This window comes from Osmerus mordax, chromosome 18 (genome assembly GCF_038355195.1).
Source record: "Osmerus mordax isolate fOsmMor3 chromosome 18, fOsmMor3.pri, whole genome shotgun sequence".
Taxonomy (NCBI): domain Eukaryota; kingdom Metazoa; phylum Chordata; class Actinopteri; order Osmeriformes; family Osmeridae; genus Osmerus; species Osmerus mordax.
The window spans coordinates 2,835,055-2,906,329 of NC_090067.1; the positions used below are offsets into that span (position 1 = coordinate 2,835,055).

The 71,275-nt window shown below is 46.3% G+C and overlaps 4 protein-coding genes across 4 annotated transcripts in view; 1 reads left to right on the forward strand and 3 right to left on the reverse strand.

Moving 5' to 3' along the window:
* Nucleotides 1-1,058: 1,058 nt before the first annotated feature.
* On the reverse strand, nucleotides 1,059-58,508 carry npr1a (natriuretic peptide receptor 1a). The gene is made up of 22 exons (XM_067255400.1): nucleotides 58,147-58,508; nucleotides 56,034-56,798; nucleotides 41,574-41,761; nucleotides 36,013-36,126; nucleotides 34,683-34,821; nucleotides 22,025-22,119; nucleotides 21,486-21,621; nucleotides 20,834-20,918; nucleotides 15,917-16,037; nucleotides 15,425-15,499; nucleotides 15,255-15,335; nucleotides 14,921-15,025; nucleotides 13,781-13,852; nucleotides 11,873-12,032; nucleotides 11,499-11,654; nucleotides 9,643-9,811; nucleotides 6,612-6,758; nucleotides 4,709-4,832; nucleotides 3,674-3,742; nucleotides 2,832-3,006; nucleotides 2,033-2,131; nucleotides 1,059-1,210 (listed from the first exon to the last, which is right to left on the reverse strand). The coding sequence occupies exons 2-22, from the start codon at nucleotides 56,749-56,751 to the stop codon at nucleotides 1,059-1,061; spliced, it is 3,180 nt and encodes a 1,059-aa protein (XP_067111501.1). The 5' UTR covers nucleotides 56,752-56,798; nucleotides 58,147-58,508.
* A 4,961-nt stretch (nucleotides 58,509-63,469) lies between these two features.
* ntaq1 (N-terminal glutamine amidase 1) lies at nucleotides 63,470-65,732 on the forward strand. The gene is made up of 6 exons (XM_067255893.1): nucleotides 63,470-63,630; nucleotides 63,754-63,853; nucleotides 64,053-64,103; nucleotides 64,272-64,417; nucleotides 64,597-64,721; nucleotides 65,042-65,732. Exons 1-6 carry the CDS (start codon nucleotides 63,551-63,553, stop codon nucleotides 65,146-65,148), a joined length of 609 nt encoding a protein of 202 aa, XP_067111994.1. The 5' UTR covers nucleotides 63,470-63,550; the 3' UTR covers nucleotides 65,149-65,732.
* Nucleotides 65,636-68,451, reverse strand: LOC136962201 (proteasome subunit alpha type-2-like). The gene is made up of 8 exons (XM_067255892.1): nucleotides 68,391-68,451; nucleotides 67,801-67,877; nucleotides 67,554-67,686; nucleotides 67,267-67,389; nucleotides 66,917-66,998; nucleotides 66,719-66,792; nucleotides 66,527-66,584; nucleotides 65,636-65,932 (listed from the first exon to the last, which is right to left on the reverse strand). The coding sequence occupies exons 1-8, from the start codon at nucleotides 68,429-68,431 to the stop codon at nucleotides 65,816-65,818; spliced, it is 705 nt and encodes a 234-aa protein (XP_067111993.1). The 5' UTR covers nucleotides 68,432-68,451; the 3' UTR covers nucleotides 65,636-65,815.
* Nucleotides 68,452-68,867: 416 nt separating this feature from the next.
* The window catches only part of sdha (succinate dehydrogenase complex, subunit A, flavoprotein (Fp)), a 7,801-nt gene continuing 5,393 nt past the window's right edge, over nucleotides 68,868-71,275 (reverse strand). Inside the window, exons 13-15 of the mRNA XM_067256208.1 lie at nucleotides 71,180-71,275; nucleotides 70,039-70,152; nucleotides 68,868-69,496 (exon numbers count right to left, since the gene is read on the reverse strand). The exon at nucleotides 71,180-71,275 is cut by the window's right edge and continues 35 nt beyond it. Of these exons, the coding sequence (XP_067112309.1) occupies nucleotides 69,410-69,496; nucleotides 70,039-70,152; nucleotides 71,180-71,275 (297 nt within the window). The 3' untranslated portion in view covers nucleotides 68,868-69,409. The remainder of the gene's footprint in view (nucleotides 69,497-70,038; nucleotides 70,153-71,179) is intronic.

The following is a 71,275-nucleotide window of genomic DNA, read 5'->3' on the forward strand; positions in this document are numbered from 1 at the left end:
GTGAGGGCTACCAAGTCTCTCGAACCAAAATGTCCATGTGGCTCTATACCGCAGTTACATCTCCACTCCACCGGGTGGCAATGTTCCACTGCTTGTCCGAAGAGCCAGGCAGGGGTTTAGTCCAGAAGACAGAGCCAGTATGGATCCAATCACTCGTCCTACAGTAAACACCTCCTCCCCCTCCTCTCCCCCCCCTTGGAAACTGTACAGCTCCAATATTCTGTTTCCTTCAATCACAGTCAAGGCGTCACATTCAGCCCCATGAGATCAGAGGTGAGTCTGGCTGTGCCGTCGTTCCAATGGTTCCATTGGTTGGAGGCACTGTCAGTCACCAGCATGTTTAAGTGGACCGTTGCATCATGGGGTGGTTCTATATTGGGTTCGGGCCAAGTTCCTAGGAGTAGAGGACCTAAAGGAGTTCAGTTCACAGAACCACAGCTTCACCACCTTTCGACCTGTGTGTGAAAGGTGTGTAGGTGTATATGCATGTGCGTGGTGTGGGTTTGTGTATGTGTGTGGTGTGTGTGTTTCGGGCAGGTTCTATGTGGATTTCTGGCCCAGATCCAAAACCCTGTAGAACTGGTCTGGCAGTCCACAGAGCCACAGCTTTGCTACAACCTTTGTGATACAGTATACTTTCTTATACACACACATATAGATTCCTTCTGTCAGTCTTCCTCATCCCTCCAACTCTTTCTTCTGCCCCACACCGCTGTGTCCTACACCTCTCTCTCTCTCTCCCCCCCCTCCATGCCCCCCATTATCTCTCCCTGCAGGCTACGTTGGTGCTGCAAACCCAGTCTGCCCTCCACCCCTCCTCTCCCCTCCCCCTTCCTCCGCTTTTAATCCCTCCCTCCCTCCCCCCTCCCTCCTCCCTCCCCCCTTCCTCCCCCCTCCCTCCCTCCCTCCCTCCCTCCCTCCTTCCCACCCCCTCCCTCCCTCCCCCCTCCCTCCCTCCCTCCCTCCCTCCCTCCCTCCCTCCCTCCCTCCCTCCCTCCCTCCCTCCCTCCCTCCCTCCCTCCCTCCCTCCCTCCCTCCCTCCCTCCCTCCCTCCCCCCTCAGGGTGTGTGTGGGCTGCTCTCCCCTAGCAGCCAGTAGGTCCTCATGCGACCTTTGCCCTTCATCTCCACGTCTCCTCGCAGCTCCAGCTGGAAGCAGTGGAAGTCCTCCAACACCGCCCGGGTCGCCTCTGACACGTTGATCTTCAGAGCTGCACACAGGAGCACCACAGATGAAGATACCTCAGTCATACCCATAAGACCAAAAGGAAGTTTGTCATTCCAATAAAGCAGAGGAATGTACTTTTGTTACTGAGAAGGACGTTCGTGACAAGAACGGTCTTGCCAGATCTCAAGGACGGAGAATGCAATGCTTTTGGAACAGCGCTTGGCCATGAAAGATGACGTCAGACAAATTCACGAGAATGGAAAAAGAACATGGATTGATAAACGTCCAAAGACACCTCAGTCATACACCAAAGGAGAAGAGATGTGTCATATAGCACAGAAGAAGAGATGTGTCATATAGAGGAGGATTATGTGAAGTGAGATGATGAAGATGTGAGGTCAGATGATGAAGATATGAAGGCAGGTGAGGATGATGAAGATATGAAGGCAGGTGAGGATGATGAAGATGTGAAGGCAGGTGAGGATGATGAAGATGTGAAGGCAGGTGAGAATGATGAAGATGTGAAGGCAGGTGAGAATGATGAAGATGTGAAGGCAGGTGAGGATGATGAAGATGGGAAGGCAGGTGAGGATGATGAAGATGTGAAGGCAGGTGAGGATGATGAAGATGGGAAGGCAGGTGAGAATGATGAAGATGTGAAGGCAGGTGAGGATGATGAAGATGGGAAGGCAGGTGAGAATGATGAAGATGGGAAGGCAGGTGAGAATGATGAAGATGTGAAGGCAGGTGAGGATGATGAAGATGTGAAGGCAGGTGAGGATGATGAAGATGTGAAGTGACATATGAAGAGGAAGACGATGCGGATGAAGTGAGGTGACGAGGAAGAGGAGGAAGACGCCCTCACCTTCTCCGTTAGACTCCATCCGAGATGCTGTGTTCACTGTGTCTCCGAACAGACAGTACCTTGGCATCTTCAGACCCACCACCCCAGCACACACTGGACCTGAGGACACACACATCACAGATCTTAGAAGATCTCAAACTTAACCTTTAAATGAGTGAGTTCTAAATATTTCCGACGGCCCCCACAGCGCAAGTTATTTTCCGAAACGGTAGCTAGCTACTGTAGCTTTAGTTAGCTTGCGGGCTAAGTTACCTAGCATAATACAGGGCTGCCAACTCTCACGCGTTGGCCGTGAGACACACGCATTTCGACCAGGGCGCAAACACACGTGAAATGGGGGGGGGGGGGGGGGGGGGGGGGGGTGGCTTGCTTTGTAGGCGGCTCTCACTCCAAGGGTTTTTGAAAAGTTGGCAGCCCTGATAATACGCGAAGCAATGCTACTACTACGATGCTAGTGTTACTTGTTTGCCTTCTCATTAGTACATTTTGAAGCCATAATAAATCGTTTGTCGCATAGTTTTTGTCTATCGAAAAATATTCAATTGGAATGTTCGAAATCACATATCTGCGATTACGCTGTGGGACCCGCATTCGAACGATCACATATGTGTGACGCTACTCTTTAACGGGTTAATAAGGCCATGGTTACCACAAAGTGAATGTCACCCCCCCCCCCCCCCACACACACACACATATAAGGTCTCCAATCCCCCCCCCCCCCCTCACCACTGTGCCCCGCCCTCCCTGTCACCACTGTGCCCGCCCTCCCTCTCACCCCTGTAAACCCCCTCCCTCTCACCACTGTGGATGCCTATGCGCAGGCGTAGCTGCTGGTTGGGTCTGTGCCTGATCCGGAAGGTTTTGACAGCCTCCAGCAGGGACAGAGACATGCGGGCGATCTCCCGACCGTGCTGCTTCCCGTTCCGCACCGGGAGCCCCGACACCACCATGTACGCATCACCTATCGTCTCCACCTGGTGGGGGGGGGGGGGAGAGACGGAGAGGGAGGGAGGGGTAGGGATGGGGATACATAGAGAGGGAGAGAGATGGAGGGAGGGGAGGGAGAAAGGAGAAAGATAGAGAGGGGAAGAGAGAAGGGGGGAAGAGAAAGAAAAAAGAGACAATCAATGGAAGGAAGAAAAAAGGGAGAAAAAGAGGGATATGGGAAGGAGAGAGAGAAGAGAAAGTAAGAATAGAGTCAGAACTTGCTCTGTAACTTGTTGGTATGGAAGGAAGGATGGATGGCTAGAAGAGAGATAGATGAGCAAAAGACAGATGAATAGGTGATGGATGGATGATGGATACTGTGAGATTTGAGTACGTAAATACGCTCTCAAACAATATGTGTAGCATCTGCCTTCCGCAGCGTCAAACTTGACATTTCTCCATTGAAAGTGGTTGGGTGGACGATAATGGGACCCCCTGGCTAACTGCCAAAATTAGGAAAATAAAATTTCTTGGTATATCCTTATTGGATTTTAAGGAATGTTATAATATAGGTGTGTATCTATATATTTAAGTACAATGCTGTGACATAACGTTTTTAATTTGTATTATATCGACATTTTCGTAACATTTCTAACGAGCGTTGAGAGCTAGGTGGACGATAATGGGACCCCTTACGCTAGGTCCAGGACTTACCTTGTAAACATCAAAGTTGTCGATGATGGCATCAAAGCAGGTGTAGAGGTCATTTAACAGGGTCACCACCTGGTCACACACACACACACACACACACACACTCCTCGTTAGGACACACAGTGACACTGATTCACTTACAGAATATATTTGTGTGTCTGTACCTATGTGTGTGTGTGTCTATGCATATGTGTGGGTCTACCCATACGTGTGTGTGTGTGTATGTGTGTGTGCTACCTGCATGTGGGTATGTGTGGTGCATGGGTGTGTGTGTATGTATGTTAGTGCTGTCAGTTAAAGGTGTTATTAACGGCGATAACGCAAACCCATTTTAACAGCGTTAATTTTTTTTATCGCGAGATTAACGTTCTTTTTGGCCTAGCAAACTTTGTAGTTTTTTTTCACATGCTGTTGCAACGACTACTGACGTTAGAAAAACTACAACACCACACCGGATCTAGCTAGACCAGAAACAAAACAACAGGCACACCGCACACACTTGTTTGGGCTTGCGAGCCGGCTAAAGAGTAGTAGGCTAACGTTACGTTTTGAGTGGCTAGCGAGCGCGAGACGCCGAAATGGATGCCAATAAGATTCTGAATGGAAAGTTTACTTTTAAAAAGTTGCCAAATGGTTCCATTGACAAGACCAAATTGATCTGTGTGTTTTGTCGTTGTGAACTGAGCTATCATCGCAGCACGTCCAGTCTGAAATACCACTTGATGGCCAAGCACACAGCTGATGCGAATTCTCCACCCCCTCGTCAAAGCCAGGCAATGTTGCAATGTTGTTTTCAATTTAAAAAACAACATTTGCACTAACTAAGCAATCCAATCCACTTTTCCATGTTGATAAGAGCATTAAAATGAGAAAAAATAATGGGACAAAAAGAAATCAAGAGACATTTAGAATAGATAAAACTATTATTAGTATGACATTAATGCGAATAATCGCAATTAAATATTTTAATCGTTTGACAGCACTAGTGTATGTGTGTGTGTATGAGTGTGTGTGAGTATGAGTGTGTGTGTGTGCTACCTGCATGGGGGAGCTCTCAGCAGAGATGGCTGTGAATCCCACAATGTCGCTGAAGTAGATGGTGACTGAGTCGAACGCCTCGGCCTGCACTGTCTCCCCTTTCTTCAGCTGCTCCGCCACTGAGCTGGGGACAGGAGCACAGGCAGGTGTGTGTGTGTTTGTGTGTAAGAAAAGAAAATGGCCTCATGATACTCTACCACTCTACCCCCGCTAACAGTTAACCTGCTAGAAAAAACAGCTTGCTGGAGTAATTACATGATGACGCCAGGGTCAGATTAGTCAACCTCTCTGACCTGCTCAGAAATAATAAGCACAACCCGAAGTTCTTAGTTGATACAGTTCCAAAAAAAGGAAACATACACTTGGTCTTAGTACAAATCTTTTCCCCAATGATCTTCTTGAATTCTTCAACCACGAAATCAAAGCAATAAGGGACCATGTACAGACCGGCCCTGGGCACACGAACTGAGCCTAAGCCCATAGCACTGCTAGCTTAGGCTCTTACTCACCACAGCCCTATCTCTCTGGAAGCATCTCTGGAAGCATTCCTCATCCAATCATTTAAAACACCAGCTGCCTTCTGAACCCCCTTCCTGCCAAACCTGGACTGAATTGGCCCTCCTGTGCTAAGTATTATCAAGAATTGACTGTATCTGGCCAAGACCCTGCTGCCTTTCAACAAGCAGTCATTGAGTTCCTGCAAAATAGCCTGAAGCTCTCAGTAACTATAAGACAATCTCAAATCTGTTTCTTTCAAAAATCCTTGGAAAAGCTGTGGCCCACTGGACACGGAAATAGATTGTTTGAATCCCTCCAATCTGGATTTCATTCTCACCACTGTACTGAAATAGCACTCGCCAAAGTAGGCAATGACTTGCAGCTGGCATCACCTGAATGCACATTTTAACACTGCTGATCTTCAAATTCAAATTTCCCGATGCTTATACCACTACCACATGTTCTAGAAACGTGTCTCGGCAATAAGGACATGGATGACAGCCTCTTTATTCTCAAATAAACCTGAGATGCTACTTCTAGGACAAAAATGAAGGTCTGACCTCAGTTGACGGTATCAAAGTCTACCCAAGCCAACTTGTCAACAAGATCTCTGACTCTCAACGGATCCTGACCTCTAACTTGAATGCCATATTAAAGCATTCCCCATAAATGCTTTTGTCCATCTATTTAACATAAAAAAAGAAACATTCTTGATTCTAGAACATACTCTTTTCAGGCCTCTCAAATGCAGCAACTGGTCTAAAAGGCTGACACAGACTATTGACAAAAACCAAAAAGATTGACCCCATGAAACCTATTCTTACCTCTCTCTACTAGCTTCCAATCCGAGTCAGAGCTGTTTTTAACACTTTACGAGGACATTCTGATCTCAACGCGTTATTTGGTGGTTCCCCAAAATCAGTAAGAGAGAGGCAGATCTTTCTACCAAGGGAGCCGACATTGTCTCGGTGTTGAAGGCTAGCCTTGGAAACCTTCCTTTCTGGACAGTCCTACGACTGAACAACTGCACTGGATCCCACGTAGCCAGTGGGGACCTCACCACCACTGACCCTGTTTTCTCCCCTGCAGTCTGTCACACCTCTCCCTCTCTCTTTCAGTGTGTCACAGTGTGAGTCTGGACACAGGGTAGGACTCCAGCACAGCAGGTATTTAATGGGACAAAGACACACAAAAGCCTGGTGAGCAACCGACCCAAATCCACACAAGAGTGCACAGAGAACCCAAACGAAGGCGACAACTTAAACCGCTGAGGAGGGTTGAGCCGTCAACGTCTTCCAGGTGGCAGGTTTGCCAACATTTGGACCTAAATGACAACGTGGCTCTAATGCTCTCTGATGAACAACACAGAGCAGACCCTGTACTGTGCGTGTGTGTGTGGACCTACTGGGGTAGTATCTGGTAGAGCAGGGCCTCAGCTTTGCGCTTCTCCTCGTGGTAGGCCTGGGTCCTCTCCTCCACCTGCTCCTCCAGGTTGTTGGCGTACTGCTCCATGCGAGACAACAGGTTGTCCAGGATGTTGGAGCCATAGCCTCTACAGATGGTAGAGAGTGTGTGAGAATGTGTGTGTGTACTGTCTGTGAGTGTGTGTGTATATACTGTAGTTATCTATGTTAGTGTGTGTCTGTGAGTGTGTACAACGGGAGTACAAGTACAAGGGAGTACAATGGTACTTAGAAAGAGTACTTAGAGGTACTAAGAAAGTTGTTAGTTTATTTTAGTTAGTATTTAGTTGTTGTTAGTTTATTTCCTCCAGGAACACAATGACACTTATTGAGGGACTTGTTGCACTTGTTGGCTAGTTGTGACTGATTTAACTACTTGTACTCACTGTGAATTATATTATTGTTGCTTGCTTTCCTCTAGGTACGTGAGATATACAAGGTGTGACGTGAGAGCGTGAGAAATGGTTGAAATGCGTGTGTCACACGGCGAAACCCTGAGAGTTGGCAGCTCTGCATATGCTTTTAGGTTTCCTTTAAAAACATCTGTTATCTGGGGGGCCCTAAGATGGTCGGGGAGGGAGTTCCACAGCCTATGAGCAGCAGGCGCAAAGGCCCTATCACCCATGCTGCAGAGCTTGGTTCTGGGGGCTTTAAAGGTGTGAAAGGTTGCAGATCGGAGGGTGCGTGAGGAGGTCTGGGGGTGAGGAGTTCCTTTAGGTAAATGGGGGCATGTCCATGAAGGCACTGGTGGGTGAGGAGGGAGACCTTATATTGGATTCTGAATGGGACAGTAGCCAGTGAAGAGTTTTCAGGATGGGGGTGATATGATCGTACTTGCATACCCTCATCAGGATCCTGGCAGCGCTGTTCTGGATGTATTGCAGTCTCTGGATGCTCTTGCCAGAGATCCCGATGAGGAAAGCATTACAATAGTCCAGCCTGGAGGAGACAAAGGCGTGGACAAGCTTCTCTGCATCTGCCAGGGTGAGTGTTGGACGGAGTTTGGCGATGTTCTTGAGGTGGTAGAATGATGTCTTACAGAGGTGTTTTATGTGGGTGTCAAAGGTGAGCTGAGGGTCCATTTTAACACCCAGATTGGTGACAGAAGCAGAAAGGGGGATGTTTTGGCCAGAGAAGGTGATACTGTTGATGGTGGAAAGGCGGAGCTGATTTGGTGTTCCAACCATCCACAAGATGGCTTCCGTGATGGAACTATTCAACTGAAGGAAGTTGAGCTTCATCCACGCCTCTATCTCCTCCAGGCAGGGGGTCAGTGTATACCTGTTATGTTTTCGTAGTAGCAGTTTAATGTGGTTGAACTCTAGTCTGACTCTAGTCAGAGGGTTAGTGTGTGTAAGTGTATGTTTGTGTATAAGTGTATCCGTGTGTGTGTGTTTGCACGCTTTAAAAGAGCACAGTTCATGCATCGGAGAGACTTCTCACCAGACATGTTTGGTTTCGCTGGGGCATTATTTTGACTGTTTTGTTTCTCCACACTTCAACACGACTTGACTCTCTGATTACCCACTCATCCACCCACTTACAGCACTGCGCTACTGACTGACACACATCATCATGGCTGTAACTTTCTTTAGTTATTTAATACATTCATTTGTTTATCGGAATGCTCTCCATATTTTGTCACAGCCTTAGAGACGTGTATGTGGCAGTATACATATTGGGTTTACGTAAATGCAGTTTGATGTGGCTGAACTCTGGTCTGTCAGAGGGGCTAAGTATGTACGTGTGTATGTGCGTGTTTGTGTGTATCTGTTGTGTTTCCGTAACTGCAGATTAATATGGTTAAACACTGGGGTCTGTTTCATGAACCCCTCTCCAAAAAAACAGGGATTAATGTCCCAAACCTGACAACAAATCAGTCAGGGATAAAGCAGGGATTAAAGTCCCAAACCTGACAACAAATCAGTCAGGGATAAAGCAGTTCCATAAAGGCTAATTCTAGTGCACGAAATCAGTATAATTCGAGTCAGGCTCAAGTAGTCAAGATGATTATGTGGGTGCACCCTGTTCTTAAGGCCGAGAGGGCGAACATGGATCAAATTGATCCACCGTTGCAAAAAGCAATGTTCCTGGCCACGAGGCCTCTCCCTGAAAGCATGTTCTCTTTAAGCAGCGCACTATGACAGCTCCCTCATCCACCACCTCATCATTTAAAGGACACGCCACGACTGACATGAATCATAATAGGTTGAGATCCTTATTATTATTATTATTATTAATATAGACCTTTACTTCATAAAAAAAAACATACACCCACTAAACACATCTAATGTTGACTTTTTTGACATTGTTTAATGTGGACTAAACATGGTTTTGTATTGAGAACACAGAGGATAGAGGCATTTGGATTTAGGTAAAACATTTCTAGTCAATTACTTTGCTTTGCAATTGTACTGTTAACTATTTATGTAGCTATGATCATTCTATTGGGTTAATTTAGATTGAGACAATTGTATGTAGCATCAGCCTAAATGCATTAAGTAGATTTGTCTATCATTTATCATTGTTTCGATTTGTCTAAACATAAACTCTGGAACTGATAGTGGTTAATAAAGTAAAACATGTCATCATGCCAGAAAGTCTGTAGTAAATCATCAGATCAGTGTTACAGGAATGTCTGGTTAGGCAACAACATGCGCTAAGCTTGACAGTTAGCCTGCCCAGGACCGGGTTAGTTTCTCAGTATTAGTTGCCATAGTACCTGAGCTTGAATTACTTTTAACTGGCTTTATGAAACCGAATCAACTGGAAATTAGTAAGATTTACTGACATAAGCCTGACTTACTTGGTAAACTCGCTTTATGGAACAGGCCTCAGGTATGTCAGAGGGTTAGTGTGGGTGTGTGTGAGTGTGTACCTGTTGTGTTTTCGAAGCAGCAGTTTAATGTGGTTGAACTCTGGTCTGTCAGAGGGTTAGAGAGTGTGTGTGTGTGTGTGCGAGTGTGTGTGTACCTGTTGTGTTTTCGAAGCAGCAGTTTTATGTGGTTGAACTCTGGTCTATCAGAGGGGTCTTGGCTCCAGCAGCGCTGCATGAGCTGAGCCAGATCCTCGCTGTGACTCTGAGAGCAGAGAGAGGGCCGCAGGTACGGACACTCGCCTCGACCCACTCTCTCGACTATCTCTGGAAGGAGGGAGAGGGGGGGAGAGAAGAACAATTAATCTATCTGTGGGTACTTCATACTTATTGCTATACTCTCATCTTTTTCTCTGTCCATTTGAGCTCCCTCACCCCTCATGACATTGTCTTCTGCCACTCGCACCCTCCCTCTTTTTACCTCTCTCTTCCTTCCCCCTCTCACTTCCTGTCTCTCTGCCTCCCTCCCTCCCTCCTTCAAATTATAATAGCTTCATCGTCATAAGGCACACTCTCTCTTTCTCTGATGTTAGAATTCACTATCTCTAGGAAGCTGCCTCAAGAAGGAATGTTCTGTCCTTCAATCTCTGCACTCTCTCTCCCCTTCCATTTCTCCAACTTCTTTCTTCTCTCTTTTCACTTCACCTCCATCGTCTTCATCCTATTTTTATCTCTCTCCTCTTTCTCCTCCTCTCTCTCCTCTCAACTGTTCACCGACAGTCTTTCCACACTCAATAGTGTCACACACGAACCTTCCTGCCCTCATTCATTCCTTTCGTCTATTGTCCTTGTCTCTCTCCCCCTCTTTATCCTCTCCACTGTCTCGTTCTGTTTCTCTCTCTCTCTCCCTCTCTCACTCACTGTATCTCTTTCTGTCTCCATCTGTCTCTCTCTGTCTCTCTCTGTCTCTCTCTCTGTCTCTGTCTCTCTCTCTCTCTCTCTCTCTCTCTCCAGGAGCAGGACTCCTGTTCTAATTAAATCTCCCATGATACAGATTTATTTCTGGGAAACTGAGGGCTTCAAAGGTTCAATTATACTCCAATGTCTTTTCTATCTCCACCCCTCTCTCTTCTCTCTCTCCATCCCTCTCTTCTCTCTCTCCATCCCTCTCTTCTCTCTCCTCTGTTTGTTCTCTTCTCCATTTCTCCACCTGTTCTCGGTCTGAATCTCATAATCTCCCCCTCAGTAACAACCGATCACACCTGCACTGCATCAGATGAATGTGTGTGTGTGTGTGTGGGGGTGGGGGGTGGGGGGTATGTGCGTGTTTGAGGGTCCACATGAACCTTTCAGAGCTGTCAAGGGGGTCAAACATACACACACAGATATGGATGGACATGAACACCCACACACATTACCCTGACATTCCAGAGAACAATGAAAAGCTATCCTCTTCCACCAGCTATCTCACCTCTCCCTCCTTTCTTGGTCCTTCCTCCTCTTTTCTCAGTCACTTTAATTTCTCTCTGTCTCTCTCTCTCTCTCTCTCTCTCTCTCTCTCTCTCTCTCTCTCTCTCTCTCTCTCTCTCTCTGTCTCTCTGTGTGTCTCTCTCTCTCTCTCTGACTCTCTGACTCTCCCGAGTTCAGTGCTCTGCTCGTGTCTGTGATCTGAACTGGTCCATCCCTCTCCCCCTCCCCTATCTCTCCCATCCCTCTCTCCTCTAATCGCTTCAGTCCTCCATCCTTCTCCTGTAGTAATTGGGCTGCATCGTCGCTCTCCGGCTGCAAGGAAGCAAAGCACGTCCGCAAGCTCATTTGCATATAAACGAACACTGCGCTGGGATTGGTTGGTATCCCAGTGAAGCTCAGTACCACCTGTGTTTACAGGTGGTTAAGGTGTGTGGATGCCTATTCCTAGTTGAACTGTGACCTCTAGGTCTAGAATGTATTGTAGACAGGCTGACCCTGACACTTGGGGCTGAGCGTGACCCTGACCCTTGACCCTGACCCTGACCTTTGGGGCTGAGCGGGTCTCCCTCCAGGTAGAAGACGCCCCGCAGCAGAGCCAGCTCCTGCAACACGATGCTGAAGCTGTAGATGTCCCCCTTCTGGCTCCCACAGGGAGGGGGGCTCTCTGCACACAGCAGCTCTGGAGCGGTCCACAGCTTCCCTGGGGGGGGGGAGAGAATGTACCATATATATATATAAGCTTTCTATGTGTGTGTGTGTATGCATATGCATGGGTGTGTCTGTATGAGTGTGTGAATGTATGTAGGGGTGTGTATGTATACGTGTGTGGTGTATGTGCATGCGTGTGTGTTTGTGTGTGCAGTATGTGTGTGTATGTGTGTCTGGCTATACGAGCGTGTGTGTGTGTGTTCAACCCACGGGCATAGTAGGCGTGCGTGTCGTCCATGTTGGAATCTCTATGGAAGCTGGCCAGACCATAATCAGTGATCTTCAGTACAAAGCGACTGTCCACCACGCAGTTGGATGACTTGAGGTTGCCGTGGGATACAATCACACTGTTGTGGAGAAAGGCCATTCCCTGGAGCCAATCAGAAACCAGTAAGAAACACAAATCAAAGATTGCCATGACAAGGCTTTTAGCATATAAATGGCAGCAGCTCTGTCCGCCTCAGACAAGTTTGTGATGGCAGGTGGTGATGGTGATTGTAGGCTTTGTACAACATCTGTTGTATGGCCTGTCCGCTTCTCTGAGAGTCTCTCCTCCTCTGCATCTCTCCTCTCCTTCTCTGCTTCATCTCCTCTCCTTCTCTGCTTCATCTCTGCTCTCCTTCTCTCCTTCATCTCTTCTCTCCTTCATCTCTTCTCTCCTTCAACTCTTCTCTCCTTCATCTCTTCTCTCCTTCATCTCTTTTCTCCTTCATCTCTTCTCTCCTTCAACTCTTCTCTCCTTCATCTCTTCTCTCCTTCATCTCTTCTCTCCTTCATCTCTTCTCTCCTTCAACTCTTCTCTCCTTCATCTTTTCTCTCCTTCATCTCTTCTCTCCTTCAACTCTTCTCTCCTTCATCTCTTCTCTCCTTCATCTCTTCTCTCCTTCAACTCTTCTCTACTTCATCTCTTCTCTCCTTCATCTCTTCTCTCCTTCATCTCTTCTCTCCTTCAACTCTTCTCTCCTTCATCTCTTCTGTCCTTCATCTCTTCTCTCCTTCAACTCTTCTCTCCTTCATCTCTTCTCTCCTTCATCTCTTCTCTCCTTCATCTCTTCTCTCCTTCATCTCTTCTCTCCTTCAACTCTTCTCTCCTTCATCTCTTCTCTCCTTCATCTCTTCTCTCCTTCAACTCTTCTCTCCTTCATCTCTTCTCTCCTTCATCTCTTCTCTCCTTCAACTCTTCTCTCCTTCATCTCTTCTCTCCTTCATCTCTTCTCTCCTTCATCTCTTCTCTCCTTCAACTCTTCTCTCCTTCATCTCTTCTCTCCTTCATCTCTTCTCTCCTTCAACTCTTCTCTCCTTCATCTCTTCTCTCCTTCATCTCTTCTCTCCTTCATCTCTTCTCTCCTTCAACTCTTCTCTCCTTCATCTCTTCTCTCCTTCAACTCTTCTCTCCTTCATCTCTTCTCTCCTTCATCTCTTCTCTCCTTCATCTCTCTTTCTCTCCTTGCCTCCCAGTTCATTGTTGGTTTTTGTGTAACAGGTGTTGGAAGGCCTTCAGTTTTCTTCTTTGTAATCTGCAGACGTGATCTCTCAACTACCATAATAATCTCTCATCTACAGACAATCTCTCAACTAATAATCTCATCTGCAGAGATGATCTCTCATCTACACGAATAATCTCTCAACTACAGAGATTCTTTCAACACTGGTTCCACATGCACTCTGGAATTCAACCTCAACACTACACCTCTCTTTTCTTGAATCCTCTGGCACCTCTCTTTCTCTACATCATCTCACCATCCGTTCCTTTCCTCCTCTCATCTCATCTCTCCCCTCCTCCCCCTCTCCTCATCCTCTCATCCTCCTCTCCTCTCATCTCCTCTCTCCCCTCCTTCCCCCTCTCCTCATCCTCTCATCCTCCCCTCCTTCTCCACCTGCCCGTCCTTTAGATGTGATGCTTCTGTCTACCTGTCGCAGGGGGATTCCAGGAAATCCCTGACATTATAAACACATATCACACTCATACACAGGGATTAGGACTGGGCTCAATGTACTCATGATGAGATGTAGGTAGTCTGGGGGAGGGTGTGAGTATTCAAACTGGGGGGAGGTGTGTCGGTGTGTGTGTGTAGGTGTGTGTGGACTAAGAGAGAGTGTGTGTGTGTGTGTGTTTACCTTCACAATGTCGTTGATGAGTGAGTATCGAAACATCCAGTCCAAGGTGATGCTATCACTCTCCATGAGATCCTGTCGAACACACACACACACACATACACACACACCCCCATTCATTTACAGGCACACACACATACACACACATACACACACATAGACACATACACACACACATATACACACACACATACACACACATAGAGACACACACATAGACACACACACATACACATGCATTTACAGACACACACACACACACACACCATGAGCTCTGTTACATCTTAATATAACTATTATACATAAATAACAGTTATATATTCAGTGACATGTACCTGGCATATAAAGGTCATGCAGAGATCAACCCTAATCTTGCGCCATAATATCCATAACAGTCTATAGAAGAAACACACAGACACACACAGACACACATACAGCACATACACACAGGGGGAGGTACTATACTGATAGCACATACATTCACACACACCCACACAAACTGTAGGCGACCTGTTCAATGACTACCCATTAGAACGGGACCTTTGATGAGCTGGTGGAGCAGGCTCACTTTGGGTTAGTTATAGCATTAAAGAGCTAGCATACACCGAGTATGTTACAGCTATTTATGTTGCGTGTTTGTTACAGCCAAGCTGGTGTGCACTCAAGTCAAATATAATGCACCCAATGGTACCATGGAGGTGTAATGTCAGACCACACCTGAATTATATACATTTTAAAAAGTTTGGGAGGGAATTATATAATTTTGGGGGGGATGTTTGGTTAAATCAACGTGAGCTCTATAAAACATTTAGATTGTTGTGTATGGCTGTTCATGTCCTTTTGGAATAACTGTAACATGAATGTGCACATACACATCCCACACTCCACATGACGGGGTGACGTGCAAGCAGAGGATGCATTTCTTATTGTACTCCTCATCAAATTGCAGTGTGTCACTGCATTCTCAACAGGGGAGGGGAGAGGAGGAGAGGGCAGAGGAGGGGCGGGGAGAGGATGTGAGTGTAGAGTAGGAGAGGAGGGAAGAGGAGGGGAGAAGTGAGGAGGGGAGAAGAGAGGAGAGGAGAAGCTAAGAGGGGAGAAGAGAGGAGGAGAGGGTAGAGGAGGAGAGGAGAGCAGTGGTACCTGCAGGCTGCCTCTAGGACAGTACTCGGTGATGATGCAGATGTTGGGAGGATCGATGCAGGCTCCTATGAAGCGGGTCAGGTGTTCATTCTGGACATCACGCATCTGCAGAATAGACCAGACCAGTTACCAGACCAGTTACCATACTAGACCAGACCAGTCAAGTGTAGGTTAGGAGAGGAGGACATCAATACATCTAAAATAAAAGACCTTCAAACATCAACACAGACATACCTGCACAACTACACACACACACACACATGCTCCTACACATTCATTCACACACACTCCTGCACATACATACACACACACACACACTCCTTTCAGAACTCACATGTTTGAGCTCAAAGAGCACCTTCCGGGTCAGTTCAATGCGTTTCTTGTTGTTGACGTATTTAATGGCCGTGATGTTGCCCTGGGGAACAAGAAGATGTCACACACACATGTTCTGTAGAGCTGAATCACAACCAATCATGCAGGTGTGTGTGGTCATGTGTTCTCTACCTTGTAGTAGCCTGTCTTGGCGTAGATCTGGAAGTTTCCCTCCATGGTCAACAGGGAGCCATAGTTGGAGCCTCTCTGAATGACAGAGACAAGGCATTTGTAGACCTTAATAAGTGTGTGTATGGTGTCCATGTGTATGGGATGTGCGTGTGTGTTTGTGTGAGTGTGTGTATGGCAGTGGGTCTCAGTCCTGGTCCTCGTGCCTCCCCCCCCTGCATGTTCTAGTTGTTTCCCTGCTTCAAAACACCTTATTCAAATGAATGGGTCATTACCTGGCTAGATAACGACCCATTCATTTGAAGCAGGTGTGTTGGAGCAGGGACATCTGTAGAACATGCAGGGCAGTTAGGACTAGACCAGGATTGAGAACCACTGATGTGTGGTACGTGTGTATGAGATGTGTGTGAGTGAGTATAGTGAGTGTATGTGTGTGTGTCTGTGTGTCTGTGTGTATGTGTATGTGTGTATGTGTCTGTATGTGTGTGTGTGTACCATGGAGATGGTCAGTCTGCTGCAGGCCCTGCGTAGAACCTTCTCCATGTTGTTCATCTGGATGTCCTCCCAATGGATCCTCCACAGCTGAGCAGCCAGCTCACTCTCCAGCTTCAGCTTCCTGTTCAGGGAGGGGGGGGGGGGAGGGAGGGGGGAGCAGGGAGGGGGATGAGGGAGGAGGGAGGGGGGGGGAGGCAGAGTAAGAAGTAGGGCTAAGGCATTACTAGATAGATGATGGATAGATAGATAAATAGATAGATATATATACATAGATAATTACATAGATACATGTTTATATTGATAGATACATAGATACAGTAGACAGATGAACGGCAGTTCCTCACAGACATGTCAACGTCAGGTGTTTTAGTTTCATAGATGTGAAGCAATGCTGGGAAATGTAAGCAGAACGTGTGTGTCTACTAGGAAATAAGTAACAAGGTACACAGTATATAACACTGTCACAACATAGCAATATCACCATGTGTTTTATGGATCAGGAAGGCTAAGAAAACAGGAGGAGAGGTGCTCTCTATAGAGGTGGAAGAGTTAAGAGAGAAGGAAGCGGAAAGAGGAGAGGTAGAGAGGAGAAAGGGGAGAGAGGAAAGATGGAATCATTCTACCAGGGATTTACAGTATTACATTGGATACGTTAGTTAGGGTTGTGTCCATGTGAAACTGTCTGCGCCTCTAAACTCACACACACACACATTTACTCGCACACCCACACAACAGCTACCAGCTGTTTGCGACCTTGAGCAGCACTCGGCTGGAGGTATAACAAAGTGGACAATAGATATACAGGAAGTGCTCTAACAGCTTCCAATAATGAAGCAGGATAGAGAGGGAGGAGGTGGTGAGAGAGATGAGAGAGGGGGCAGGGATACAGAGAGATGAAGGAAGGAAGGAAGACCGGAACAGAGAGAGAGAAAGACTGAGAGAGTAGGAAAGAAGGAGGGATGAATGGAGAGGTGCGAAAGCAGAGCTGAGGTGATTCATCGCTAAGACACTCTCTCCCTGTCACCTCCCCGTAATACAGCACACAGGAGAGGAGGGATGGAGGGAGGGAGGGAGGGAGGGAGGGTGGGAGGGAGGGTGGGAGGGAGGGAGGGTGGGAGGGAGGGAAGGAGAGGGGGGGAGGGAGGGAGAGGGGGAGAGGAGAGAGAGAGGGAGAGAGTGAGAGAGGAGGGAGTGAGAGAGAGAGAGAGAGAGAGAGAGGGGGAGAGAGAGATAGGGGGAGAGAGAGAGAGAGAGAGAGAGAGAGAGAGAGAGAGAGAGAGAGAGAGAGAGAGAGAGAGAGAGAGAGAGGGAGGGAGGGATGGATGGACCTGGAGGAGGGGAGAGACAAATGACGCAAGTGGCGAGAGAGAGACGGCGACAGAGAAGAGGAAGGGATGGACAGATAAATCAATAAGGAACAAAGAAAGTGAGAGGGTAGGAGTGGAGCAGGCGGGGGGGGGAGGGGTGGAGATGAAAGTGGGAAAGAGTGAGGATGTACAGCGAGAGAGAGAAGTTAGTGAGAGAACACAGCAGAAACAAAGAGAGAGGGAGGAGTGAGAGGGGGCGAGCAAGGGGAGAGAGCATGAGTCGAGAAATAGAAAGAGGAGAGACGGAAGGAGAGTAGAGGGAACCGAGAGAGGGAGGAGAAAGGAGAGGTAGAGGTGAGGGGTTGGGAGGAGAGAGAGATAGGAGAAAGGAGAGATGGAAAGAGGTAGAGGTGAGGGGTTAGGAGGAGAGTTCCAGATCCCGTTGTCAGAAATGTGTGTGGGTGGAAGAATGTGCACGTACCTATGTCGGCGTAGGTATGCGTGTGTGAATGTACAAGCGCGTTTGAGTGAGTGACAACGTGTGTGTGTCTGTGAGTGTGTGTGTGTGTGCGTGGGTGTGTGAGCATGTGTTTAGTATGAGAGGCCGTATAGGCCTTAATTCATACTTGATCTCACATACACGCCATGACCTCACATATATACCATTATACCCTCACGTATATACCATTATACTCTCACGTATATACCATTATACTCTCACGTATATACCATTATACTCTCACATATACACCATTATACTCTCACATAAACGCCATGACCTCACATATATACCATTATACTTTCACATATATACCATTATACTCTCACATATATACCACTATACTCTCACATATATACCATTATACTCTCACATATACACTATTATACTCTCACATATACACCATTATACTCTCACATATACACCATTATACTCTCACATGTACACTATTATACTCTCACATATACACTATTATACTCTCACATATACACCATTATACTCTTGCACATAAACTGGCATACTCTCTTACACACACAAAAATACCGTCTTATGGCATATTTACATATGCACCATCATACTAAAGTATGACAATATATGTAAGAGACAAATAGTATGTGTGAAACAGAATGTTACTATATGTAAGAGAATAACAGGATGTGTAAGAGAGAATACTTATCTATGTGAGAGAGAATACTTGTCTATGTGAGAGAGAATACTTGTCTATGTGAGAGAGTATACTTGTCTATGTGAGGGAGAATACTTGTCTATGTGAGAGAGTATACTTGTCTATGTGAGAGAGAATACTTGTCTATATGAGAGAGAATACTTGTGTATGTGAGAGAGTTCGATTGAAACGGAAGGCAGTTTGATTGAAAAGGAAGTAGTACTGAATTCTCAGTTCCTTACACATGAAGAAGAAGGATTTGGGGTAGATGTAGCGAACAACCACCTTCCCTATCAGGACGAAACTGAGTGACATGACAAGATGGCAGAGAGTGGGCTGCTGAAGCCATTGGACTCATTAATAACATTTTGAATACTCCAAATGCTGCGGCGTTATTGTAGGGAAGACCCGTTCCTGAAATACGTTTTTAAAGTTATTCCTGGGGAAATTATGGAATTAAATTACATATTAACTATACTAAAATACTTGTGCACAATAATATTTGCTAAATGTAGACGTTTTTAAAGGTTTTTAATTTTACCTCGAAGCTTTTTGTGAAAATGAGGCTAGTTTCACGACAGCGACTTTGGATGTAGACTAGGCTACTTTAACATGTTAGCTGATTAGCCAGTATGAGTGAGATATGTATACAGTCACATTAACAAACCTCTTCTTTGTAAACTATTTCGTCTTAAATACGATGGGAACACATCACATTAACAATTCCAAAACGCACCACACGCCAGACACATTTTTTTGTCAAGCGTCTCTAAGCTCAGATTCCGAGTCGGATCTATGAAGCTATTTCGTTGCAGTGAATGGGTGCGGGCACTCATCGGGCATAGGGGCCTACACTCAAATAGGATCTTAAAAGTCCCAACTGAAAAATGTTGTGAACAGATTGACATCAAGTTCAGGTTGTGGCATTGAAGTTTAGGTTAGTAGCCAAGGGTGTAAAGACCACTCGGCTAATTAAAGACGTCAACGGTTAAAACCCCAGTGCCACGGGACGGTATTCACAAAGGCATTGGCTTTAATTTAAATAATTGTTTGTTTCATAAATTGAAAAACTGATCTAGGACTTTTGACTCAAGTAGTGGGGATCGGTATAGCTTCCTAAACAACTATGGAATTCTACATTTGAGTTTTTTAGTGGATTTGCTTGAATCGTTGTCAGAAATTTTGGAATCAAAGACGACAGCCATCCACAGTGGCTATTTCTAACGCTAACGAGGAAATGCGCCGGCTCTTCAGACCTGGATCAGGTGCATCACGGAGCGGCAGCAGCACTCTGTCAGGAGTTAGTCTTAACCGAAATACTGAGTTTGATATTGGGATTGCGCCATCACTTGCATTAAGTTGGCTAGACTAGCTCCTGACAGAGGGCTGCTGGCGCTCCTTGATGCACCTGACCCAGGTCTGAAGAGCCAGCGCATTTCATTGTCAACGTTAGCGTTAGAAACAGCCCCCGTGTATGGCTGTCGTCTTTGATACAACATTTCTGACAATGTGGCGCAGGATTTGGAGTATGCAAAATGTTATTAATGAATCCATCTTGTCATGTCACTCAGTCTCGTCTTGATAGGGAAGGTGGGCGTTAGCTACATCTACCCCAAATCCTTCTTCATGTGTAAGCCAATCAGGAACTGAGAATTCAGTACTACTTCCTTTTCAATCAAACTGCCTTCCGTTTCAATCAAACTCTCTCACATAGACAAGTATTCTCTCTCATATAGACAAGTATTCTCTTTCACAAAGACAAGTATTCTCTCTCACATAGACAAGTATTCTCTCTCACATAGACAAGTATTCTCTCTCACATAGACAAGTATTCTCTCTTACTCATCCTGTTATTCTCGTACATATACTAACATTCTGTTTCACACATACTATGTGTCTCTTACATATATTGTCATACTTTAGTAAGATGGTGCATATAAGAGGGTATTTTTGTGTGTGTAAGAGAGTATGCCAGTTTAAGTGCAAGAGTATAATGGTGTATATGTGAGAGTATAATGGTGTATATGTGAGACCAAGTAGTTTATGTGCAAGAGTATAATGGTATATATGTGAGAGTATAATGGTATATATGTGAGAGTATAATGGTACATATGTGAGAGTATAATGGTATATATGTGAGAGTATAATGGTATATATGTGAGGTTATGGTGTTGTATGTGAGACCAAGTAGTTTATATGCAAGAGTATAATGGTATGTGAGAGTATAATGGTATATATGTGAGAGTATAATGGTATATATGTGAGAGTATAATGGTATATACGTGAGAGTATAATGGTATATATGTGAGAGTATAATGGTATATACGTGAGAGTATAATGGTATATATGTGAGGGTATAATGGTATATATGTGAGGTCATGGCGTGTATGTGAGACCAAGTATGAATTAAGGCCTATACGGCCTCTCATAGTTTAGCGTGTACTGACCTGTAGATGAAGATGGTGACAGTGACGATGATGACGAGGATGAAGCACACCACCACAGCCACCATCTGGTGCATGGTCACTGTGCCTGAGGAGGAGACACACACACACACACACACAGAAACAAAGAAACCGTTTCCATGGTGAATCTGCTCTGATGTTTCATAGGACTTGGGTTACTGTCCTGAGTGGGAGAGACATCTGGAGCACATGGGTCAAAAACACCTTTTCAATAAGTGTGTGTGTGTGTGTGTGTGTAAGTGGACTGAGGCAGCAGCTTCTCTGTGTGTGTTATAGAAAGGCATTGCGGTATGGTCCATATGGGTGAGGCAGTGTAGAAACAGTTTAGAGGCAGCTCACAGATTAGAGTCAGAAGGGTACGTACGGGCGAGGGAGTATAGAGGCCGGTTAGAGTCAGAAGGGTACGTACGGGCGAGGCAGTATAAAGGCAGGTTAGAGTCAGAAGGGTACTTACGGGCGAGGCAGTATAGAGGCAGGTTAGAGTCAGAAGGGTACGTACGGGCGAGGCAGTATAGAGGCAGGTTCAAGTCAGAAGGGTACGTACGGGTGAGGCAGTATAGAGGCAGGTTCAAGTCAGAAGGGTACGTACGGGTGAGGCAGTATAGAGACAGGTTAGAGTCAGAAGGGTACGTACGGGCGAGGCAGGCCACGTTGTCGTTCTTGAAGCCACAGTCAGGGATGTCCTGGGGGGCGGAGCCTCCTGGCCACTGGATCACCATTCCTGGTTGCAGAAGCAACTTCTTCCTCCCAGTGTTATACACACACACAATCTGGAGGGGGGTTATACACATACACAGCTGTTATACACACACACAGCTGTTATACACACACACACAGATGTTATACACACACACAATCTGAATCTGAAATGTATGGTGAGGGCAGGATAGAGAGGAGAGGGAGGGAGGGAGTAGGCAAGAGAAGAGAGAGAGAAAAGAGAGAAAGAGAGGGATGGGTAGAATAAAGGGAGGAGCGAAATAGAGAGACAGGAGAGAGCGAAAGAGAAGACAGAGAGAGGGTAGAAGAGAGGGAGCGACAGTAGAGAAACAGAGTATGAGAGGAGAGAGAGAGAGGGAGGAGAGGAGGAGAGAGGGGAGGAAGGAGAGAAAGAGTAGAGAGGGAGAGAGAAGAGGTGAGCAGGAAGTAGATGTAAGGAAACAGGAAGTGGCGTACCTGGAAGACTCCGGTGTCTGTATCAGTCATATCCCAGAGAGCAAAGTCTATCTCCCGATCACCATTCTCATCTATATCCACCAGCCCTGTTACTCCTGGGGGATGGAGAGGGAGGGGGGAAGGGGGAGACAGAGAGGAGGATGGGGGGAGGGAGAGAAGAAGGACAAGGAGAGAGAGAAGCGAGGGAGGAGAGGGAGAGATAGAGGACGTTGGAGAGACAGAGGATGGGGAGGAGAGGGAGAAAGAGAGAGAGAGAAGGAGGGAGTGAGAAAGAGAGGGAGGCAGGGGAGGACAGGAGGGAGGGAGGGAGGCAGGGGGGAGGTAGAGTAAGGGTGAGTGGTACTCTTAAAAATGTGCAGCTGAAAGCTGTGTGATGTGGTATCTGTGTACGAGCTGATCTGGAGGGCCCATCCTGACAGTACACACACACACACACACGCACACACCAGGACACACACTCACAGGCTCACACACAAACACTCACAGGCACACTCTTCTCCAAGTACTGGTCTGATGAACACAGGTCCAAACAGCACATCAGTGAGTAATCATTCACAGCACTCCCCTACCACGCAGCTTACATTTTACATTTACATTTAGTCATTTAGCAGACGCTCTTATCCAGAGCCACTTACAGTAAGTAGAGGGACATTCCCCCGAGGCAAGTAGGGTGAAGTGCCTTGCCCAAGGACACAACGTCAGTTGGCATGACCGGGAATCGAACTGGCAACCTTCGGATTACTAGCCCGATTCCCTCACCACTCAGCCATCTGACTCCCGCAGCTGTGTGTGTGTGTGTGTGTGTGTGTGCCAGGCAGGGGTCCTGATGATGAACACAGATTAAGCAAGGGAGAGGAGAGAAGAGAAGAGGAAGAGATGCACACACACACAGACCCCCTTGAACCATTAGTCAGTGTAACCAGAGTCTCACTGAAACTCAACTCCCTGCGTCAGTCTCCTGGTATCTGGGATGTGTGTGTGTGTGTGTGACAGTGAGTGGACACACTAGATTGATGAGAAAAGTCACACAAAAAACATAGGATACACAAACATACACCCCCACACACATTCACACACACACACATGCACACTCTCTCTCACACAAACACACACACACACACACACACACACACACTTGGGGTCTCATATAACTGTCAGAGTCGAACAGGAAGTCACAGAGGAGGCCTGTAAAATCTACTTCCTGCTCACCCCCATTTCTGTTTGGTACTCTCCTCTCCCACCTATGTTGCCTCCCTTCTCCCCATCTCCCCCTCTCCCTCTTTCCCTCCTCTCTTGTTTCCCTCTCCCAAATCCGCTTCTCCCCCTATTCATCTCTCTATCCTCTCCCTCTCTCCCTCCTCCCTCTCGTCCTCTCTCTCTCTCTCTCTCTCTCTCTCCCTCTCCTCTCCCCCCTTTCTTCCTCCTCCCTCTCGTCCTCCTCTTTCTCTCAGACACACACACATGGACACCCACACACAGACACACAGACACACACACTCAAACACATAGACACACACACGTACAGAGGACCATAACAGAGCCATATGTTGTGAATGTAGAGGCTCCCTGCTGGTGCCCAGGGGGTTGTGGGTAATGGAGGAGTCGTGTGAAGAGGTGCATGATGGGACGTGGGAACAGGAAGGGACCGGGGCTCCCACTCCCAGCTCAGGAACAACAAGACTGAGAAAGATTTTCTTTTACCTCAAAAGGGCAAAAACAAATCATATAGGAACTATTCCTAATAAATTATATTGTACGAAAAAGCCCTATAAGGGCACTACTATTAGCAAGGACGTTTATCAAAAAGCGCTTGGCAAACAAAACAATCCGGCCATTCTAGAAAACTACCTGGCTAAAAAGTATCCCAGCAATAGAGAGGGTGTAAATCTTGCAGTAGGGGGTGTAAAAAAGTATATCTGAATCTAATAATCTTCTTAAAACATAAAAAAAACTAAGAAAGATGTGAGTGTAAGAATCTGTGCTGAGGGAATACAAAAAAAAACTCTGAACAGAAAAAGATCAACATGTCACACACCAACTTAATATTATTATTAAACCAAGTCATTCTAATAACTTCTGGGACCGTTGGAAATCTCTCACCAAAAAACAGCAAGAAGAATTGAAACAGAGACATATGACAGAATCACTTTGAACAATTCTACAGTCACAAGTATGTAGTCTACAAGTCACGATGAATTCGAAAAAAAGACACAAACTTCATAAATTAGAACAAACAATTAAAAACCATCAAACTCATTGGACTACCCCAAAAAAACAAGAAAGAGTGATAGGTTAAATTACAGGCCCTGAAACAGAATGATCTGCGGTTCTGATGTACTTCTGAATTAAATTATTGCACACACAGACAACAATTTCAAAGCTACCATACAAAACTATTTAACATAGTTTTGAGTGTGGAATATTTCCGTTATATCTAGAACCGAGGACTGATAACACCTATATTCAAAAAGGTAGATACATTTGATACACATAATCACACTATCGGGGAATCTGTGTCAGTAGCTGGGGAAGGTATTCTGTGCTATAATAAATAACAGACTTTGTACCTAATTGTCAACAATCACATGGACATATTATAATTGATAAACGTGACAAAAAACTAAATTTGTTCCTGCTATATTGATTTTGAAAAAGCATTTCAGTCAATTTGGCAAAAAGAAAATTGTATCCAAACTAATTGAAAGCGGCGTGAGAGGAAAAACACATTACAGAAAAAAAAACTAGACACAAAAACAACAAGTATGCAGTAACTTAGGTAGCAAACATCCTTCTTCCCCCGAAGACGAGGAGTACAGCAAGATTGCAATTATGAGTCCCAGTCTATTTCATATTCATATCACTGAACCGACTAATAAATGAGATCAATCAAAAGCACCGGGTCTCATTATAAACCATTCAGAAATTAAAGTCCTAATTTTTGCCAGCGACCTGGTGCTTCTCCTAGATCTCGCCCTCACCATCAATTTGAAGAAAGAAAAACAATTCAGATGTCAAGGAAATAAATATACTTTCTCATTGGGCTCCACTGTCATCAAACACAAACATACCTACACATATTTGGGTGAAAACAAAAACGTCCACAGGTCATTTTAACGTGGCTGTAAATATGATGAAGCATTGAGGCAGAGGAGCATTCTATTCTGTAAAACTATCTAATGTAAATATTCCAATTAGTACATGGTCAAAAATCATGAAATCCACAATCTAACTTATTGCACTATATGGTAGTGTAGTGTGGGTTCCTTTAACACACCAAGGCCCAGTTTCCCAGACATGGATTAAGCCTAGTCTTAGACTAAAACATTTCAATGGAGATTTCCATTTAATTTTTCTCTTCCTATACGACTTGGTTTAATCCATGTCGGGAAAACTGGGCCAAAGACTTTGAAAAACGGGGTAAACACCCCATCAAAACTCTTCACACAGAGCTTTGCAGGAGTATCCTCAGAGCACAGAAGAAAACTACGATTAATTAACGCAGAGCTAAATTAGGCTAACGTTAGGCTGAAATGTTTTACCATCATAAAAAAAAAAAAACCCTGCTACAACCACCACCAAGCCCTGAACTGTCAAGAGGAACACATAGATAAAAGTGCCCTCAGCCTGGACCTGAGGCTCAGTCCACCAAGCTTCCCCACAACACCTCAGGACAGCACTCACTCAATCTGGCCAAACAGATACAAGTAACAAAAAAGAACACTACATTATTTGTTTGAAAGGAATTACACAAAAATGGAGGAAACACAAATGCTGTTTGGATCTAAACAGACAGTACACAATGGCAGACTACCTAAACATCAAAAACTCAACTGTCTGATCCAAAACTAAGGAAGACATTAGAAGTCAGCCAGTGAGCAGGAGGAGCCAGGAGAGGACAGACTCCCCTCCCCTGAGAGCAGAGAGCTCTCTGCTCTCAGGGGAGGTGGAGACAGCTCTGGAGGAAGACATTTGAACACACAGATAGGTGTGTGTACAGTATGGCTAAGGTTGTGATGATTTATCGTTAATAAATCTTTCTGTAGTTCCACTGTTGCTTTGGCAACATGGACATTTGTTATTTCCTGTCACTAGAATTGAATTCAATTAATTTAGAGAGAGAGAGAGTGTCTGTAGCATGTATGTAGAAAAAAGCTACAAAATTTTATGTGGTGACTTACGGTTTGTGAAAAGCCTCAAAAGAAACGTATGGTGTTTGAAGTACAGTAGAACTACAGAGCTACTGTTCTGAAACAGGTACAACAGCTGTGTCCTGGAATAAACCTGGCTGGTGCATCACTATCACCTCAGCCATAATACTGCACAGATTGTTTGCTCTGCCAATAACTGAACCATCTCCTAACATGCCAAGAAGCCACTTGAAATTCAATTGAGAGAGGGTGAAAGAAAGATAGAGAGAATGACAGAGAGAGATAAGTAGAAAGGAGGGAGAGAAAGAGAAAGAGAGAGAGAGTGCTGCATGTACAGTATGCTTGCTTTGCCAATATTTGAAATATTCTTTACACGCCAAAAAGGGACTTGAAATGTGGGGCGAGAGGGGGGAGGGAGAGAGAGAGAATCTCTAGTGAGATTGAAATATTCCTCAGCATTTTGATGCAGTGTAGTCACTGACATGGACCCCAATAGAATCACTCTGTATAAGCCTTCGAAAATGTAAAAGCGGTTGACAACAAATTCACAGCTGCCAAAGTGATGAACAAAAATGAATGTTTCTGTGATTACAATCCACATGACACCGATATGCTGGCTGTCAGCAATAATCTTTCACAATTTCTGGATCTTTCACAATAATGCAAAATGAAATACAAATCAGGGGTCAGATGGCTGAGCGGTTAGGGAATCGGGCTATTAATCAGAAGGTTGCCGGTTCGATTCCTGGCCGTGCAAAAGACGTTGTGTCCTTGGGTAAGGCACTTTACTCTACTTGCCTTGGGGGGAATGTCCCTGTACTTACTGTAAGTTGCTCTGGATAACAGCGTCTGCTAAATTACTAAATGTAAAATGATTTGACTAAAAGTGCAGAAACATTCAAAAGGAACTAAACAAACTATGATAAAAACAGATAATTGAACACTCAATTTACCAAAACCAATCATTGGATATGTAGAAAGACATGAGAACAGGAGTACCACCCATCCAAAATAGGGAAATCTGGAAAAAACATTTTGAAAATCTATATGAAGACATCTCACCAGAAAATACAAACCTAAATCTAACAATCAAACAGCTAATATGAATAGAAATAACCATTAAGATTGTTGTGGAGAAAGTGAAAGTAAAACCCAACTACATTATGTTGACACATAAGAAATGATTTCCTTAAATAACAATCCAGTTGTAGCACAGCATGGTAAGAAAGAAACTAGGAGATGACCTTAGACCCACTTCCCTTTAGAATAACCTGGTAAACATGTTCTCAATTTTGCTCTCTGAAAGGGTGGGGGAAGGAGGTCAGAATGATACCTCCAACTAAGGAACTAGAGCCCCATAGGATCTAAGCATGGAAAGCTTGCATGAGGAGAGCTTGTCACAAAATACATTTGTGTATCAGAATAGAAAAAAAGATAGGGATTTTAAGATCAGTTGTTGACATTCATGGGGTGGGGTGGGGGTTGGGGGGAATGTTTTGCAATATTTCTGTATCAATGGTCGACTGGATTTTGCTCTCTGCTCTCTTTATGCTCAATGCGCACCAATTGTACACCTGCTTTAAGCTCAAATAAAACAAGTTATATTTGATTCAAAAGAGCGTTCGTGCATCCTTGAAAACCTTCTGAATTTAGCCCTGACAAGAACAACCAACCCCCCCTTGATTTCCAATCACCGAAGAATTGGCAACAAAGATCCAGTCCCTCAAAGCACAAAACAAAGGCCTGTGGTGCTTTTATCCTAAACAACCAAATTATTTGATTTGATTTATTACATCGAACAAAAAAAAGGAAAACGGAAAAAAAAAGGAAAACGTTTGTACTCTATTAGAGACTACCTCCATGTGGCATTGGAGAGAAGACGTGAGATCATTAAGTGGAAGTCGACCATGGTTGTAATTTAAGTTCCGCTCTATTAAACATTTGAATGAATCATCTAGCACAGGCCTTCCTCTCCATGACACAGAAGGTAGATCCTCATTCTACACAGATGATCTCGTCCTACAGCCGCCTGCCAAAGTTTAGCCATGGAAGTCGAACGACATCTAACAAAAATGATGGTTGTGATAAAAGAATCCTCAATGTCAGGAAGAGAGTCACATTCACACTAGGAAGCACTACTGTGGAACACAAATCCAAAACATCTCAATCGCCCCCTGGTGGCTGGCTGCAGTACAGGTCATAAGTCCCGCCCCCTCCATGTTAGCGGATGAGACAAGAGCCAAACAAAAAAATCTAAGTGCACGTCAAATACGTTTTATCCAAAGACAGTTTCTGTCATTGTAAGTCGTTCTCATCACGGTGATGTTTGTTCAAGTGTTCATTTTTGTTTTTAATTTCTTATTTTAGGATATAAAAGAGGTTAGTATGTGCTCGCGATTGGGTCAGGCGAGTGTATGGGTGGGATCTTGATACCGAGGCTCCACCACCTGATCACTACTGCGCAGACTCTGGCTCCAAATGACATCACCAGCGCAAGATGGCAGCACCGGTATCCGGGATATTTGGGCTTCATTTTTGTGGTGGGAGGAAGCAGAGACCATTCTTTTTACAGTCTATGGCCCCAGCTGTGGGGGCTGTCTGTAGGACCCTGATTGGCTGAGCAGGAGGCCATGTGATTGGTGGGTTAGTCTGCGAAGCACTTAGCTAATGTCAATAGAGCTCAACTGAGCGTGTGCACAGAGGGTGTTTAGAAGTAGTTAATTTTCTTTTTTCCTTTTCTAGAAGCAAAACCATTAAACAAAGCCTTGCAATTAGAAAACACAATAATAAATAAATTAGTAAACGTTTTGACAAGAATTGAATCAATTTAACAAGCCAAACAACCAATCATAAGAACTAAACAGAAATAGAACAGAGATTAAAACCGACGTGAAACATTTAGTCTGTAAAATGACTTCAATAAAACAATGACCATATGGGCATAGGAACAGGGTAATAATGTCTAATAAAGTTCAGGTCTCTAATGGTCTAAACTGGTCTCTACCTAGTCTGTAAAGGTCTATAATAGTCTGTGACTAGTCTGTACAGGTCTGTACTGGTCTATACTCATCTGTAACTACTCTGTACTGTAGAGACTAAATACGTTTTATCAGCATATTGAATGTATCCAGATGACTTTGTTTATTTACTGTTGAAACACCTATTACACAGCATGGCCTTCTATGGTATCACCACTCTTCTTCTGTCTTAAACAATATGCTCTCAGCTAGTCAAAGAGATGTCTTCTAGGCCACTCAAGCTTTCACAGATGCTCATTCTCTCTCTTTTCATAATGCCAGCTGTTGAGCTGAAGTGTGTGTGTGTGTGTGTGTGCGTGTGTGTGCATGTCCGTCAGTAGTGTGTCCGGTACAGGGAGTGTTTTCTTATAAATACAACTGATTATCTCCTTCTTGAAAAATCTGCACTGTCACACAGTGAGAGAGAGAGAGGGAGAGAGGGAGAGAGAGTGAGAGAGGGAGGGAGAGTGAGAGGTAGACACGGATGATGTGTGGGGGGCAGTGTGAAAGGGAAGGGGGTAGAAAGAGAGAAAGACAGACACAGCGGCGGTGGGAAAGATATGGAGAGAGAGACAGAGAGAGAAGTCCCTTTCACACAGAGATCCCGCAATATTGCCAAAAAGAAGACCAGCCATTATGCCAGCTTTCACTTATTTACTGTAACTGAACCAAACGTACGCAGCATAATGCCGCCCAGTGTGAGATTTTAGATAGCATGCCGATGTTACGGAAAAACCGAGGCGCAATGTCAGTGTGGTTATTAGAGTGTGTAGTGGTTGTTCCTTTTACACAGAAATGATTCAGCTCTGTGACTGCCTCCACTGCCGGCTTCATGCTGGTTCAACAATGACTCCTCATTCTGTGTTCGTACCTTTTACACAGAACTGTGAAGCGGCATTAAGGCACAGATTTCCCGCCTTGAAAAAAAGAGAGAGAGAGATAGAGAGGGAGAGAGAAAAAGAGAGAGGGTGAGAGAGGGGGACAAAGAGAGAGAGAGAGACAGAGGGGAAGAGAGAGAGAATGAGAAGGAAAGAGAGAGAAAAGAAAGAGAAGGAGAGAGAGGGGGAGAGAGAGGGACAGAGAGAGAAAATAGGAGTGGAAAAGTACAGAATATTCCCCGGCAACCTTAGAAGGACTGGTTTGTTGAACAATGTGGCCAGCCTTCTGCTGCTGTAATAAAACTATTATTATCATATGTACACAGAACACACATATATGTACAAACACACACACACTCTCTTTCACACACTCAAACACACAGACATACAAACACATACTCTTTCACACACACCCAGAACCAGAACCTGGCTGGTACAGTGGAAAAACACTGGTAGCGAGAAACAAGATGGCTGCTCCTCAGAGTCAGGGTGGACTGCGACAGGAAGTGTGTGTCCCTGACAGGAAGTGTGTCCCCCGGACAGGAGAAGTGACACGTGCTGGCACCAGCTGCAGTGGATGACCGATATAATCAGAGATGTGTGAGTGTGTCTATGTGAGTGTGTGTCATTGTGTGTATGTGTGTGTGTGTGTGTGTGTGAGTGTGTGTGTGTGTGTGTGTTTGTGTCTGTGAGAATGTGTGTGTGAGAGTATGTGTTTGTGTGTGTGTCTGTGAAAATGTGTGTGTGAGTGTGTGTGACAGGATCTAGATGGAGTCCAATTGTCACCCCTGGGAGGGTGTCAGGATACTGAAATACATGAGAGGGTCCTTCTCCTGGGAGAGGGAGTCAATAAAGTGTGTGTGTGTGTGTGAGCTGGGGTATTTTATGGGATTTTCAAGGCTAGTTGGTGGGACTGGGCTGTTACTGCTTCTCATTTAATAGAAAAACAAGAGGAGGGGAGAGGACAAGAGAGGAGAGGAGAGAGAAGAGTGAAGGAGAGAGGAGAAGAGAAGAGGAAGGAGAACAGGAGAGAACAGGAGAGAATGATAGAGTACTAGGGAGCAGAGAGAAAAAAGGAAAAGAGCTGACAGAACAGTATAACAGGAATATGGTCCATTTGTTTACGCTGGCTGTTCACTAATTCCGTCTGCTTGTCACTAATGATGCCTTTTTAGATGGAGGGAGAGATAGAGAGAGAGAGAGTAGGAGAGAGTAGGAGAGAGGGAGAGAGAGGATGAGAAAAGGAGAGCGTGAACACAGAGTTCACATGAGGGTAGTCTCCTATCTGATAATCACTGATTATAAATCATTTTAATGGCATAATACAATTAATGCTGATCTATTTCAAACGTTTCACTTTATTTGTTTTGTGTAATTTGCTCTGCAAGTAAAAACATTTGAATTTAAGACAGATAGAAAGATGAAGAGAGAAACCAGAGAATCCCTGTATGATGCAGAACATACACACATACCACACACACACATCACACACAAACATACACACACCCATACACACCCACACATCACACACACAAACAAACACACACACACACACACCTCACACACAAACACATCACATACACATACACACACAAACACATCACATACACATACACACTCAAACACACCACACACACACATCACACACACGACACACAGATGAATGCTATCCATTTTTCATCTCCTGTCAACCTAGGATTCTCTATGACCCTCGTTTGACCCAGACTAGTCAGATAACCCTGCACCCGTCTAATCAGCTAACACCCTATCGATTACACATGGACAAGACTGTACCAGTCAAAGGTGAACGCTTTGGTGGCGAGGAGCGTGTGTGCTGTGTGTGTGAGAGAGTTTGTAGGTTTGTATGTGTGTGTCTATGTCAGGTGTATGTGTGTGATGTGTGTATACACCACACAGACCGGAGGAGAGAGGGAGGAAGAGAGGGAGGAGGGGAGAGGACTCTGGAGGTAGAGAGGGAGGAAGAGAGGGAGGAGGGGAAAGGACTCAGGAGGTAGAAAAGGGTCAAACCTGAGCAATCCCCTTTCCTCCTCTTCCACCCTCACCCTGGATAAGAGCATTTTCTAAATAAATACAAATGTAAAAATGGAAGGGATGGAAGGGAGGAAGGAAGAAAGGGAGGGAGGTAGGGGAGGGCAGAGGGGGTCTTTAAACAAGAAAAAATAGAATGTGTGTGTGTGAGAGCGTGAGAATGAGTGAGTGAGAGAGAGAGAGAGAGAGAGAGAGAGAGAGAGAGAGAGAGAGAAAGAGAAAGAGAGAGAGAGACAGAGAGAGAGAGAAAGAGGCTATGACGAAGGCAGTGTGAGGTGGTCACAGATGTTGGAGATAAACAGCACTCTCTGTTTTCTCTTTATTAGATTCAGCCCCTATTATCCTGCTCCTGCTGTGTCCTCACACACACGCGCGCACACACACACACACAGACTCACGTAAACACACACACTCTGTGACGGGCCTCCCTCTCTGTCTGCTGTTTGTCTGTTCTTGGGAGCGGAGGGTGGTGGGTGGAGCCGGAGGGTGGTCAGTGCAGACATCACACCTGGATCCAGAAGGTTCCTGGTGAGCCAACCTCAGGAACCCTTTAACGAGCCTGAAGTCTGTCAAGAACTCTCTCTTTCCACACCGCCGCATTCTGTTTGCTAACGGCTTTGTCTTTGGAGTTGATATTTCTCTCTCATTCACTCCCTTGCATCACCCATGTACCCTCGCTTTTCCCCTCCATCTCTCTCTCCCTCTATCTCTCCCCCACCCCTCCTTCATCTCTCTCTCCACCACCCCTCCTCCATCTCTCTCTCCCTCTATCTCTCCCCCACCCCTCCTCCCTCTATCTCTCCCCCACCCCTCCTCCTTCTCTCCCCTCACCCCTCCTCCACTCTGGATGTGATTATTGTCCAATGTTCATGTTCTAGAAGGTTCTCTACATTCCACCCTCATCAGGACCTTGGTGAGGTTCTAGACCACACTCCCTTCAATTCCATTCACCAAATTAATAGCTAATTCACTTTAACTGCTCTCTGTGTCTAATCTCTATTTATCTCTCTCTCACACACAGACACACACAGTGCAAACACAGAGGGAGAGAGGAAGGGAGAGGAGAGAAGGGAGGATGGAATCACAACTGAAGCACCATGTCTAATTTTGCTAAATTTAAGCCTGGCGCTTCACACACTCTTTCACACACACGCACACCAACACACACCAACACACAGACACACACACATTCCTCATCTGGTATGGTGACCCTCTATGTATTATCTCATGTCACAGAGTGTTTACTCCTTTCAGCCACACCAGCCTGCATTATAAAAACACCCTTAACACACACACGTACTCTTACACACATACTCTTACACACATACACTTACACACACACACACACACACACACACACACACACACACACACACACACACACACACACACACACACACACACACACACACAGGGAGAGGACAGGAGAGGAGATGAAATCCATTCAGACACACACACATGTCATGCTGTCTTGTGTAACTTGGCTCTGTGCTATCAGAACTCCCAGAGGGAGAAGTCCCTGGTTCAGATCAACACTGGTCAATAAGCGTGTGTGTGTGAGTGAGTGTGTGAGTGTATCCTAGTGTGTGCATGTGTATCTGAATGACTGTGTGTGTATGTATGCGAGCGTGCGTGTACCTGAGTGTGACTGAGTTAGTGTGCGTGTATCTGAGTTTGACTGTCAGTATGTGTGTACCTGAGTGTGACTGAGTTTGTGTGTGTGTATCTGAATGTGACTGTCGGTGTGTGTGTGTGTGTTCCCTGGGCCGTAAGATCAGTCCCAGCTCATAGAGACCAGACTGATAGACTCAATCTGTTCTCAAACACGATGTATCTCTCACAGTGTCTCTTACACTCTATCACCCCCTCTACTCTCTTTCTCTCCATCCCTTGCTTTCTATCTCTCTCTCTCTTGCAGCCTGTTCAACTCGATCACTCCTCTCGTCTCTCCTCCTCTGTCTCTTTCTCCATCCTGATGATGTCTTATCTTTCCATCTGTCTCCATATCTGTCTCTCTCTATCCCATTTCAAGGTGTCTTTTTTTTGCCTCCATCCCTCTATCTGTCCCTCCTCTCTCGGTCCCTACCCCCTCTCTCCTCCCCCCCCCTCTGTCTTTTCCTTTAGTAAACAGAGTTCCTGTCTCTCTGGGCATCCGATCCACAACAGTCAAGCAAACACACATACACAGAGTCACATACACACTCACGCAATCACGCGCACACACACACGTGTGTGTAACTGAGAGTGGATCACCAGTATGAGGCAGAGGAACCAGATACTCTGTGTCTGATGAGAGGTTATGACATCATTTCTAGGCGCAGAGATTAAGCAGAGCAGAACCCTGTCTCCTTTAGAACTTGCCGGAACAGATGCTTTTGTCCCCATGGCAACCAGCTGCTTCGATAGCTGAGTGCAGCTACTTAATTGTATGTTTGGCCAAACACTCATGTATACAATCCAATAATATAACTCTGTGTGTGTATAACTGACTGTATCTATAACTCTGAGTGTGTGTGACTGTCTGTGTGTGTGTGTGTCTGTGTGTTCGTGCGTGTGCGTGACTGACCGTGGTAGGTCCTGTTCCACATCCTCTTGGTGATGACATCACCGTGTGGGCGGAGCCCCCCGGTCTGCTCCAGAGTCTCATTCAGGACGTGAGAGTAGAGCATCACTCCGTCATAGAAGGAGCCCGCAATCACATTGATCTGGGGGGGAGAGGGGAGGGACGGGGAGGGGAGGGAGGAGGAGTTAACAACACCGTCATAGGAGAAGGCCGTGATCAAGATGAGCTGGGGGGGTGGGGGGGGGGGGGGTGTGATGGAGGGAGGGAGGAGGGGAGTTAATTCATAAACTATTCAGTAAATATCCGTTTAAATGTTTCCAGCGTTGTTCTAGGTGAAGGGCTGGGAGAGGGGGGGTGGGGGGGTTGGCTTGTTAGACACGCATGATCATAACTCAGGGCAATATTTGTTTGGGTTTAGAGTCCCAGAGCAGTCTAGCCATGTGTGTGTGTGGTGTGTGTGTGTGTGTGTGTGTGAGTGAGTGTGTGTGTTAAAAAAAACAACACGAAAAAACTGTATAGACTCCCCTGAGACCAGCAGACCCTTCTCTAACCTCCCGACAGACATACAGAAGGTCCCTGTCCCTGCATGTGTGTGCACGTGTGTGTGTGTGTGTGCACGTGTGTGCACGTGTGTGTGCGTGTGTGTGCGTGTGTGTGTCAACACTAGGCAAGGGCGTCTGGATCAGCAGAGGGATGGATAGCAGTAACCTTCACTGCCAGAGACTGCTATTGCAGGAAGACCTTTCCTCCAATCACAACGTTTCCATCCCTCCATCTTTCCATCCCCTCTCCTTCCGCGACTCCATTCATCCCTCAACTCAGTCCCTCTTTTCCTGGTAGGTGGATCGCAGTGGTCGAGCATGCAAGTGCCGATCAAGTGTACGGTTCGCATATATGTATTTCTTTGTTTTTCCTTTTAAGCAATTGACATTTGCTGTTTGACTGTCTGAATGTAACGTCATGTGTGGTGTATTGTGTTTGTGGACAATGTTAATGTGTAACTCAATTCTGATATGCCTGGATCCGGATGTCTTGTGCCCAAGACATCCATGGACTGTTAACCCCACTAGCCTAAGAATTGTACCCGTGGCACTTAATTTCATGTTAAAAATGATTGGATGTACTGTATGACTGCATTTGATAAAAGGAAATAAAAATTTTTTTTTTTTAAAGTCTCCGGTTCGCATCCCACCCAAATGTCAATAGCTAAGGAATCTGAACACATCCAATGAAAAATATCTCTCCCTCTCCATCCCTTCCCCTCCCGTTGCCTCTCTTTCTCCGTCCATCTACCCTCCCTTCCCCCATCCAACCCCCCGTCCCCAAGTCTCACCAGTGAGTTGTCGATGGTGAAGTTGAACTTGTCCCCGGCGTCTGTCTTCAACTGAGAGACAAACTCCTTATACTCTGGGTTTTGTGGTTCCCTGTAGGTCAAGATTTTCACACTCTGCACACACACAAAAGAGAGAGATCACAGTGAAGGTTACAATACCATAGAGTGTAGTACATTAGAAGGGGCTTGAGGATGTAAACATTGTGTCCGTCAATGTCTCACTGCTGTGCACGTGAGTCTACCTACCTAATCTGCCTGCTTGACACCTTTCTAATGGCTGCTGGCAATGACAGAGTAGGCTACATCCAGCAGTGTTCCAGGCATTAATGAGTGAGTCATACTAAAGTACAGCCTGGTCTGTCCTGTTGACAACGCAACAACACCAACGCTAGTCAACTTGTTAGCTAGACAGTTAGCTAGTCAGCCAGCTAGTCTGCAAGTTAGGCTACTTAACTAGTTAGCTACTTAGTCAGCCAGGTAGTCGGCTAGCCAGCCATTCCTATAGTTACCCACTCAACTAGCCAACTACTCTGCTAGTTAGCCAGTCAGCTTGTTAGCCAGTCAGCTAGTTGGCCACTAAGCTAGTTAGCCAGTCAGCTAGTTAGCCAGTCAGCTAGTTGGCCACTAAGCTATTTAGCCAGTTAGCCAGTCAGCTAGTTGGCCACTAAGCTAGTTAGCCAGTCAGCTAGTTAGCCAGTCAGCTAGTTGGCCAGTCAGCTAGTTAGCCAGTCAGCTAGTTAGCCAGTCAGCTAGTTGGCCACTAAGCTAGTTAGCCATTCAGCTTTTGTCAGCCAGTCCGCTAGTTAGCTTTCAGGCACAGTCCCCATGCACATTCACTGAACCCTAACACACACTTGTGACAGAGTTAAATTGTGGGAGATTCCATCAACCCACATAAGGAGTCACTCATAGGAATTTCCATGCATTATTGTTTTGTATTTGGTTAAGTGCGTATGCTACAGACTGTGTATTCGGTGCCAGAGATTTATATTTTCTTTAACGTTTGAGGTATGAGACCCTCCTTCATTCTACCTGCTCTGAAGGCTTAACAATGCAAACATGTGCAGGTTATGTTCGTCAAATTTCATCCCACTAGCGGGAAATTTGGTTGCAGCCAGGCATGAAAAAACACATACAAACCATGTTGTATCGAATATAACTAATGCAAAATCAAATGTATGAAAATGCATCCGCTTTGCCAGACAGTTAAATTCATATTTCGGAGCTGTTGATAGTGTGCCTCCTGTAGGGACATGCTGGGTAGGGACATTGTGTCTAGCTAGTGGCACTGTTAGTTTAGCTATGATTAAACCAACATACTTTTATATTTTTCAATATAAAGAGGTGGAACGTAATGTGGCCTGTTATCAGTTTTTGTGAGAGACATGAAATAGTACATAGTAGAAAGGTATCCTAAAATACTGTGTCCACAGCAGTATTTTCTGCCCGCGATCTTTCTGATACTCATTATTTCCCACACACACGCACACAGACTCAGCCTTGCTAGTTATGCAGGCTGGGTGCATGGTTCTGGATCAACGACTGTACAGTTTAATCCCCAATAAACCTAATTGGACCCAAATAAGTCTCTGTTGCTTCATTAATAAAGAAAGGATGAACGGCAAAAAAAGAAGAAAGAACAACAGAATCGGATGCTGTCTTCTTTCATCTTTCACTGAGGCGCTGTCGTCTTGTCTTCCTCAGGATAATCAGCCAGTAGGAGGTTGGGGAGAGAAGACTAATCCTCCACACACACAGACACACACACGCGACACACACACAGACACATGCCTGCACACACGCATGCAAGCATGTGCACACAAAGACACGCACATATATAGACACGCACACACGCACACAAACACATACACATACAGACATGCATGCCCTCTTACATAGACACCCACTCTCTGACACACACATAAGCCTCGTTTCCACCACAAGCCCCTAACTTGTTCTCCCCAGTACTCCTTTTCAAGGATCTAGAAGGTTCTTCAGCCGGTTGTTAGCAGTGTTTCCACCACAAAAACTTTCCCCAGAAAAATTGGCAAATTAGCAGATGCAGAATGCAGATATATTCTGCATATATATATATATATATATAGCGTACGGAAATATAAATATTTTGCGGCGTGAACATTTTTCTGAACTCTAACATGCCAGAGATTTTAGAATACACTTTATCACTGCGGTCGCCAATTCTAATTGCCTCTGGATTTCGTGCTCAGCATAAATAAGGCCCTGCGTCCCAAATCACATCATTTTTATTTTTACTTTTAGCAGGCCTGCAGCAGCTCTTACAAAGTACTGCTGCATCCAGTCTGCATACAACTGGGACAAACTACTATGTCACAACGTTGCGGCTTCAACTTGACCCTCTTGGTCATACATCCGTCCCAGCTCAGGGCACAACATTTGAAAGTTGTAAAAAGAAATGATTGGTGCTACATTTTTTACCTTGGAGATTCAAAAAATCGCAGAGCTGACCAGAGAAGTATGTCAGTTTAACACACATACTGTCAGAGGGCACCTTCCATTGTGCAGAGGATTGTGGCTCAGAAAAGCCAGAGAAGCACGCTGGCTTGCATCCTGCAAAATGCAACCAGATGCAATAGGACATCCTGGTATTTTGGCATACTGCATTTGACATGCTATGTATTGGGACATACAAAATCCTGTTCTGGCAAAATAAATAGTATGATAGTATACTAGTATGGGTTTTGGGACATACCCTTAGACTTTGTTGTCGGTCCAGCTATTGTATGTTCTCGTGGCCACACAACTTTTAAATGGTGGTTGGAAAATCGGTTGAAATACTTGAATGCTGCAAAGAAATGTTCAGCACTGCAAGCCCCACCCCAAAGTTCCAGTATTATAGCAAGAACCATCCCCAGAGCAGGGTCTTAATGGTTCCTAATTTTTGCTCTGCGGAATTCAATTTAGAACGTGGGTCCTGTGGTGAAAATGAAGCTTAGTGCAAGTTCAGTCAGGCAAAACCGAACTCTGCACACGTTATGTCTCACTACACACTCCCCCCGCTATACGCACGCACTCTCCTTTCCCTCTACCTCTATGCAGGGGCTGTCATCGGGGTTCTATGCTCGATTAGCCGCGCTCTCTATCGATTAGTACAGTGCCATGCCTCCTTCGCTAGCCTATACTGATGCTGTGCCTTTAAATGTGTTTCTCTCCCTGTTTAGTTTGTCCATGCTACCCCTGTGAGCGACCCTCCACCTCCCCGTCGCCACCTGGCCTCTCTGTCTGGCTGGGTTGTCGGCTGCCGCTGCCGCCACCAGTGCCTGGACTCCATGGGGGATTCTTTCGGTTGCAGGGCTGAAGCCCATTGATCATTGAATTCCCCATCGGGGCCTAAGCGCCAAACACCTGTTGTTAATTCCAGCATCTTTGTAAAATAAATATCAGTTTTCTCATCCAGGTCTCTCCTGATTGAAATGCAACGAGTTCCAGGGAACGATCTTAGTTCCAGGGTAAAGTTCCTGTGGTGGAAATGCGGCCATACACACACACACACACACACACACACACACACACACACACACACACACACACACACACACACACACACACACACACACACACACACAGACACTAGGACACAAACACAACCACACAAATACACACACACTCTCACATACACAGATGGACAACACACATGGAAGGATGAAAGCACACACAAGGAAACACCACTCACTCAGTCTCTCTTAATTATGTAATCTGTGGAGGTTAACCATTAGAAGTAAAACACACGCACACACACACACACACTGCTCCCTAGTCTGCAGAAGGTATATACACATATGCACACAGACACATGCAGGCCACAAAAACATTTACGTAAATCAGCCTGGTGGTTAGAGACAGAAATCCAATCTCAGCCAATCACACAGGCTGCTGTGGCTGCTGCATGGCTAAGGCTCTGATTGGTGGTCCTGCCGAGGGCAGATGGGACTTCTGTGTGTGAGTGAGTGTGTGTGTTAGTGTGTGAATGCGTGAGAGTGTGTGTGTGTATGTGTGTGTGTGACTCCTAGGCATCTGAGAAGAATGAGGACAGGGACCAGGGAGGCAGAAAAAGATGACACAGAGTTCTAGAACCTATCAGACCAGAAGCTGACTTACCTTTCCCTGCCATACCTACCCCCATCTGTTCTAGCTCTTCCCCTCTGTTCTAGAACCTTCTATCTATCCCACTGTTCTAGAATGCACCATCTCTCTCTGTTCCAGAACCATTAATCTATCACCCTCTGTTCTAGAATCCTACATATCTTTCGAATCCATTGTATGTGAGAAGTTGCTTAAGGGTTACATCCCGCAGCATGGATGTATGGTGTATGTGTGAGTGAGTAGTGGGTTTAGAGTAGTGGGTTTAGGGTTACATACTGTGGCATGGGTCAGTGTGTGAGCAGAGGGTTACGTAGTGCAACATGGATCTCCAGACAGAGAGAGGGGCTCAGTGAAAACATGCCTGTGTTTCAGGAATGTGCTGATACAGCTCATGTACAACAACATGGGTGGTGGGCCTGTGACTGTGTGTGTGTGTGTGCTTGTGTGTGGGAGTGTGGGAGTGGGGTCAGTGACCAGGCTAATGTAAGGAATATCCCAGAGCCACATTGGAAAAAGATTGTGTTGAGTTTGTGTGACTGTGTGAGTGTGTGTGTGTGTGTGCATGCGCGTGTGTGTGTGTGTGTGTGTATGTGTGTGTGTGTGCGTGCGTGCGTCTAGGTCTGATTGTATTTGTGTGTGACGGAGAACAGAAGATAATGGATCATTAGCAGGCAGACTGGACAGGTGCTGCTGCTCTGGCCTGATTACCTGATGATCACACTGACTTCATCAAACTCCGAAGATTCACTTCTCACCCACACACCTCTGTGTTTCTAGACAAACACACACACACATGCACACACATCACCCACACACACCTCTGTTTGTTCCCCTGATACCAAGGAAGCTGGAAGCCATTTAACCTCCAGTTAGTTGGCCCCTTCCTCGCACCTGCCTCCACACACACACACACACACTTGTCTGCCTGCTCCTTCCTCACACCTGCTTATACATCAAATCACATCACAGCATCTACAGCACAGTTCAACCACACACTCCTAGACACACACACAACCTGTGCTCATTCTCCAGAAACACCTTTCTCCTTTGTGTGCTTCAACGTGTCAACAATTCAATGCTCACTTCCTCATTCCACCTTCAACAGTGTACCCCTTCAGTTATTACACACTACCTCCTCCTCCTCTCCTCCTCTTCTTTCTTTTCATTTCTTCCCTCACTCTCATCACTTACTCATGTAACCCCACCACTGTCTCCCGCCTCTTTCCCCGTCCAATTCTCACCCTTCCCCCTCCCCTCTAATCTTCTTCTCTCTCTCCTTCCCTCTCCCTTTGTATCACCTTCTCTCTCTCCTTCCCTCTCCTCTCCCCTCATATCACCTTCCCTCTCCCATCCAACCTCCTTCTCTCTCTCCTTCCCCCTTCTCTCCCATCTCCTTCTCTCGCACCACCCCCGCCCCCCCCCCCCCCCCCCCTCCTCACCCTAAAGGCCTCTCTGGCTGCCTGGTCGTCATCGTCGCCACGGTACCAGGGTCTGGCCGGCTGCTCGTCCAGGCTGCGTCCAAACAGGTCCATGAAGAAGAACACGTAGTCCTCCGCTGGAAGACCCTCCCTCCAGAACTGCACCATCAGCCTGCGGAACGTGTCCTTGGAGCAGCACAGGTACACCACTGAAGAAGACCCAGAGGGAGAGAAAGTGCATCAGTCACATGACTCGCTCCTATGGGCATCTCTATACTACCAACCGATCTAGTATTTCCCAGTAAACATACCACCATTCTACTTAGTATGTCCCAGTACATAGTCTTTCTAATAAAGTATGGCAAAAATGCCAGGATGTCCTACTACATCAGGAAGGATTTTGCAGTTTGCGAACCAGCATGCTTTTCTGGCTGTTCTAACCCACAACCCTTTGTGCAGAGGAAGAGGCGCCAACCATGGAGACCACGGTACAAAAGATAAGCTCCTGTCTGGACCAGTTCAATGCACAGTTACATGTGTTACAGTTACATGTGTTACAGTTACATGACGAAGTAGTCTGTCCTGATCGTATGTATACCGCTTGCAACAGTACTTAGTAAGGGCAGCTGCAGTACCTGGCAAAAGTACAAAGTAGATTCAGGATGCCACCCTAGTTTAGTGAACGGTAAGGTGGTTTGGGTGAGGGAAATAATTATATAGATACGTGTTTAGATATACAGTAGAAGAGGTTGGAACATAACGGAGGGGTGGAAAGGGTGACTTTGTTTTCCATTTTTCAAAGGGGGCTAGACTGAAAAAGCCAGCACAATGTCCCACACCCTCGTAAGCCTCCGCCCATCTGTTTATGTAGCCATGGTAACGAGAGGTCAACCCCCCCGCCCCCCCACACCCCGAAAGGCCAACCGTGCCTCGCCAATGACCTCACAATCAGGCCCCATCGTCATGGTGATTATCGCCGTGCTCGCTCCTCTCGCGAATTAGATCACTGCGAGATGAAGGGAGTGATGGTAATCGTCATGGTAATTAGGGCTGGCTGGTCCTGAGGTTGCATAGGAGAGAGGGGGAGAGAGAGAGCGAGAGAGAGAGAACATGGTACCGTGTGGATGAGAAGATGAGATGCTCTCTCTCTTCCCCTCACTCTGAGCACAGATCCACATGGGACTGTCTCAGTACAGACAGCACCCACCAAATGATCGGACGTTGCACCTATGATATGTTTTAGCTTTACTGTGCTATTACATAGCACAGTGAAGTCTTGGTCTGGTAGCTGAGATGTGGTTGTTAGTAATTAGTAACCCTTCCTTGACTCTGTCCAAAACGACACAAACTTACACAAACACAACTGTGCACTTCTGATCCTTGATTTTCTGCTGTACTTTCTAGAAGCAAGACTGGTTCTGACTGGTCCTGGGCACCTGTAGTCCATATCAAATCAATAATTGAATACATTTATATATACTCTTCCTTTACTGTAATTCAGATGAAAAACATGTTCCTGGAATCAGTTGCTATGGGATACGTGTGCTTTTATGTGTGGTCACACCATGCCTGCCACTCACACTGCCATGTAAACATTATGCGATGTAGGCACCACCATCAACATCATCATCATTACCACCATCATCCTTACCATCATCATTACCACCATCAACACCACCATCATGACCAGCATCATCCTCACCATCATCATCATCATCATCATCATCCCCATCATCATCATCATCATCACCACCCTGATTACCATCATTATCACCACCATCAACATCATCATCATTACCACCATCATCCTTACCATCATCGTTACCACCATCATCCTTACCATCATCATTACCACCATCAACACCACCATCATGACCAGCATCATCCTCACCATCATCATCATCATCATCATCATCATCATCATCATCATCATCATCATCATCATCATCATCATCATCACCACCCTGATTACCATCATTATCACCACCATCACCACCATCATCATCACCGTCATCACCAGAACAGAAGGCCAGAACAGAAGACCTTATTTTGTATGTGGATGGTTAACGTTAGCTGTGGTGGCCGTGCATGGTAGCAGTCACTATGTGACTAGCAGTGTAACAAGGATGGCTTACGCTAGCAGTGTAATAACGTTAGCATAATGCTAATTGTTTAATAAGAATTGCATTATGCTATCTGTGTAAGAAGGATAGCATTATGTTAGCTAGCTGTGATTTTGGCACTGTTTGTGTTTTTTGTAAATGCACTCTTTTCTTTTACTGTGTAAAGTGCTTTGGTCATGGATTATGTTAAACTGTGCTACGCAAATAAACTATAGATAGCATTATGCTAGCAGTGTAATCACGTCAGCATTATGCTAGCGAACAGACAGCAGCTGGGAGAGATTCTGCTTTCCATTAGTCGATTTCACACTGTCCACACACACGTCATACACACACCTACACATACACACGCACACCTCACACGCAACTTATATCACACACACATTACACGTCACACATGGTTAGATGAGAATATCACCCAATGCTCAAAGACAGATCTCTCGCACTGGATTTTTCTTTCTCTCTCTCTCTCCCTTTTCTTTCTCTCTCCTTCCTCTCTCTCTCTCTCTCTCTCTCTCTTCCTTTCTTCTACTCTCTCGTAGTCTTGTTTTTTCCGTTTCTGTCTCTCCTGTTGTGCATTATTTTCCCTCTCACCCTCTCTCACACACACATCCTTCAGTGCTCTATTGCATTAACAATGACACTTCCATACAGCAGGTGGGATATGGAACACACACAACAGACATGCTCACAGCACTCCCTCTCTTTCTATACCTCTTTCCCTCCCTCTCTATCGTTCTTCTTTTTTCCCCCTCTTTCTGTCTAGCAATGGGCGTGGTTAATCGAATATCCGGATATCCTAAAGTTAGTATTCAAATACTTTTTTCGAATACTTATGAGCGTAGTTTCCAGTAATTTCAAAAACGTTTTTTTAATGAAAAACCTTTCAATTAAATATAAAATAAGCTTTCCATGTGTTGTGAATTCTAGTTGTGACGTTAGAAATGATGAAAACATTCAAAAAAGGTAGGCTACGTGACCCTGCGAAATCATTTCAAATCCCCATCCCTATTTCTGTCCTTCTCCCCCTCCCTTTCTCTCCCTCTACCCTCTCTTTCCCCACATGCACACACATACACTCACACAGACACGTGCACACGTGCACATTTACACACACACACATAGCTGGGCAGAGATTGATGGTGGAACCCTGGTTGCAAAACAGACAAGGTAAATCAAGCAAAGAGATGGGACATTACTGGAAGTAACACACACATCCGCAAGCACACACACACACATGCCCTCACACACACACATGCCCTCAAACACACACACACATGCACACACGCATGCACACACACATGTAAGCTCACACACTCATACACATTCCCTCTTTTATCAAAATTATACCTTTCTCACACAAACTCTTTCTACACACACACACACACTGCTTCTCTTGCATTGACATACTGTCTATCCACTCTCTCCCACTCTTGTCTATACACTCCCTGTCACCTCCACACACACACACACTCAAACACCCTACACCTCCTTTTATCTAATGATAACTCCATTTCATGTCACCTCAATAATCCACTTCTTTTCCTTCCTTCCTTCCTTCCTTCCTTCCTTCCTTCCTTCCTTCCTTCCTTCCTTCCTTCCTTCCTTCCTTCCTTCTCCCTCTCTCTTCTCTCCACACCTGACATCTCTCTCTTTACCCTGCTCAACCTCTCTCTTGTCCCCTCCCTCCCTCTCTACCCCTGCCCCCCTCCCTCTCTACCCCATTTCCTCCCCACCTCCTCCCAACCCCTCTCTACACCTCCCCCTCCCTTGCTACTCCTTCCTCTCTCCCGTCCCAATCCTTTCTACCACCCCCCACCCCACCCCGTCCTCAGTGTCATCTCCCCTGATTAGAAGCTGTCTGAGTGGGCAGGATTAATAGGGGATGAGAGGGAGAAGCACGGTTGCCAGATTGGTGCCGTCATTTTCTGGAACAACTGCAACACTTCATTACAGAGGAAGACCTTTTGGTTAATGAAACCATGATGAAGGACGACCACAAGAATCATGACCAAATCACAACAACAACAACAACAACCATAGCCACAATAAACATAAACATGACCACAACCATAAACATAACCACAACCAAAACCACAATCAAAACCATAACCACAACCAAAACCACAACCACTCACTCCCTCTCTCTCACACACACGCACGCACGCACGCACACACACACACACACACACACACACACACACACACACACACTGTCATACCCATACACTCTCACACACACTCAAGCAGAGAGACAAGTCTCATTTCACCATACTTAAGGATGGAAAATAGGTATGAACTGCCACTGTGTGTAATTCTGTGTGTGTAGCGTGTGTGTAGGTGTGTGTGTGTGAGTGCATATGTGTGACTCAGCCTCCAGGTGCACCGTCTCAAAGGTAAGTGTGTATGTAAACTAGTGTGTGTGACATTTACTCTACTTGGATAGGCAAGTGATGGCTGTATGCTCAATGTTTAGGAGGACTGTTTCATGAAAGAGGACAGTCTGTCTGTCTGCCTGCCTAAAATAAATGGTGTTGTAACGGACTTGAGAGGATGAGGAGTGGATGAAGTTCTGCCATTGTGGCCTTTGTCTTCTCCTCGTCTGAATACATTATTCTCTATAGGAGCTGTGACAGAAACACACACATACACACGGCCGGATCCTCTCCCTCTGTGCCTCTGCAGTGTTTGTGCTCTAACGGCTCACTCTGTTCGCTCTCCTTTCCTGGCACCATGGTTGCTAAGGGTAGAGGTGTTGCTAAGAGTGGAGGTGTTGCTAAGGGTGGAGGTGTTGGTAAGGAGGTGGTGTTGAGGGAGGAGGTGTTGCTAAGGGTGGAGGTGTTGGTTGAGGATGGAGGTCTTGTTTGCTGAGGTGGAGGTGTTGCTAAGGGTAGAGGTGTTGGTAAGGTAGAGGTGTTGCTAAGGGTAGAGGTGTTGGTAAGGTGGAGGTGTTGCTAAGGGTAGAGGTGTTGGTAAAGTGGAGGTGTTGCTTAAGGTAGAGGTGTTAGTGAGGATGGAAGTCTTGCTTGCTGAGGTGGAGGTGTTGCTTAAGGTAGAGGTGTTAGTGAGGATGGAGGTCTTGCTTGCTGAGGTGGAGGTGTTGCTAAGGGTAGAGGTGTTGGTAAGGTGGAGTTGTTGCTAAGGGTAGAGGTGTTAGTGAGGATGGAAGTCTTGCTTGCTGAGGTGGAGGTGTTGCTAAGGGTAGAGGTGTTAGTGAGGATGGAAGTCTTGCTTGCTGAGGTGGAGGTGTTGCTAAGGGTAGAGGTGTTAGTGAGGATGGAGGTTTTGCTTGCTGAGGTGGAGGTGTTGCTAAGGGTAGAGGTGTTAGTGAGGATGGAAGTCTTGCTTGCTGAGGTGGAGGTGTTGCTAAGGGTAGAGGTGTTAGTGAGGATGGAGGTTTTGCTTGCTGAGGTGGAGGTGTTGCTAAGGGTAGAGGTGTTAGTGAGGATGGAGGTTTTGCTTGCTGAGGTGGAGGTGTTGCTAAGGGTAGAGGTGTTGGTATGGTGGAGGTGTTGGTAAGGTGGAGGTGTTGCTAAGGGTAGAGGTGTTGGTAAGGGTGGAAGTGTTGCTAAGGGTGGAGGTGTTGGTAAGGGTGGAGGTGTTGCTAAGGGTGGAGATGTTGGTGAGGGTGGAGGTGTTGCTAAGGGTGGAGGTGTGGGTGTGTGGTAACACTGGTGGGTGAGCTGACCTGTGGCACCAAGTTTATGTTAGAGATATTCTATTGATGGAGAATGTGTTGTAGATGTATTTAACCATCTATCTATCATGAGATCATCGTGCTGTAGAATCACAGTTTATGTGACACCCCCTCCACCCTACAACCACCCCACAACCTCTACAACCCCCCCCCCCTCTCCCACCACACACACACACACGCACACACACACACACACACACAACTCAACACTGATGCCTCCCATCTCCATGGAAACTATCTCCACAGCTCAGAAAGACCCTCTCAGTCAAACTTCTCTCCTACCAGAGATAGAGAAAGAAAGAGAGAGAGACATGGAGGTGGGGTGGGAGAGCTGGGGAGAGAGAGAGAGACAGAGAGACCAGGGGGGTATTCCAGGTAGCGGGTTTAACAAACTCTGAACCCTGAACTCTGAGTTGAGTTACTTTAAAATTGGAAACTCTGAAAACTTGGTTCCAGAAAAGCTGATTTGAATTTGTTAACTCAACTCGGAGTACGTCAACTCTGAGTTAAGCGCGCGCATGAGAACTATTAAAAGCCAACATCAATGGAGCTCCGATACTGGGATCAACCATGGCACCCAGCAACAAAAAACCTTGTCCTACTTCACCACACTTCAGATATAAGTTTTATTTCGTGTTCGATCTGAGCACATATTACGGAAAAAAAGCAACACGGCTGTAGCAGCGTATACAATTGGCGTGGGAGACAAACTGCCAAGTCAATGCATACATTTGATGTAATAGCCAGTCCATACTGTTAATATTACAGAAGAAAAAGTGGGAGACTTAATAAAATAGCATGTTCAATGTTATATTAAATGTAAAAACATACTACAAACAGGTAAGGCATATTTTGCTTAAGCTATACGCTTGTGATTGTAGCCTCGAAGTCACCTTGGTTTTAATCATATATCGACATGATACAAAGTAAATATCAATTGGTGCCTATTTCAACTTGTAATAGCAGTTTCCCCCAACAGAATGCTTTTCAAATCAAATCAAATCTAAATGTATTTGTATAGCCCTTTTTACACGCAAGCATTTCGAGGGGTTCACATACGCCCATAGAACTGCCCCTCAACCAACCTAAACCCTCAAGGAAGACAAGGAAAAACTCCCAGAAAAACCCACTGCAGGAGAAAAAATTGAAGAAACCTTGGGAGGAGCAATTCAATGAGGGATCCCCTCATTGAATTGCTACAAAATACAGGAATTTTTGTATTTTGGCTACATTGACTATATTACGTAGATGGAAAAATGCAGTTCTGGTAATTTGCTTAATATTTTCATCAAAGGATGATGACGATGATGATTAAGATGACAAAGAGAAATGTAATGCAATCCCATGTATTCCCAGTTACAAGTAAATGAGTTGTACAAATTGCACCTCATGAAGAATTGCCAAAAACTGACCAAGAGATGGTGTAGGCCTACTTAGGGTAGAAGAATAAAGGATAATCTTGAAAAAGATTTACTGGAACACCAGTTACAGGAGGATGCATGTAACAGGTGATGTTAATTGTAGAAACAATAATCTATATCAATATTAATTGTTGAATTTGCTGAATTTCTATTTTGACCAAGAGATGGTGTACTTAGGGCAGAAGAATAAAGGCTGATCTTGTAAGGCTATCAACCTGCCCCCACCTCTCATATGGTAAAATCTGGAGTTACTGGATGGAGTCTCAACTTGATGGCTCTCACACATCATTGTGTAACTTACTGTGGCATTGCTAGTCATGTTGATAAGTAAGGGTCAAGATTGTGGTGTTATTAGTATATATAAAAGGAATAAAAGGAATTGTGAAGCATCTGTGCTTCACAAATCTCTTGCTTTCTATCTCTAGTTTACAATAATCATGGTAGAGTAGGTAAGAGTTAACCTTCATTGATTTCATTCATTTGCAATATGATTAAATTATTATATTATTTAACCTTACTTTGACCATTATTGCTCTGATTTAACCCATAGAGTCGAATAACTGTAATTCCATTGGTATTGGCATTATTTGGTTAATGTTAATACACTGTTCAGTTTCCCATCTTCCTTCAAACCATAGGGGAATTAGTTTCAGTTGTTTACTCATTGTTAGATTTCTATTTGTAGGCAATGAACACCAAATACAATTTCAATTATTTGTCTTTATTTCAGTGCCAAAAAGCATTTGGTCAGTTCTGAGTGCACGTCCACGGCGAGTAACATTAGCGATGTTGGCCTAAGGGCTGACAATGTTGCTAAAATACATTACAGATTGTGACGGGAAATGGTAACGTTAACCTAGGTATTCATCAGGGAATTAAAGCACATCGAATCGCAGTCTTAAAATCCTCTCCCGGCGTATAACTAAGCGAATTAAATTTTGTTCGAGATCGGTTGGCTGAACCAGGAAAGGACATCCCTAGTCTGCCAACGCTATCAGGCTCAGAAAGAGGGAGGGGATAGATAAAAACGCAGAGTTTGGCATGGAAAACCTTCTAGCGAGCAGGTTAGTTTCACGGAGTAAGTTACCATGGAAACTTACCAAAAGGTTTCGTTACCTCTCTTTCTGGAACGGAAACCTCGGAGTAAGCCTCTTTTCAGGGTTAAACAACTCAAAGTTTTCACTAAACCTGCTACCTGGAATACCCCCCAGGACACCCTAAGACACCAGGACTACATTTGTGCATGAAGAGAGACACCACCCTACATGAAATCTGTCTGCCGGTCTGTCTGTCTGTCTATCTATCTATCTTCAGATCCATGGGTTGTATAGTATAATGTGGCTTGCATGGTTGTGTTTGTTTTACGCTTGCAGCTCTCTCTTTTTCAAACTCTGTTTATGTTGTTGTGTTTGAGTTACTCTGGCAATATTTACAAGATTGGTTCATGTCAATAATGCTTGAATTGAATTTTTGTGACTCAGAGAGTGACTGAGTGAGTGTGAGAGAGCAGTCACTCTCCCTCTCTCCTTCCTTTTCTCCCTCCTCCCTTCCCTTCCCCTCACCCCCATCCCTCTATCTCCCCCCTCACACTTCCTCTCTCTCTTCCTCCCTGCTTTTACTCTCACCCTCCCTCTTCCCCTTTCACCCTCCCTCCCCCTCTTCCTTCCCCCTCTCTCTCTGGTAAATGGACGTGTTCAGGTTCTTCATCTGTCTCCAGGCGGTGTTGCCTGATGTCCCTGACTTCAGTAGAGTTACAGCATGAAAGACATCATTAGTCTGGCTTTTTAAATGATTGCCTGTCTTGTTTTCAACCACGCCAATTATGTTCACCTTGTCTTTTGATCTGTTTTCCTCTCCTGTTTTCTCTCTCTCTCTCTCTCTCTCTCTCTCTCTCTCTCTCTCTCTCTCTCTCTCTCTCTCTCTCTCTCTCTCTCTCCCTCTTTCTCTCTCTCCCCCCCTATGTTGTGCTCTGAGGAATGTGATAAGTTCCTGAGGTGAATCATTTGTTTCTTCTGACCTATTCAATGCATTTTTTAAAGACATATTTTTAAGGCAATTCTGTTTGAGAGAGACAGGAAAGGCAGGAGAGTGGCCCGGGCTGGAATCGAACCACGGTGTCGTAAGGCCTGAGCCTACGGGGTCTGCATTTTGGGACACTTGTGTGGAACGCCACTCGGCTGAATGTAAACGGACACAAATCCATCTTTTCTGGAAAAACATCAGAGAGATTCTTAGAATATTTCCTTTCTTCGAGGTCAGAAGGTTTGAACACACAGACTGTGTGAGTGGGCCTTCTAGCTGTGGGTGATAAGCCGTCAGACACATGCACACACCCATACACACAGATGCACGGGCGTAGCACACACACACGCACGCACCCACCCACACACACACACACACAGACACAGAGAGATCCATGAGCATAGACATTCGTGCACACACATAAATAGATGCAAGAGCTCACACACACACACACACACACACACACACACACACACACACACACACACACACACACACACACACACACAGGTACATCTTTCTCTTGCTTTCTTTGACAGATCACTAATACTGTCCCTTGGCTTGGATGGAAAAGGTGCGAGAAGCAATTACTAGGAATAACCTGATAATGGCCGACCAGCGTTCCAGCTCCCTTTTCTCCCTCCATCCTCCCCTCCGCCCCTCCTTCGCTCACCAGAGCGAATCCACGATGCTGCCTCTCACTCTCTCCCTGTCCTTGCGCGCTCTCTCTCCCCCGCTCTCTCCCCCGCTCTCTCTCTGCCTCTCACCTCGTCCCTCGGTCACCCCCTCTCCCTCCCTCTCACTGCCCCCCCTCCCCGTGCCGCCTCCTCTCCCACCTCCCCCCTCCTCCTACCAGAAAACCAGGCACTACGAGGCCTCTAATGGAAGTTAATAGGCCCTCTGGTTCTGCAGTGGAGAGGGCTGCCTGCAGATAACTGGCTTCACATGACGTCAGCGCAACAACCCTCTCTCAGCCCCACCTGACCCCCCACCCTGGAACCTGGACCAGTGCTACAGGTCTGGTGGGGGGGGATTTGGGTGGGGGGGGGGGATTTGGGTGGGCGGGTGCTGGTAGGGTGAGGGGTCCTACCACACAAACACACACACATAAACCCAGCAACCCCCACCCCCCACACACACACACAAACAAACCCAGCACCCACACACACACAAAACAGCAACACAGACACTGACATTTGTACAACAAATGAAATAAATGTTTGCTATTGCTTCAGTTGTTGGGTTTGACCATCTCCCACCAGTCTAGGAGTACTAGGAGAAGACTACGGTGGTCCAGCTGGTGTTAATAAAGTTGTAGTCCTTTTGACAGCAGTGTTGACAGACAGGAAGTGAGAGTTGAAGGGGAGAGTAAGTCATGTCATTAGATCAAGATGAGATAAGACTGAGCGGCAGGCCCTCTCTTTCTCTTTCTCTCTCCCTCTCGCTCTTCCTTCCTTTCCTTTTTTTCTGTCGCTCCTTTATTCTCTCTCTCTCTCTCGCTCTCTGATACTCCTTCTATCTCTCCCGCTCGCTTTGTCATTCTCCGTCCATCCGTTCGTCTCTCACTTTGCATTTGTATCTCTCTCCCTCACTCCCCACCTTACCCCGTACCCCTCTCATTTCCCTCTCTTTTACTCCATCCCCCCTCACTTCATTCTTCCCTCTAGGCCTCCCCTCCTTTCCTCCTCCCCCCCTTCTCCCCCGTCTCCAGCTGTGTCCAGTCAGGTCCCAGGATATTGGCTCCCCAGAGGCGTGTTGGCGGGTGACAAACAGCTCAGTGACATCGTCAATAACGGTGGCGGTCACTCACGGGTGGGTCGCTACGGAGACAGACCGGCAAACCTTTCGCCAAGAAGAACAACGACCGCCACCACAAATGATCCACGGCAGGAAATACCTCACTGGCAGTCCAGGCCAGAGGACCTCCGTTCCCTTTTAAAGCTTGGGGGTGGAGGGGGGGGGAGAGAAGGGGGGAGAGGGGGAGACAGAGACAGAAACAGAGGGAAAGAGAGAGATGGGGAGGGAGAAAAAGAGAAAGATGGAGAGAGGGAGAGAGAGAGAGAGAGAGAGAGAGAGAGAGAGAGAGAGAGAGAGAGAGAGAGTTTCACAATGACGATGGAACACTGGACTTTTTTCTCGTCCTTTAATTAGGAATGTTGTCCCAGTGATGTAAGAACTGGAGGAGTGGAAAAGAGGAGGGGAGGAGGAGAGGAGAAGAGAAGAGGAGGAGAGGAGGAGGAGGGGAGGAGGAGGAGAGGAGAAGGGGAGGAGGAGAGACGCATGGGAAATTGTGAGAGCCACCCACACCACCTCCGAGAAGCTGTGCTCAACACACCAGCGCTCCGTTACGGGAGACGAATCAAGCCCTGCTGTCCTGCTGGGAGAGAACCAGCCAGCCCCAGGGCTGAGCAGGCATGGACATGGGAACAAGTTCCCACACTGGGCTGCCTATCTGAACCACACACATTTGGATCGGAATCCTTTGAGTGCGATTCTGAATCTTATCACTTTGATTCAGAACCATTTGATTCAGAACCATTTGATTCAGAACCATATTAATTTGATTCAGAACCATATTAATTTGATTCAGAACCATATTAATTTGATTCATCTGAATCTGAGTCTAATATACTGTTTGTTTGAGTCTACATGAAAAAACTGATCTGAATCATCTGACTCAGAACCACAATAATCTGAACTAAAATGTGATATACTGTCGGTACGATTCATAACCCGTACAGATCTGGAATCCTCTGAATCAGAATCACACAAATATGAATCCGGCAGGCTGAACTGAGTCTTGCCCGTCCTTGTCTTTAGCTGAGCACTTCTGATCTGGATCCTGGCTCCTGATGGAGGCTCAGTTTGCTAGCGTGTCTTCTCCCCCACGCCTCCCAGGGCATTGCCTGCGTGTTTAAAGCTGGCTAGTGCCAGACACACTTAATTAGTTACAGATTGCGAGAAAAGAGCCGTGAGCAGTCAGAGCATAATCAGGTTATCTGTATTCCAAGAGGCACTGCAGTGTTCAGGCCTGGACTTCTCTACTTCTTTAACTCTGGTTTGGGGTGCTGGCCCAAGGATTGTGTCTTTGTGTGTGTGTGTGTGTTTGTGTGTGTGCGTGTTTATCTGTGCACTTGTGTATGAACCTATTCAGTCCAGACATTCAAAAAGTATATTATAGGCAACGACCTTCTCAATGAGTGTCTACATTAGTTCCGAGTCACTTACCTTCCTTCCTTCGTCTGTCTCAATTTTATCTCCCTTTCTCTTCCTGGAGTGGCATTTGACCCCTCTCTCTTACATCTCTCTCATTCTCTCACTCCCTCTCCCTTTCTCATTCTCCCTCTCTAAGTCTTCTTCTCATTATTCTTTCTCGATATTCTGTCTCTCTCTCTTTTTCATTCCCTCTCTTATACCCCCCCTCTCTCTCTGTCTCTCTCTCTCTTTCTCTCTCTCTCCTTCTCTCACAATCTATTTATCTCTCTCTATCTAACTCTCTCAAAAAACAAGACAACTTTCATTACTATGTAACTGTTTCACAAAATGGAATTGGCATTTCCACTTAGTTTTCCCCAATTCCCAAAAGAGGAGAGAAAACAAGAAAAAGAAAGGGAAAGAGAGAGAGCTTTCTGTTAGTGCCATGCTAACAGACCTCAGATCCCCCTCCCTCCCTCCTTCCCTCACTGTCTCCCTCCCTTCCTCGCAGTCTCCCTCCCTCCATCCCTCTCTCCTCTCTCTCTCTCTCTCTCCCTCTCTCTCTCTCTCTCTCTCTCTCTCTCTCTCTCTCTCTCTCTCTCTCTCTCTCTCTCTCTCTCTCTCTCACTTTTCATCTCCCTCCCTCCGTTCCTGCCTCAGAGTCCCTGCCTGGCTATGCTCAACTAGTACTGACACATAACAGTCCATGGTGGAGCCTACAATTGTGATTTGGGGACATATCAGTCAGGAAATCATTCTCTGTGTTTGAGTGCAATTCTTGACTATTCGCGAATAGAAGATTCAGAGTCTTTTCAGCTGTTCTCCATATTGATGTTTTGGTGTCCTTTCAGCTGAGATTAGAGTAATCAGCCTAGATCAATCTAGATTACTCATAAATCACCTTGAATCTAGCACTGTCCATATGCACTGTTTGTAAAAGCTGGATAATAGCATCCTCTAACTGAATCAAATGTCAAAGTGTCAAATGAAGAGCACCCTGGGTCATTCTGGATCCCTGTAGATCTCTCCGGATAACTCTGTGTGACTCCACAGTGGCTCACTCTGAATCACCCTGGATTACTCTTGATCACTCCGGATAACTCTGTGTGACTTTACATCACAGTGTGGCTCAATCTGAATCACCCTGGATCCCTCTTGATCACTCTGGATAACTCTGTGTGACTTTACATGACAGTGTGGCTCAATCTGAATCACCCTGGATCACTCTTGATCACTCTTTATTCAACGTGCATTTTTACAAAGTGATTTGTACATCACTTTGACTAAAAGAATTAAATTGATAACATGTCAAATGTAGATCACTTTGGATCACTATACGTCACACTGGATCATGAGGAGAGAGGGATGTTGACTATCCATTAATTAGCTAACTAGATTCCTACCTGACTACATCACTAGATCCCACTATACTGAATCTTGAATCTTCATCTGTCTAGAGGGAGAAGGAAAGTTAGAGAGATTAAGAGAAAGAAGAGAAAGAGAAATAAAAAGCGAGAGCTGGGAGGAGCGTAGAGATAAACACATCACTGTAAGAGATCAACTCCTGAACTCCATTCACAGCATCCTGAAATTATGAAATGAAAACATGGCAACTGCCAACAGTGCTGGCGTCTCTCCTCAGATGTGGAAAGGCGAACATCCGTATGTTTTCCCACAGTTTTACTGAGCACACAGCACAGCGACTCCCGGCCCTGCTCAAGACCTGACTGAATTTTCACCAACCAGAAGGAAATGGATTGAAACATAATTTACACCTATTAGATGCTCTCTTGTCCAACAGCCCCACAAACAGCCCCCCCCCCTCCACACACATACTTTCTCTCACCCTTCGCCCCCTCCCCCACACACACAAACTCTCACCCCCTTCTCCCCCCCCCCACACACACACTCTCACCCCCATCTCTACCCTTCCCACACACACACTCTAACCCCCATCTCTACCCCTCCCACACACTCTCACCCCCCCCCCCCTCCTCCACACACACACCCCCTCCAGACCCACCTCTGGCTTGCTGGCTGATGTCATGGACCAGCTCCTGGTACTTGACCTTGTCGGGGTGTTCGTTGAACACCAAGTCTTTCGTGGTGACGTTGGCCTGGCGCAGCTCCTCGTACGGCCCCTCCACCGTGAAGTAGCACGGCCGGTCGTCTTCCTTGTTGTCGCAGAACATCAGCATGGCGTGACGGTGCCAGCCAAAGTACCGGTGGAGCCGCACCACAAACTCCCCCAGCTTCTTGTGGGTGGGGCCCGTGTTGGTGATGGACGGGTACAGGCTGAAGCCGATGGCAGGGGCGCCGGCGGTCACCATGGGAACCTCCCAGTGCGAGGTGAAACGCGCCACGGGGGAGGACGAGTAGTCGCACCCGGGCCCGATGAAGACCCAGGGGTCGTGGGAGAACTTGAGGTCGACCGCCACCAGCGGCGCCACGTAGTCGGAGCAGAAGCCGTCTTTGTCTTCGCTGCTGTCGTAGACTAGCTGGAGGCGGCGCCCGGGCAGGAGGGCGGGGTCAGCGTTGATGCGCTCCAGCGCACGGGTGAGGGCGGGGCCGACGCGAGGCCACGCCCAGGGGTAGTCGGTGTTGCTGCGTGGCAGGATGACGGCCAGTGTCACGTTTTGGAGCTGTGATTGGACGGGCTCGGACCTGGATGGAGGGAGGGCCAATAGGAGCAGGGAGATCCCCAGAGCTCCCTCCCACCAGGGTGTGGCCTGCTGCAGCATGGCCTAGCAGGAAGTTGAGGAGGAAGGTCTCTCAGATAGAGGAAGGGCTGGGGGGGCAGGGAGAGAGAGAGAGCGAGAGAGCGAGAGAGAGAGAGAGAAAGAGAGAGAGAGAGAGAGAGAGAGAGAGAGAGAGAGAGAGAGAGAGAGAGAGAGGGAGAGAGATCAGTATACAGACATGTAGGGGAGGGCAGAGAGAGAGAGAGAGCATTATGGGAGGGTAAGTCTCCTAAGATGATTTTACAGAATTTATTTTCTACATGACTCATTTTTAATCTAAGGCCAGCATTGCATGGTGGTTAACACTTTAGAGCAGTTAGCGTCAAACAGACAGACGCACACACACACACACACATACTGAAATACCTCAGACACACACACTCCTAACATCCACCCATCCACACACACACACACAAACACACACCTCACCCGCTTTCGATAGGGTTAATTTATGAAGGTAATAAAAACCCAGGTAAAGTTGTCTAATCATTCACGAGGGTGTGTTTGTTTAAGACAATTTAACCAATCCCCTTGGGGAGCGGTATGCTGGAGGTAAATCACAACAACCGCAAAGCATACTCCGACATTCTTCCTCGAGGAAATGGCATTTTGGTGACATTGCCGGAATCTCTTGCAGAGGACCAACAGGAGTGTGATAAAGAGATAGACAGAATCCCAGACTCATTTAAAAGGTCATGATGATATACTGTAGTTTGATATTTAGTTCCATACTCGTTGAAAATGAGGAAGAGTGTGAGGGGGTGCAGGGGGCGTAGCTTCTAAACACAGCCTCCCTTAGGTTTATAACTTTGCTGCGAGGTTACATAACTGAGCAACAACAATATGACTCAATGTTCCCTCAACAGCAGGTAATGTAGTCAGTAAACCGATCTGGGAAACTTGGACTCAACTAGTTGTCAATTACAGCGTATCAACAGGCGAGCGCGAGCCCTAACTCACCTCTTTCACTTTCGTCAACGTAAACAAATATAAATCTCTCAAGCTAAGTAGTTTCTTTTGTTCATAAATTACTTAATTTCCTAAAATTGAGCCTCGCCATTTTGAGTAAGAACATTAAGTTCCCCAGATATTCGGAGACTAACGGATCTTGGGGACAAGCTGACAGTCTACGTTCCGCGGCGCGCAGTGGATATGTCGAGCCACCGCTGCGCTCGCCTTTCACTAGAGCGCTAGATGCCCAACAACACTTATTAATATTTCGACAGGAAAATAACATGTTGTCTTTGTCGCAGTTCGTTGAAAGGGAAAAACTGGCCTTAGCCTACACTAAATGTCTTTATTCCCGTGGTTCCTAACACGTTACGCTACTTAAATGCAAGGTCAACGACGTGAATGAAAATAACACTAACAAATTCACTTGTTATTATATCAACTTACCTTCTTGTCGATGGAATAGTGTAATGTATAATAACCAGACTACAGACGCCCGATTTTAAGTGTTGTTTAAAGTCTCGTGTTGATTCCATGGATGCCCCGCGCGCTCTAGAGTAAATGTCGAGCCGACGTCATGCCGTGGAAGTTGATATCAGCTGGGAACAGCAGGGAGGTTAGGATATATTCCAGTAAAACCGTCATTCCAGGCGTACCAACGTGGACCCTCCACGCACGTTGTCATTCAACCTCCTTTCTCTCTTTTCTGTGCCTCCTCTGTCCTTCTTGATCCGTGTCCAGTCTTCTCAGCTCCCTCTCTTCTTTCTTTTCAATCTCCCTCTCTCTCTCTCTCTCTCTCTCTCTCTCTCTCTCTCTCTCTCTCTCTCTCTCTCTCTCTCTCTCTCTCTCCAGCCTTCCTGTAAGACACTTCTTTTCAATCTGACGAATAAGCGTCGGTGATCCGCTGGCAGAAGGGCAACCTCTGCTCACTCAGCTATGTGTGTGCGTGCGTGTGTGTCTGTGTGTGTGTGTGCGTGCGTGTGTGTCTGTGTGTGGGAGTCTTTGTGTGCATGCGTGATATCGGTATCCATGCATGTATGAAATATGAATTCATTATAAAATGTCCCCCCCAAACAAATTTGCGTGTAAATATGTGTGAGTTTGGAGCAGTTAATAATGTGCATGTGGTCAGAGTAGAGCTAGGGGTGTGTGTGTGTGTGTGCAGAGCTAGGGGTGCGTGTGTGTGTGTGCGTGTGTGTTCAGAGCTAGGGGGTATACAGTTACCAGAAGATGTATACTCATGAAAAGAGGAGATGTGCCCCAGAACAGATCGGAGTGTGTTACAGAGAGTGTGTTGTGGGTTTATGTATGTTTGTTACAGAGAGAGTGTGCCCTTGTGTGTGTGTGTGTGTTCTTGGGTCTGTATTAAAGAGCATGTGTGTATGTGTTTATGTGTGTGTGTCAAAGAGAGAGCGTGTGTGTACTGTATGTGTTCAAGTGTGTGCGTTAGAGAGTTTGCATGTGTGTGATGTTCTAGAGCCTAGATTCTAGACTAGATTCTAGACTAGAATCTAGAATCTAGGTGACGAGATAGGTGACGTCACTAGATTCTAGACTAGAATCTAGACGGTGGTGTGTTCAGGTTCTTCTCTCAGCACAGTAAAGAGGTACAAACTTCCTGTGTCTACCTCCTCCCCCATACTCACCTCACCTCTCCTCCCCCCTACTCCGCTCTCCTCCCCCCTAACCACCTCTCCTTCCCCCTCTTCCTCTTCCTGACAACTCCTCACCCCCTCGTCACCTTTCCTCGCCCCTTTTCCCTTTCCTCGCCCCTCCGCCCCCTTCTCCTCCTCTCTCCATGTAGTCTTAGTAACAGATGCCGGTTGTGTATTGTTAATCTGGGTTTGGGGATTCTCTGCCAACCCTCACACACAAACACACACAGTCAAACACACACACTCACATAGGTTCATACGCACATTTAAACACAAACACACACACACAAAACGCACGCACTCAAACATACACACACATACTGTATACACTGGTCAGAAGGCCATTTATTGACCTGCTCCAGACCAGATCAATCGAGTGATTGATCAAGTAATGATTCAGGTAGAGAGCGGATGTTGAGAGAGAGAGAGAGAGAGAGAGAGAGAGAGAGAGAGAGAGAGAGAGAGAGAGAGAGAGAGAGAGAGCGAGCGAGAGAGCAGTTACCCCCTGGCGTTGAGTCCCATGATCCTCATTCTCTTCATCCTACAGGGTTTTTTCTCCCTTCCTGACAATTAGAGTCTGCTATTTATGTTATAAGTCCATTAAGGCTTATATTGGCAGTTTGTCCCTCCCTCCCTCCCCTTCTCTCTCTCTCTCTCTCTCTCTCTCTCTCTCTCTCTCTCTCTCTCTCCCCCTCTCTCTCTCTTTCTCTCTTTTCCTTCTCCCTCCTTCTCTTCCTCCTCGTCCAGTCTCACAAGCCCCCCCCTCCTTGTCTCTCTCTTTCTTTCTCTTTCTCTCTCTTTCTCTCTTTCTCTCTCTCTTCCTCCCCCTCTCTTCCACCCCCCATTCTCACCCCTCCCTCTCAGCTCTCCAGGATAAACAACTTCCAGATCAATAGAAGGAAAACACAAGTGCGGGCTTCCCGGACACACGGCACAACAACCAGCGTGTGTGTGTGTGTGTCTGTAGGAGAGCTCTTGTTTTTACGTCCTGTGGGGCGGGGGGGGGTGAGGTCACTCTGTCCCCCGCCACCGCATGCTCTTCCTTAAACTCCGACCCAACACACACACACATTCTCTCACACACACACTCTCTCTCTCACACACACACATACACCCACACACATACACACAAAGACACTCACGTCCACACATACACACAAACCATAAACACACGCGCACACACACTCTTACACACACCTACACACCTAACATCCCGCTGCAGCTACACATCAAACACACACAGGATAAGCTTTCCAAAACAGGAAGTACAGTACTTCTGCACTCCCTCTCTCCCGGCCTCTTCCTGAATGTTATCACTGAGCTAGTCTGCCCTGCCCACACACACAGCCACACACGCAAAGCAACACACACACGTACACACACACACCCACCTACACACACACCTACCCTCACACATGTCTACAGTCACACACTCTTACACACACACTCACCCACATGAACACAGACATTCACATACACACACACTTACAGTAATAGCGACGTAAGGCATACTGTTGTACTGGAGCTACTGGTAGCTTTTTCCTCTGATACACATACAGCACACACACACCAGCTAACACACACACACCAGCAAATACACACTCACACATCGTCTGTCGGTCTGCCTGTCTGTTCCTCTCCTAATGGCCTCACTGACTGATATCATACCACCAGTACTGTGAGTGTGGGTCTGTGTGTGGGGGGGGGAGGGGGGTGCTAGATTCTGTGTGTTAGCTGGTGTGTGTTAGTTGGTGTGTGTGTTAGCTGGTGTGTGTGTGTGTGTGTTAGATGGTGTGTGTGTTAGCTGGTGTGTGTGTTAGATGGTGTGTGTGTGTTTTAGCTGGTATGTGTGTGTGTGTTAGCTGGTGTGTGTGAGTGAGTGTGGAGAGCTGTGCCAAAGCCAGTAATCTCTCAGTAGAAGAATCTGTGAACTGTGTCCAGCATCTTTCAGCATGTAGCTGCCACCTCATTAATGATGCCTTGTATGTGCCAACATGTGTGTGCATGTGGGTGTATACAATGTGTGTGTACAGTATGTGGATGTGTACAGTATGTGTGAATATGTGTGAACAGTGTGCATGTGTGCGAGTGTGTGTGTCAACAGTATACGTGTGTGTGTGTGTGTAAACCGCCAGCGCATCCTTCTCTCATCGGTTCTCTCATCCTCCATCCCTCTCTGCCTCCAGACTTCTCTCTAACTATTTCTCTCTCTTTCCACACCCCGCGCTCTCCCTCCCTCCCTCTCTCCCTCCCTCCACCTGTCTCTCTCTCTTTGTCCGTGCTTCTCTCGTCCCTCCTCTCTCTCTCCTGCCAGATTCTCTGACACTGAGTGAATAATATCACCAGCAGTTAACCCTCACCCCCACAGCCCCCGGAGATATACCTACACATTGTTTATGTGTGTGTGGAGGCCTATTACCCTATCACCACACACACACACTTTCTCTCAGGTATCCCATGGCAACTACTTGGTGCTGCATTACTTTCAGCAAGCTGTTAAGCCGCACTGGCACACTGAAGCATTGATCAGTGTGTGTGTGTGTGTGTGTGGGGGGGGGTGGCGAGTGTGTGTGTGTGTGTGAAAGGGCGATCAAGATAGTGTGTGCGTGGGGGAGAATGAGTGTATGTGTGGGAGAGAGGGAAAGTGTGTGATCGATACTGTCAGTGTGTGTGTGCATGTGTGTGTGAGAAAGTTAGTCTGTGTGTGTGAGAGCGAGTACATGAGTGTGTGTGAGAGAGTACAGGAATATGTGTGTGTGTGTGTGTGAGAGAGAGTGCATGAGTGTGTGAGTGTGTGTGAATGTGCCTTACTGCCCTGGTTCACTTCTGAATCACAGAGGAGAGGCTGCTTACCTCATCTTCCAAGCCCAGCAATATGAAGCAACACAACCCTGCCCAGGTTTATTCTTCACAAACACGCACATGCAATCACTCTCTCGTACACACACACACTCTCTCTCTCACACACAAACACACACACTCTCTTAGACACACACTCTCTTACACACACACACACCAACACCCACACAAGCACTTAAACACACCCGCAGCACTCCCCCAGCCTCTCTCCCCCAGCCTCTCTCCCCCTATACCCCAGCCTCTATCCCAACCTCTCTCCCCTATACACCAGCCTCTCTACCCAAGGTTCTCTCCCCCTATACCCAAGCCTCTCTCTCCCTGATTATCTCCCCTATACCCAAGCCTCTCTCTCCCAGCCTCTCTCCCCCTATACCCAAGCCTCTCTCTCCCAGCCTCTATCCCCCTATACCCAAGCCTCTCTCCCACAGCCTCTCTCTCCCAGCCCCTCTCCTAGCCTCTCTCCTGCAGCCTCTCTCCCCCTATACCCAAGCCTCTCTGTCCCAGCCTCTCTCCTCCTACACCCAAACCTATCCTCCTCCCGGAAAGAGAATTGACGAGAATGAGAAGCAAAAATGGAGGTCACGCTTGTGACCTCCGTTTAATCAGCGATATTGACGAGTCGCGGCATTGATCTGCGTCTCAGAATCAGCGCTAGAGTCATCTTACCTCTGCGACTGGTCACCCACAGCGTGGCAGTCGGACATTAAACCAGTGAAGAACGATTTAAGTGATTGAAAAGCTAATTGGCAGCAATTTCACCGTTTTAGCGTGATGGTGTAGGACACTGTCTTTCGACAGGTAACAATTTTAGACTACACGCGCTGGCTGTAGTCTCGTGCATATAGGTGTCAGGCCATTGGGTCGGTTTGCCCTGGTGACCTAAAATTTAAAGTCAATAGAAGATGGTGCTGATTTTCTCAAGCAAATTATCTTCCACTAGATTCTACAGGGTCAAAACAAAAACAACAAGAAAAAAACTAACATTTAATTGCGATGTGAAACTCGTGTCGGAAGGTTACCTGCAATGTTCTCTCACCCTGATCTCACATTTACGCTGCTCTCACATGCACGAACACTGCTCTCACATTCACGTCAAGAGTAATTTGCCACGATGAAGTGGAGACAAGAGGAAACATTATTAAATACAGAGCATCGGTCTTAGTTTATCGGCTCATGTCGCCGTCTGCTGTCCGAGTTCTGCATCAGTACATGTGTCGTTCGCTCCACCGGACCCTTTAGAATGTAACACTAGAATATCGTGCAAGGCTACTTCTGCTGTACGAGCAACATTCGATGTGTGTTTGAAGTGTTTGTTTATTACAGTGGTGTGTTGAGACATGCACAAGGACCACTCTGTCTCAGATTATGTGGTTGTCACTCCGCCCATAGATGACTGTGTCTATACGAGCTGTTACTGGTAATGTCGTGCACTTGCTCTTTCACTTAAATATTGTTCCGCAATGGCTGTCTTGCGTTGTATTAAATGTGCTGGCGAGCCATATTTCATGATTCATAACAGTGGGCTGTTGTTTTCTTTCAGCGAGGAGAATGTGTGGAAACTTTGTGAACACATCCGAACACAGAGTCAGACTCCGCTGCAAGAGGTGTACTCTGTGTTCATCTCCAACGACAGAAAAATGGTGAGTTTTCTCTGTAAGAAACAAACTAGTTAGCCTGAGGTGACGCTGTTTGGATTCTCTGAAGGTCCGCATCGAATGGTGTAAAAACAGTTTTGTGCTGTGTTCTGTGCTGCTAGCATTTGAGCATTTAACTCCCTCGGCCAGACGGGTCAAATGCTAGCAGTTTATCTCCATCTCTCTCCTCCCGTCTCCCCCCCAGGTCCCTCTCTGGAAGCAGAAGTCCAGCAAAGAAGACGAGCCTGTTGTCTGGGTGAGTAGGTTTGGGTGTTGTAGAGAAGTAAAGAGGTATTGACAGCTACGAGTTTCTTGGAGTTAACACTTGGACTACACATCAAGTGGTCTGCTAAATGAATAAACTATTGTGTTGGCCTGCATATCTGCCTGTGTCTCTGTGACCCTGCTGGACTGTGGCATCCAGGACTACCATGTGATCCTGGTGCACCACAGCCAGAGGAGCAGCTACGTCTACGATCTGGACTCCACCCTGCCCTTCCCCTGCCCTCTGCCCCTCTACAGCCAGCACGCCTTCCAGTCAGACCTGGGCCTCAAGCCAGCCTTCTGGAGGTGACCCCCCCTGCCCTTCTCTCCTCTGCTGTTATGTACTGATGCTCTGTGTACGTTTTAGGAGACAGAACTGAACACTACCCCTTAGCCATACTTGGGGACGTCATCAATGTCATCCCGTTATATGATTCGCTGTTAGATTGACACTTCAGAGAATCAACCAATCGGCTCTGTTCCAGGAAGTTGAGGGTGGTGCCTGCGGAAGCCTATCTGAGGAACTTGGCGTCTGATAGGTCGCACATGAGGGATGCCGACGGGTCTTGGCGAATGCCTCCGCCCCCCTACCCCTGCATTGCAACACCAGGTACATGTGTGTTCATTTACGACGCTGTTATCCACAGAGACATACAAATAGTGTATTTAGGAAGTATGGCAGAGAATCAAGTATCAAAAAGAGTATGCCTAGTTCTAACAGTACCAGGTTCTGAAAGGGTCCATATTAGTGCTCCTACTGTAACCATAGAAATACCAGATACTGTCAATTTTAGTCCAACTTTCATCCACCGGCCTGTACACTCTTCAGCCGGTTGTGGTTGTATTAAGCCTACACCTGCTGGTGTTAACGGCAGGGCTGGAGGTTGGACTACTGCCTGATCCTCTGGGGGGGTGTGGTCTCTCCTGCAGAGGCTCAGATGAACCTGGATGACTTCATCAGCATGGACCCTGCTGTGGGCCAGGGCCGGGTCTTCTCCTTGGCAGAGTTCAATCAGCACTTTACCAGAACCAGCTGACCTTCACCAGAACCCCATGACCAGAACCAGACCGAATGACCTCCAACCAGTCCATCACTAGAAGGGATGAAATCTTAACTCATCCCGGATTAAGACTGGGTCTGGGAACAGACTGGGGTGCACTTGATTTGGTTGACCTCACAGCACACAGACTTCCCCACACTGAATGGTCGTCTCCAGTTGTACAAAAATGAAATGAACTAAATTCACCAGAAATACTTTGACGGGATCCAGTGCGAAACAAATGACACCCAGTTGTTCATTAATGTACACATCTGATAGAATATGAACTAAAGGGGGATGGGCCTAGTTCAGTGGTAGAACATTTAATTACAGATCTGCACCCTCGAGAACCTGCAAGCCACTTTGGATAAGCTATAATTACATTAAATCAAACATTGAGCTATTGTACATTAACACGTCAGCTTTGTCCAGAAAAACACATCCCAGAGTCTACTGTGAAGTTATAAACACCCAGAACACAGGAGACCAGCACAAAGGTTTTTATTGAGTAACTCATGGAAGGAGGAGGGGACTGAAGGGGAGAAATACAAATAAAAATGTTCTCATGTATGACAAAAATACAGTCGCTTCAATGTATTTATTTTTTGTTGTTGCAAAAACCAAACAAAGTGAACGATGGAGGAGCCAGGCCGGGGGGGGGGGGTCAGGCGATAGCGGCCAGGTAGTCCTTCACCTCGGCGGGGGTGAGTCTCCGGAAGCCTCCCTGGTCGCAGATCCCCACCTCGATGTTGTCCTCTGTCATCTGACCCTCGAAGCTCTCCTGTAACACACACACACGGTTTAGTCGTTACCTTCTATCCTACACGTCTCCCTGTAAATGGGCGGACGGGTATGTAGAGACGTCACTTTAAACTCTCCTTAGAAATGACTTCATGTTGTGCGCGTGTTTTGGTTTAGGAAGCCTTAAGATCCATACATGAAGGATGACATGCATGAAATCTTAACTTCTGCGTTGTGAAGGCGTCAACCTTGATATATTGACACCCAAAACCTGGTGGAATCCAGAGCCCTAACCCCTGTCTACATCCCATGAGGCATCAGTCTGAGCTGGTAGATAGTCTCCTCATTTATCTAGCCATCTACTGTTGGTATAAATGCGTAGACAGACATATGTACATCTACATAGTCTCTGCTAGCCCTCTCCAGGGGGGGGGGGGGGGGGGGGGGGGGGGGGCAGCAGGCATGCCCAGGCCATGGCTCAGTGGTGGCGCGCCAGACTGCAGATCTAGAGGTCACGGCTTTGCACCCTCTATATCACTTTACATAGAAACGTCTTCTAAATGAACATACGTCACCGTGACAGTATTGAGGAGTGGACAGACATATAGATCTATACAGACGCCTCCAGTGTTACCTTGAGAGTGAGGATGGCCGTGTGGATGGCATCCTCCAACTCCAAATCCTCATTGTACCTGGAAAGTAGGAAGAGGACGGTCAGTAATCCTTGCGTTCTTTAGCACCATCGGCACCATCTCTGCACCATCTCCTTCACCATCATATACAGTCCTGTATTTACACTGTACACACACGTCCAGTCTCCCCATACCTCTTCTCTAGGAAGGTCTTGCCGTTAACGTAGTTCTTCCCCATGGCTGTGGCCTTCCATGCGAAGTAAGCCCCCTGTGAAACGGTAGCAGCAGCATCAGCCTTCTGGACTACAAATGGCCGGCACGCTCAGAGCTCCTATGACTGCAGTGCATGTATGTAGGGGAGAAGGGGTTGCTGGGTAACGTAGTCGACTTACAGAGGGGTCGGACTGGAAGAGGTGGGGTCTGTCTTCATCCCAGCCGGCGATCAGCAAGGACACACCGAACGGCCTCACACCTCTGCAAATACATACACGCTAGGATACCGCTGGTCTTACTTGTGTGTGTCAACCTGATGGGACTTGTGTGTGTGTTTGTGAGAACATGATTCCGCTGGTTTCACTGTTTATCAACATGATAGCACGTGTGTGTGCACGGGCACCTGTCCCTACCCTGACTGTGTGTGTGTTCCTACCCTGAGGTGTGCGTGTTCCTACCCGGACTATGTGTGTTCCTACCCTGAGAGGTGTGTGTGTTCTTACCCGGACTGTGTGTGTGTGTGTCCTACCCTGACTGTGTGTACTCCTGCATGACGGAGGCGACCCTCTGGACCAGCTGGGCTGTGGGGATTGGCTCCTGGTAAACCAGGAAGTACTGCTGCGCCAACTTCCTGGCTCGCCGCACCAGCACCCTGGGAAGAGGAAGAGCGAAACACATGAGGATATAGCAGAGGAGAAGAAAGATGGAGAGAATAATAAAGGGCAGTTGCTACACTTTACATCCTTTTTTCTTCATGCCGACATGTCACCCTGACTTACTAGTTCGCATTATAAACATTTACTCCACCCTCCTTACCTGTAGTCTGGTCCCATGCCGCTGTACACCATACCGATGTGTTTGGTAATCGCCTCCACCTTGTGCACGCTCTGCTCATCGTACAAGATGGATTTCTGTTTTTTCTCCGTTGCCAAGACGACGCCGTTGGAAGCTGCAGAAGGGAAGAAGGGGGGGCAAGTGAGAGAAGGACGGCGCAGCCTCTGTCCGCCACCTCTGAAAGTAGCGGGACTTGACTGATGTGCTGGTGTTAATTCTAGCCGCCTACCTTTGATTCCCACGGACGGCGCCCCCGCTGCAACAGCCGCTAGTGCATATTCAATTTGGACCAGCTTCCCCGAGGGACTGCGCAGAGAAAAGGCGTGTTATCTCTAGCTAGTTAACGTTAGCTAGCTGGCTGGCCAGCAACAACAACATGCTAGACAGCTGGCCCGAATAAACCACCCACCTGCAATTAATGGCCAATAAGCAAATGCTTTAAGCAACCATTGATTATTCAGAATTACTGACTAGCTAGTCTACTAGCTAGCTAACAAGAACATAAAAGTACACAGTTGGCTGTACTGTTACAATAAGTAGACATCTAGCTCATTAAAGCTTGAATTAATTTCGGATCATATCTGGAACAGGCTATGCTTTACTTGCTACCGAGAATCTACTTTCTGCATAGCCTCGCTGGCTAAAGAGCTAGCTTAGCACCGGCGTGACAGTGCATCTCTCCGGTAAACTTCTCTAAACCGTCCAAAGAGTTGAATTAATAAAACCTGTACCTGGAGGTACTATGGGTAGTATAACAGGTAAACTTTAACCAACACTGTCTTATTTCACAAAGTCTAAATGTCTGCTTTTGTACTTTACCTGAATGTAGTGAGAGAGAAACTATATCCTCGTTCTGCCATTGTTGATGTCCACGGGAAACTTTAGTGTGACGGACCGCTGTAGCGGAAGTACCGTCTAAACGGAAGCTCGCCTGTCATGTGGTTTATATACCTTATTATAAGTTATAGCAAAGAGTATAGAATATTTCTATAGTCTTTGGTTATAGCACATAGAATATTTGCAAAGGACTAGAATTAAGTGGAAAATGGTTTTGTCAAAAGCATACAATTGCCAATCGTAATCATGACATTTAAAAAAACAATTTCCCTCCAAAGTCCATGGAGGTGGCGTTGGAATCAGTAATTCTCTATGAACTGTCTTTATACTCTAGAATAGAGACTTACGAGATCAAATAGGTAGCGTCTAGCCTTGGTCGTAAAACCTATAACGCATCTTATCTGTTTCTAGTACATAAAATTGTCACCAGCTTCAACAGGAAACACATTAACAGTCAGGTTATTTAAGCATTTTTATTCAACTTCAATAACTAACAGAACATATTGCATGCCCCTATACAGAACTTTACAGACGGACGGGAGTGTGATGGAGTACGAAGGCCACAGAGAAGAAGCGTTACGGTCGGTCGTTGTTGGCATCACTGCCATTTAATGTACATCAACGTTATCTACTGCACACACAATCTGCTTGTGACTGCCCGGTCTAACACTGAGAAGTTATACAATCATTCAATATTTAAATATAAAATATTTATTTACTCAATTTGCCGGAAATATCTATAGCAAATGCGGCGGAAGTTGTTTTTTTCTTTGTTTAAAACACAAAAATCAAAATGTGCACAATTCACACTTTAAGTTACTGTAAGGTATTATTTTTTTTATTATTTAACAAGAAAAAGAAAAAATATTCCACGTAAGTGAGTAACTGTTTATGATGAAAGATAATCCTTTTTAAACCTGGTATGTTGGAAGTATATATATATATATGTGTGTGTGACTTTAGAAGAGCATAAATAAGACAGGAGAACAGATGGGGGGCGTCTAGTAGGAACGGATAGCAGGAGGGATGTGAGTGCAGTCTTCCTCGTTCAACGAATGGTCGATGACGGGTCTGTACTTCAGGGTTACCTAGGGAACGCAGAGAAGAGAGGAGGACAAGCTCCGTCAGAGCCTCACACTGCTTTCACAATTCAGAGAAGAAGAACAACAGATCATCTTCCTGTCTGTTGGTTAACTAGCAGATGCACACCTTACATTCACAATAACAGTTTACCAGGAGAGAGGAAGAGGAAAGCAGGGTGGGAGAAGAGAAGGATCAGAGGCTGGATAGAGGAGGGGCCAGGAGAAAAGGTTAGGAGAGGAGGATAAGAGGCTGGCAGAAGAGGCCAGGAGGAGGGGAGAGAGGAGATGTGAAGAGGAGGGGAGGTGGAAGGACGAGAAGCAGATAGAGGCTAGAATTAGAGGGTAGGAGGATGAGAAGAGGTTAGGAGAGGAGGATGAGTGGCTGGTAGGAGGGGAGATGAGAGGATGAGAAGCGGATAGAGGCTAGGAGAAGAGGGTAGGAGGATGAGAAGAGGGGGAAAGAGGAGGATGAGTGAATAGATAGAAGAAAGGCCAAGAGAGGGTATAGGCCAGGAGAGGAGGATGAGAGGAGGAGGGTAGAGGCCTACCTTGCCAGTCTTGACGTCTACATTGGACATGGTGTGTTTCCTCCAGTGCTCCTCGAAGGGCTTCTTCTCCTGACCTGCCAGAGGCCTGGCGTAGTCCAACTCATCCATACGGTCCTGGACACACACACACACACACACACCTTAATACATGTATACACTGTCTCCACACACACCAATATAACTGTCTCCACACACACACACACACACACATCATTACAACTGTCTTCACACACACACCATTATAACAGTTTTTACACACACACACACGCACACACACACACACACACACACCTTTAAAGCTCTCCACTAGGGGTGGAACGGTACATGTATCAGTATTGAACCGAAACGGTACTTGCGTCACGGTTTGGTGCATGAAATTACACGGAGAATACACGGTATAAAAAGAAATAAAACTTGCGTGCAAATTAATTAATGTAATACTACTGTTAGATACTCGTGTTCTTTAGGGACACCCAATCTGTTGCCCCGCTTTAGCTCTTATCGGCACGCCGTGAGTCAGAGATAGCTAGAATCACTAAAGACAAGTATGGCGAGTGGGGGCGACCCACAAGAGATAGAGGACCCGCTGGTCTCTTTAAGATCGCAAGTTTGGGAAAACTTTGGTTTCCCATTCAGTTACAGTAGTACAGGCGAGAGAGTGGTGGATAAGACAAGCACTGTGTGTCTGCGTTGTTCAGCAGTTGTGGGGTATGTGAGTGGAAATACATCTAACATGCTAACGCATATAACGCATCTGGCGTGTGCTAAATGACAAAAAATATCCGACGCCATCACCCAGGTGTGCCAATCACTGGAACCAGACAAAAACAAAAAGTTCAACTTCTCCTCCCTACAGTGCTTACCCAGCCATTAGATACACATACAAATAGGGCCCCAAAAATCACTGACGCAATCGGAATTTACATGTCATCTTCAATGCGCCCGTATTCACTCAGAGGAACCTGGTTTGTTTTGCTTTTCCCTCCATTGTACCGAACTCGTACCGAACCGTGATGTCTGAACCTCAGTATGAACCGAACCGTGACTTCAGTGTACCGTTCCACCCCTACTCTCCACACACACCATCAACACTCTCCATACACACCATTAAAACTCTCTCTCTATACACACACACACACACCTTGTAGTCCTCCCTGGCGTGGGCTCCCCTGCTCTCCTTGCGCTGCTCGGCAGAGTGGATGGTCTGCACCCCGTTCAGCATCAGGTTCTGCAGCTC

Coding starts and splice junctions, on each gene's coding strand:
- npr1a (XM_067255400.1), bottom strand. CDS start 56,751: ATGCTGCAGCAGGCCACACCCTGGTGGGAGGGAGCTCTGGGGATCTCC. Junction 34,822..36,012: donor TCACCATCGACAACTCACTG/GTGAGACTTGGG, acceptor TCTCCCCCCCAG/ATCAATGTGATTGCGGGCTC. Junction 9,812..11,498: donor AGACCCGCTCAGCCCCAAAG/GTCAGGGTCAGG, acceptor CCCTCCTTCCAG/AGATAGTCGAGAGAGTGGGT.
- ntaq1 (XM_067255893.1), top strand. CDS start 63,551: ATGCACAAGGACCACTCTGTCTCAGATTATGTGGTTGTCACTCCGCCC. Junction 63,631..63,753: donor GTCTATACGAGCTGTTACTG/GTAATGTCGTGC, acceptor GTTTTCTTTCAG/CGAGGAGAATGTGTGGAAAC. Junction 63,854..64,052: donor TCTCCAACGACAGAAAAATG/GTGAGTTTTCTC, acceptor TCTCCCCCCCAG/GTCCCTCTCTGGAAGCAGAA.
- LOC136962201 (XM_067255892.1), bottom strand. CDS start 68,431: ATGGCAGAACGAGGATATAGTTTCTCTCTCACTACATTCAG. Junction 67,878..68,390: donor TTCTCTCTCACTACATTCAG/GTAAAGTACAAA, acceptor TTCTCTGCGCAG/TCCCTCGGGGAAGCTGGTCC. Junction 66,999..67,266: donor CAGGAGTACACACAGTCAGG/GTAGGACACACA, acceptor ATGTATTTGCAG/AGGTGTGAGGCCGTTCGGTG.